The 66,176-nt window shown below is 39.0% G+C and overlaps 1 protein-coding gene across 3 annotated transcripts; it reads right to left on the reverse strand.

Annotated features, from left to right (window-relative positions):
- Window positions 1-5,969: 5,969 nt before the first annotated feature.
- ANKRD18B (ankyrin repeat domain 18B) lies at window positions 5,970-57,850 on the reverse strand. Of its 3 annotated transcripts, XR_010148717.1 has the most exons (22): window positions 57,419-57,850; window positions 53,282-53,396; window positions 52,950-53,123; window positions 48,567-48,673; window positions 47,623-47,760; window positions 44,791-44,858; window positions 42,229-42,282; window positions 41,519-41,653; window positions 40,504-40,584; window positions 38,474-38,547; window positions 32,825-33,742; window positions 31,096-31,245; window positions 25,869-25,981; window positions 23,507-23,636; window positions 15,195-15,476; window positions 14,381-14,592; window positions 12,806-13,028; window positions 10,407-10,452; window positions 9,329-9,382; window positions 8,404-8,492; window positions 6,678-6,850; window positions 5,970-6,525 (listed from the first exon to the last, which is right to left on the reverse strand). XR_010148717.1 is itself a non-coding variant. In XM_063787850.1 (20 exons), exons 1-20 carry the CDS (start codon window positions 57,622-57,624, stop codon window positions 6,253-6,255), a joined length of 3,546 nt encoding a protein of 1,181 aa, XP_063643920.1. In that variant the 5' UTR covers window positions 57,625-57,709; the 3' UTR covers window positions 6,156-6,252. The 3 variants fall into 3 exon arrangements, 2 of the variants coding, with proteins under 2 accessions (XP_063643920.1, XP_063643919.1); XM_063787850.1 differs by lacking the exons at window positions 41,519-41,653; window positions 42,229-42,282 and having other exon boundaries at window positions 6,156-6,525; window positions 6,678-6,773; window positions 38,474-38,544; window positions 57,419-57,709; XM_063787849.1 differs by lacking the exons at window positions 5,970-6,525; window positions 6,678-6,850; window positions 10,407-10,452 and having other exon boundaries at window positions 8,432-8,492.
- Between the last annotated feature and the right edge of the window lie 8,326 nt (window positions 57,851-66,176).

Raw genomic sequence — 66,176 nt, forward strand, 5'->3', positions numbered from 1 at the left:
AAATTCAGGATTACACTTCCACAGAGTTTTTCTAGGGAAACACAGCCAAACCATAGTATTCCGAACTTGACCCTTCCAAATCTCATGTCCTTCTCACAGGGTAAAATACAATCATGCCTTTTCAAAAGTTTCCAAAATCCTTAACTCATTCCAGCATTAACTCAAATATAAAAGTTCAAAGTCTCATCGAGACAAGGCTACAGTCTCTTATGCCTATGAGTCTCTGAAGTTAAAATGGAGTTCATTTCTTTAAAGGTACAATGATAACACAGGTATTGGGTAAGCTGTCTTAATCCAAGGGGAAGAAATTTCCCAGAAAAATAACACAAATGGGACCAGAGGCCCAATGCACATCCAAAACCCAGCAGAACAGTATTCATTCAATCTCACCACCACAAAATCATGAAGAGAACTATCACAAGGACAGTATTAAGGAGATAGTGTTTAACCATTTGTGAAGGATCTGCCCCCCACCCGCCTTTCACCCCCAACCCCACCATAATTTTCCCCATTTTGCCCCACCACCCCCACCTTCCAACCTCCACTCTCCACCATGATTAAATCACCTTCCACCCGCCCCCCACCTTTAACATTTCCCATTACAATTCCACATCAGTGGGACACAGAGCCAGATCATATTCTTCTGTCCCTGCCCCTGCAAATCTGTCTTTCTCACATTGCAAAATACAATGATGCCTCTCCTACATTCCCCCAAATCTTAACTCATTCCAGCATTTACTCAAATGTGTAAAGCCCAAAGTTTCATCTGAGACAAGGATACAGTCCCTTCTGCCCATGAGTCTCTGAATTATAAAGCAAGTTAACTACTTCCAAGGTACAATGATTGTACAGGCAATGGGTAAGCATTCCCAGCCAACAGAAGAAAAATTGCCAGAAACAAAAACAAAACACCGATGGGACTCACAGGATACATGAATGTCCAAAACCCAGTAGGCCAGTCATTCAATCCTACAGCTCCAAAATCATCCTTTTGGAATCCTTGTCCCACATCCACGGCACAGGAGTGTGAGGGCTGGGCTCCAAAGGCTTTGGGCAGATCTCCACCTGTGGGTTTGCAGTGATCAGTCCCCGCAGCTGCCCTCATGGATGGGGCTGGTGTTGAGTGTCTGTAGCTTTCCCACATTGAGGGGGCAAGCTGTTGGTGGGTCTATGAATCTGGGGTTTGAAGGATGGTGCCTCCCTGTGTGAGGGCTTCAACCTGATACATCCCTTCTTTCCTGCCCTAGTAAAGGTTTCCCATAAGGCTCTGCCTCTTGGAAAGGCTTCTGCCTGGACACCCAGGCTTTTCTGTACATCCTCTGGAGTATAGACAGAGGCTCCCAAGCCTCTAGTCTCTTGCTCTGTGCACCTCCTGGCTTAACACTATGTGGAAGCCATCAAGGCTTGGAGCCACCTCTGAAGCAGTGACCCAAGCTGTACCTGTGCATCTTTCAGCCATGGCTGGAGCCGGATCTGCAGGGATGCAGGCAGCAGTGTCCTGAGGATGCACACAGCAGCCAGGCCATGGAGCTGGCCCAGGAAACAATTCTCTCCTCGTCCCCAGGGCCTATGACAGCAAGGGCTGCTGCAAAGGTCTCTGAAACGCCTTCAAGGCCTTTTCCCCATAGTCTTGGCTATTTGCACTGGGCTCTTTTTTTATGCAAATACTTTAAGTGCTCTTGAATTTTCCCCCTGAAAATCAGCTTTCCTTTTTGACCACTTGGCTAGGCTGCAAACTTTTCAAATTTTTGAGGTCTACTTCTCATTTAAATAGAAGTTGCAACTTGAGGTAATTTCTTAGGTCACACATAAGAACACAGGCTGTTGGATGTAGAGAGGAAACCTCTTGAGCTGTGCTGCCTAGATGCTCATTCCACCAGATACATTCTAAATCGTTACCCCCATGTTCACAGTTTCAGAGCTCTCCAGGGCTAAGACCAATCAAATATAACCTTGGCTCCTGTTCACAAGATGTTCCTCATTTTCATCTGAGACCTTTTAATTCTGGCCTTCACTGTCCATCTTTCTGTCAGCCTTCTGATCACAAGTATTTAACAATTATTTTCAGTGGTCCAAATTTTTCCTCATCATGCTGTCTTCTAAGTGTTCCCAACTCTCCTGACCTCTCTTTTTTACCCACTTCTGAACCTGCTTCTACATTCTCAGATATCTTTGTCACAGCCTGGTAATGTGGTAAAAGAAGAAAAGTCCATTTTCAGGGGGAAAATTCACAAAGGCTTCAGATAGCTTCATGAAGAGCAGCTGAGTACTGGTTACCAACACAATGGGGAAAAGGCCTTGAAGGCATTTCATAGCTCCACTTCACTGCACTAATTTTGTGTACAATCATAAAGAAAGAGGTGTAAACTGGCTCACAGTTCTGCAGGCTGTAAAGGAAGCATAGTGGCTCCTGCTTCTTGGAGGACTCAGGAAGCCTCCCAATCATACCAGAAGGCCAAGGGGCAAGGAAATGCTTCATGTGGCAGCAGTAGAAGCAAGACTGAGAGAGGAAAGAGGAGCCCACCCTGTTATACAACCAGATCTCATGAGAACTCAGTATCACAAGGTCAGCATCAAGAAGATGGTGCTTAACCACTGGTGAAGGATCTGCCCCTGCAACCCCCACCTCCACCTCCCACTGTTTCCAGGCAGAAGCCTGCTGCAGAGGCAGAGCCAGATTCATAGACCCACCAACAGCTTGCACCCCCACTGTGGAAAAGCTACAGGCACTCAACAGTAGCCCAGTCCATGAGAGCAGCCGTGGGGGCTAAAACTTGCAAAGCCACAGGTGCACTGCCCTAGTAGAGGTTGTCCATGAGGCTGTGCCTCTGCAGCAGGCGACTCCCCACTCCCACTACACCCCACCCTTCCACCACCCTACAGCCAGCCTACTCCTCCCCACCCTGCCCACCTCTTTTTCCTTCCACCCCACCCGCCTCCCATCCGTGATTAAATCACTCCCACCAGGCCCTCATCTTTTTGTCATTTTCCAATCCCTGCAAACCCTCCCAATCTTTGTTTGTTACCCACTTCTGAACCTGCTTCTACTTTTTCAGGTATCTCTATAGCAGGTTGGCTATGTAGTAATAACACAAAACCCGATTTAAGGGGGAACATTCAAGAAGACTTCAGAAATTTGCATATAAAGAAGCCCTGTGCTAATGGCCAAGACAAATGGAAAAAGGCCTTGAAGACATTTCACAGCTCCTCTCTGCAGTTCTAATTTTCTGTATTATCCTAAATAAAAGAGGTTTCATTGACTCAGCGTTCTGCAGGCTGTGAAGGAAGCATAGTGTCTTTTGTTTCTGGGAGGAGTCAGGGAGCCTTCTAATTATACCAGAAGGCCAAGGGATAATCAGCTGTCTCCTTTGGCAGGAGTAGGAGGAAGACAGAGTGAGGAAAGAGGTTCCACAGCCTGTTAAACAACCAGATCACATGAAAACTCACTCACTATCAGGAGGACAGCATCAAGGGGATGGTGCTTTATCATTCGTGGAGGATCTACCTGCACCATTTTATGACTAAATCTTTTTCCACCTAGGCCCCACCTCTAACGTTAGGGAGTATAATTCCACACGGATTTTGATAGGGATATAGAGACAAACCATATTATTCTGTCCCTGACCCCACGAATCTCTTGTCCTTTTCACATTGCAAAATACAATCATGCCTTGCCAGCATGAGTCTTAACTCATTTCAACATTAACACAACGTTACAAAGTCCAAAGTCTCATCTGAGTCAAGGCTGCAGCCTCTTTTGCCTATAAGCCTCTGAAATAAAATGCAAGATCACTGCTTCTAAGGTACAGGGGTGGTACAGACATTGTGTAAGCTTTCCATATCCAAAAGGAAGACATTTTCCAGAAAGCTTCTTATTTCTATCTGAGACCTCCTCAGCCTAGCCTTCACTGTCCATGTTTCTGTCAGGATTTTGGTCACAACCATTTAACCAGTCTCTAAGATGGTCCAAACTTTCTCATCTGTCTTCTTTTGAGCCCTCCAAACTCTTCCAACCTCTGTCCATTACCTAGTTCCAAAGCTGCTTCCACATTTTCAGGTATCTTTATAGCAATGCTCCAGTCCTCATTTGCCATTTTCTGTATGATTCATTATGAAAAAGAGGTTTAATTGGCTCATGGTTCTGCAGGGTGTACAGGAAGCACAGGGCTTCTGCTTCTGGGAGGCCTCAGAAATCTTTCAATCTTTGTGCAAGGCAAAGAAAGAGTGAGTTGTCTCACACGGCAAGAGGAAAACATGCAGAGTAGGGAGGTGACATAGAGTTTTCAATGACCAGGTCTCATGAGAAGTCACTCAGGCTTTATCCAGCCAGCTTCTTTGAGACTCTTCACAGGGTTTGAGGTCTACAGCATATACACGAAAATATTCATACTTCAAAAAGCAATAAAGTAAGTGGTATCATTCTTCCAAAAGTTACAATGGTAGTGTAGGAATTCATAGCATGGTTTAGGTCATGTTTGCTACTGTTTCTATTCTATCGCCATATTAACTGTTTCCTACACAATTCTATATTCAGCCGAGTTTCAATTGAGAACAAAGCCATCCTTGTACTACCGCCAATACCTGGCACTAGCTCTTTGCTAGTGTTATTATTCTGCTGTAGAAAGCATCCTTGAACTGGAAACAGTGCACAATCGAGTATCTAGTCATTCAACACTATCAATTCCTGGGTGACCTTTTGAAAAAATTGTATCTCTTGTTGCAAGAAATCCTGCATCTGTGAGTCCATGTTTCTCACTGGAATTGGATGGAAGTGATGAATTTCAGCCACAGTGTCCAAAGAAATCCTGTTCCTGTGATTCTGACATCATCAGCCTCTGCACCTCTGTCTTCCCTTCTGCCACATGTTGCCTGCTCTCCATGACTTTGGTAAGAGCTTCCTTGTGTATGTGGATGATGTCCAGGATGTTGACCTGGTGTCCCTGAGACAGCACTAACAGGTCCATGACTGGGTCCAGTTCCTGGATGGGCTGATTGGCAAAGAGCTCACCAACGGTGTTGAAGGCATCTCTGGTGAAATGATGGCCTGGCCCAGCTCCAAGACCTGGCTGAGGCTGAAGAACTGGCCACCTTCTGATGCTCCTTCTTAAAACCCGTCACCATAATCTGTTTGCATGTCAACTCATTGGCTGAGAAGTTGAGCTGAGTGCCCTGTGTTTCCATCTTCTTGGTGAAGCACTCGAAGCCGTCAATTTTGCTCTCCCACTCTTAAAGGTTGAGGGCCACCTTGGGGGTGGGCTCAGGGTCAGGAAGAAGCTGGAATTCACCACCTCATCCTTCTCAGCCTTCCTCTTGCCCTGTCTCCAGGCTGTCTCTTCAGTGCTGGTGGACACATCAGGAAGTGATGGAAGATGTGGCACTGTGCCTGCACCCAAAAGCTGGCCGTGTGGTTCATCCACCAGATTGGGCCCTTTCTGCACTTGAACATGGAGTCCTTCTCAAGATGGCCTGTGGTCTGCCTCTTGGCACCCAAGAAGCCCACAGTTCTGTAGGAGCCCTCATGCATGGACTGGAGCCCCAAAGGCAGCGCACACCCTGCTCCTGAGCCTGCTGCTCATTTCCTCTATGTGGCTCCATCTGCAGCACAGTGGTTGCATTGAGGCCTGTGCATGCCAGGCAAGGCCAAGCTGGCTCAAAGAGCAACCAGCCACCTCTGCAAGGGTGTGCCAGGAGCAGGTGCACCAGCCACCAACCTCACTCGCTGCCAGTCAGGGTAAATCAGTTATTCTGCCCTGGAGGTAGGGCCCCAGTGCCATCTGCTTTTCCTCAGGCCTCCACTCCATCAGCCGTCAAGTGGCAGCCCCTCAGGCTGTGGGAACCTGGTCACCCCTGATTCCTTGAGTGGGTGAGGCTGGTGGCTGGTCCATCTGCTCCAGGCACACCCTTGCAGAGGTGGCTGGTTGCTCCTTGAGCCAGCTTGGCCTTGCCTGGCATGCACAGGTCCTGGGTACTGACACCCTGCTCTGAGTGAGCTTGTCCTGTCTTGGGCCAAATTCTAACTCTGGCCAGGGCCACAGAAGGCTGAGTCCCCTGGGTGGTAATGCTGACTGCTGCTGGGGGGCCCATAGTGCCCCTCCCCTCCCAGGGCCCAGGATGAGGCCTGACTGGGCCAGGACCCTTTAGGTATGGATCTCGTTCCCAAGCAGGGGGCCTCTGTCCCACAGGTTGGATGAGAAGATGCTGCTGGCTGCCAGGGTTGTTCAGATGCCACGTTCACCCTTCCCTCCAGGGACATCAAAGTTTCCAGCTTCCACTTTGACAATGACTTCCCAAGGCCCAGGTGCCATCTGGGGCTGCAAGGCAGCTGGCTGCATGCTGCCCTGGCTTCTTCCATGTTGGGCTGGTCACTACCCACCAAGGGGGGTCAGATGCAGGCACCAAGTAGGGCGGTTGTCTCTGGACCTGCATCTTGGTTATCATGGAGCCAGACTGGGCCTGGTGACAGGGCCATGATGGGGTTGTCCTGGTGGTCCTGGGGGTGTCCAGAGGAGATGCAGAATGGAATTGCTGCAAGGATGAATGAGATGACTGTCAGCACAGAACAGGCACCCAGTGAGTGCTCAGGTATTACCCTCAGTAGCTGCCCAGAGGCCAAAACACCCACTTGATAGTGACTGTCCCCAAGCCAGGAGGAAGAGAAGAGAGCAGGTCCCACTCACCTGAGTCTGAGCAGTCAGCTGTGTTGAGATGTGCATCTCACCTAGAAAACAATCCTTCACGCAGAGCCACTCACAGAGACTGCTGTGTGTCTCTAACTGCTCCAAAACACAGAGGCGATGGGGACTCAGCAAGAGTGACATCGTGGGATGACACAACCCACCACAACAGGAGCCTGCTTGGGTCAAGAGGGCCCAGAGTCAGTGTCCTCTATCCCCTGAACTGACATGTGTGCATGCATTGTGTTTGTGTATGCGTGTGTGTGTGTGTGTGTGTGTACATATGGGTGTGTTTGTCTTGCTTCTCTGGCCAGGCCTAGCTGCTCCACTCACAGGTGCACCCAGGTCCTCATCACTGTCACCACCAGGGCCCAGGGCCAGGATTAGAGCCTCCCACAGGTGCTCCCCAATTTCTGCCCTCTCCACCAAGGGTGGTCCTGGGGATGCAGACAGAGGAGGGGCGCCGAGCAGAGCAGAGAGGGCTGGCACCCTCTCTAGGTGGAACCCAGGTACTGTGTAAAGTTGGAGGTCTGCCAAGCAGTGCTGAATTCAATACATCTTCTCACGTTCTCTTTCCAGGCACCCTCCAGGGTGCCCTGACTCACCTTCCCTACAGATGGAGGCAAGGAGACTCCACAGACAAAACCCCTGCCTGAGGTCACACATCGGCTAACTGGCCAGGTTCCTACTGACCAGGTGCCCCCAACGAGGCCCCTAATGAGCACTCCTCCATTGACCAGGTTCCACTGACCAAGTCCCCACTGACCATGTCTCCGTAACCAGGCCCCCATTAGTAGGCCTCATGGACCAGACCCCACTGACCAATTTCCCACTGACCTGGTCCCCACTGACTGGGTTCCCACTGACAAGACCACAATTTACCAGGTTGCCACTCACCTCACCCCCACTGAATAATTCTCCATGGATCAGTCCCCAGCTGACTGAGCCCCCTCTGACCAGGCTCTCACTGACCAGGCTCCAAGCCACTAAGGCCCCACACTGACCAGACCCCTAATATACTGAATACACCCCACTGACCAGTTTTTTATTGTTTATGTTCCAACCGATCAGGCCCCACTAATAAGGCCACCACTGACCAGGTCCCCACTGACTAGGCTTCCAATGACTAGGTCACAAGGTACCCACTGGGTGAGGCCTTCACTGAGGAGGCCACCGCTAACCAGGTCCCTGCTGATCAGGTCCCAACTGGCCAGGTCCTGATGGCTAGGTCATCTCTGACCATGGTCCACTGACGAGGCCCTTGAGCAGCTGTGTTCAAAGTCTCATTACAATGCTGCCATCAGCCCACAGACCCTCCCTCCCTGCATGTGTGCCCAGGGGTCAGGCCCGGGGGGTTTTCTTGGGCTGCAAGGCCTCTCCTCCAAGACACAGGGAGGGAGTCAGCCTCAGGCTCCAGGTACCCAGCTTCACACTCACCCCACAAGGCCCTCTGGGCCCATCTGAAAGGAGACAATGAGGTGGCCTGGCACTGCCTGGACATGCCATCTTCCCTATTCCTGAGTGTCAGAATGGGAGGAAGGGAGGGACATTTGGCAGACAAGACACCCTGTGCTGCTGGGTCCCCCAGGGCCCTTCCCACAGAGCCCCGATCTAGAGACACAGCGCAGAGGCTGCAGGGAGACTAATCAAGAACCCTTGAGGCTGAGCCAGGGACCACATGAGGACTGTCCCCAGACAGCTAGAAGGCCCTTTGCTAGTTTCTTTGTACCTCAGTAGATGCAGCAGCAGTTCTTCTGTTGGGGACTAGTGAGTGCACGATGGGAAGAGCTCGCCTGTGCTTCCTCGGTGGCTCCAACTCTGCTTTTAAGAAAAATTACTCATTCTAGGGTTGCCGCAGAGAAAATACATTAGTTTAGAACACCTTGTGCCAGAAAGTAAAAAAGTGCTGACAGAGTAATGGGGACAAATCAAAAAGACATAAAGTCAGCTTGAAATGTCTACCACTGGCCTAATCTTTGGGAACTGGAGCACCAGAATCATGACTTTCCCTTCTCCTTTATTTATTGGTTTTATTTCTCCATGTAGAACAAAGAAGAAAGTAAGAAAAATAATCATCTGGCAACCATCACAGTAATACTTGTTCAAACACAAGTCATCCATGAAATGCTAAATCTAGTGGGTTTTGAGGAGTAACCAGATATTTACAGAGCTTCAAAGTATCTCCACACAAAATACTATTGAACTACAAAAAGAAAATCATAACGCTAGTATGGACAAACCTGGCAGATACTCTTTAAGTCTCCTACTATATATGGTAATAAAAAGTGTAAAATGCAAAGACGGCTTTGATGACCTTTACTACAGTATCAATGATGACTTGGTTGTTTGGCTGTTTAAACAGCTGACATTCAGGCAATTTGAGTACGCCAAACTCAATAACACTGGTGTTCATTTGCAAGATCCACTTAAAACTTAAGGAGGCTAAAAAACATCATTTAAAATAACATATAAATATACATCATATGATATGAAAATATTCTACTTTAGTAAAGATTGTGATGTTTTATATTTTATGAGAAACAATTAAAATTTCATGTAAATAGCCCAGTAATAAAGTTTTATGATCTTTTAAATCATACAACTTTTCCTTAAGATTTTATGGTTAAATATTCTCTTCAATAGATGTGGCTTACCAGTGGATTCTAGAGAAGAAAGTAGATAGGAGCAAGGGCCCAACACAGCAAAAGCTGGAAAGAAAAAGAAAGGATTATATTCTTTACCTAAAACATTTCAGTTAACGAAGTGTAAGTTTAAAATGTAGAGTTGAGAACGTTATCAGAGTTAATAAGAATGAGAAATATGTACATGCAATTACAATACAAGATTACTATTAAATCATTTACACATGGCACTAATTCTAATTGTGGTTAAATATCACAGCTTTTTCATTCTTCATTCATGCACTCAACAGCCACGTGCTAAGGTACTAGAGCCAGCACTGGAATTACAAGTTGAAGATGGCATGGTCCACCTCCCAATAGTCATATGCTATAACCTAAAAGACCGGCAGGTAATGTCCATATACAGTCATAGATATCATGACAGGTATACAGCAGGGCACTACTGGAACACACAGATGGGACATCTATCCCACTTTTGTGTCAATATCATGGGCTTTCTTGTGGAGGGGATACATAGGTTGATGACTGAAGGATGAGGAAAATCTTGCCAGAAAGAGGGAAGAGGCGAAGGCAAAGATCCTGAGGTAACAAAGAGCCCTGCAGAGTTCTACTCTGTCCACTTTGGTGCTAGAGCAAAGGGCAGAATGCAGTAAGTGGTGAGAGACAAGGCTGAGTAACCTGACAAGAATTACATTGACATGGGTGTTTTTATTTCATGGTGAAATTTTTGGAACTTTTCCTGAGAACAGATGTAAGCCAATTGATGCCTTTGTTTTTGGAGAATCGTTTCAGTGTGCTAGCTGACAGTTCCATGAGGATGGCAAAAGTGAAGAAATTGTAGAACCAGTAAAAAAGAGATGGATCCACTTCTTGGGAATTTTTTAAGCTACGGCACATGATGAATTAATGATGCATAAGTATACTCTTCACTGTGAAAGTTTTTGTTTTCACATCTTTCATTAGATGTGTGTAAGAAAAAGATACTGAACGTAGTATCTACTAACCCAACAATGAAAAGGAATGCCATTTGCAATTTACACTTTATTACTAAAATAAACCTAAATTTAATTAATACATTTTGGCAACATACTTTTCTTTGTTTCTGTAATTATTTGTTCTGCACAGTCCAGCTCCATCTAAAATAAGTAAAAAATAATAATAATAATAATGTTTAAGTTAAACAAGAGACATTATCATGAGATTAACATATCACTTACAAAATGTGGCCTTTAGTATTTTTAGTGACTAGACATAACACGAAGTTTGCTTAAATAGAAAAATAATCACATAAGTAAAGTAAAATTTCTACTTATTCTAAGTTTAGATAATAGAGGATGTATCTGTGTAATGCTGTTTAGAGTAATCTGACAAAAATAGGTAATATTGGTCTATCGGATATACATAATTTTAGAAAGGTGGTGTTTTATTAGTACAAAGGTTAAACAATGACCGGGCATGGCAGCTCACGCCTGTAATCCCAGCACTTTGGGAGGCAAATGTGGGCAGATCACGAGGTCAAGAGATCGAGACCATCCTGGCCAACATGATGAAACCCTATCTCTACTAAAAATACAAAAATTAGCTGGGTGTGGTGGTGCATGCCTCTAGTCCCAGCTACTCAGGAGGCTGAGGCAGGAAAATGGCTTGAACCCAGGAGGTGGAGGTTGCAGTGAGCCGAGATCATGCCACGGCACTCCAGCCTAGTGACAGAGCGAAACTCCATCTCAAAAAAAAAAGAAAAAAAAGGTTAAACAATTAAAGTCATATTTTGCAATGAATGCATTGCTTTGAAATTCTTAGCAAAACTCTGTCCTTTATAAAAGTTTAATCCATTTTTTACTTCAATAAATTTTCTCTTAAAAAGAAATTTATATTCTTTACTTACTGAAAAAAATATGTATAGTAAAGTTTTCTTTTTTTTTTTCTAGTTTGTATTCTAAATTAAAGTGGTACCTGTGTAAGTTTCTTCCAAAAGTATATTGAGGAATGCTGAGGTTTGGAGTACAATTGAACCCATCACACAGGTAGTGAGCATAGGACCCAAGAAGCAGTTTTTCAACCCTGGCCCACTCTGTCCCTCCCCATTCTTATTTCCTGGTGTCTATTGTTCCCATGTTTATGTCAATGGGCACCTAATGTGTAGCTCCCACATATGAGTGCAAATGAGATATTTGGTTTCTGTTTCTGCGTTAGTTTGCTTAGGATAGTGGATTCCAGCTGTATCCATGTTGCTGCAAAGGACATGATTTTGTTCTTTTCATGGCTGCATAGTATTTGGTATATATGGAATTTTCCAATCTACCTTGGATTTTCAATCTACCTTGGGTGCACCTGGATTGACTCCATGTCTTTATTATTGTGAATAGTGCTGCAATGAACATACATGTGCATGTATCTTTTTGTTACAATGATTTATTTTCCTTTAGGTATATCCCTAGTATAGTAATGGGGTTGCTGCATGTGGGATTACAGGTGCCTGCCACCACACCTGGCTAATTTTTGTAGTTTTAGTAGAGATGGGGTTTCATCATGTTGGCCAGGCTGGTATCAAACTCCTGTCCTCAGGTGATCTGCCTGCTTCAGCCTCCCAAAATGCTGAGATTACAGGCGTGAGCCACCACACCTGGCCGAGCACAAAGGTTTTAACAGAAAAATGGAAATGAACTTTCGGTGTTTTATTTAATTCATAAAATGCACTTATTTTGGGTTCTATTAAATAATAAATATCTATATGTTGTTAAGTGTTTGGTTGCCTGTCATTCACTTGTGATTATGGGTGGAAAGAGTTAAGTTGGTGCAAATAAACTTTAAAAATAGTATGGGCTGGGCACAGAGGCTCACCCCTGTAATCCCAGCACTTTGGGAGGCTGATGTGGGTGGATAGCAAGGTCAGTTCGAGACCTGCCTGGCCAATATGGTGAAATCCTATCTCTACTAAAAATACAAAAATTAGCCAGGTGTGGTGGCAGGCACCTGTAGTCCCAGCTACTTGGGAGGCTGAGGCAAGAGAATCACTTGAACCCAGGAGGCAGAGGTTGCAATTAGCTGAGATCATGCCACTGCACTGTAGCCTAGGCAACAGAGTGAGACTCCATCTCAAAAAAAAAAAAAAAAAAAAAAAGTGATATGAACCAGAGACAAACTACAATCACGTAGAGTAAGACAAAGCATTTCAAAGTATACCATCAGTTATTAGGCAATAACATGCATTTTTTAAAACCTAACAAATGCAGCTTTTAGAGAAATTTTAAATGTGTCAGTTTAACCACATTTATTGAATAAAGTTAGCAAATGGGTGTCTCTTGAAAATGAGAGCTCCAGGGAATTAAAAAATGTAAAGTTTCCATTTCCTTTCTGTGTTAACACAGCTAATTATAATCTTAACTTAACATGCATAAGTCAACAGAACAACTCAGTATTTCACCAAATTATAAACAAGAATTATATTAGAGAAATGAAACCCAAAAGAGAAATGGTCATATAACTAACCTCAGTCAAGGAGTTCTTGCAGTTATTTGAAGTCTGTGGGTTTGGAGTAGGAATTCTTATGGCCGTTTTGGGAATATATTTTCTGTTGAGTTCTATACTATTAAGATTTTCAACACAAGGTAACTCTGGGTCTGGCCTCATAGGAAGAGTGCTGAGAAAATATTCCATCCGCTCTTTCTCCATAAAGAGCTTGGTGCTGATCACTGCTATTTTCTTATCCGATCTGTAAAGAGAGCAAAGACAAATGCTTAGTATTTCATTCTACCTTGAATGATTCTTAATGACTTGCATTTTTTAAAAAGTTGCCCTGAGAGTAAACCAAATTACCCATTAAACAGTGTTTTCACACGATGATATGTGAGAGCACACCTCTTGTAAGTAACGGTAATTTTAAAATCATTCTAAATAAGTATATGTGTTTCTAAGGTGATTTCTACTGAACAAGCAGTTCAAAGTAGACAGGGAAGAGAAATGGCTATCAGTGATGTACAGCTCAACAGGTAACCTAGCTGCCTTCTAAAATAGCTCTACTTATAAGATTCTAAAGATTCCTTTAGATATACTTGTATTTAAAGGGTAACTATGTGGGAAAATGATTATGTTAATTTGCTTGACTATAAGAACTACTTCACTATAAATAATTATATGAAAACATCATGTTGTACTCCTTAAATAATGTAGATTAAGGAAACTAAAATGAACAAAAATAATCTAGAAATACTTGTGTTTAGTAAACCAGTTTCAGGTTTCACCCTTGTACATTTCACCCATTCTCTAAGAACACTTAAGTATTTGGCACTGAGGAATAACTCAGAGCAACAACTCCTGGGGGAGAACTAGACTGGTTGGCTGGTGATCAAAAAGAACTAAAGCATCTCTGAAGGCAATTAGCCCTCAACACCGTGACCAAGGCACTGGAGGGGGGCTTGTTCTTTCTGCCTTCCACACAGCCCTTCAGGCTGAACAAGGTGTTATTTTTGAACCACCTTGTGGATTACCCTTCTTTTCGTTCCTGTGATAATTATTCCCTCTTTCACAAGGATGCCTTTATGTAACACCTTGAAAATGTTACACAAATAGTCTTTCTTGAGGTACCCTCTAGTGATAACACCTAAAGATCACACTCAAAAACAGTCCCTGCCTGAGTGCCAGGATGTGCCCAGAGTAGCAGTATCACTTGACACTTTGGGTTCAGGTTGTGATCTACCAAAAAATAAATTAAACTCATTAATATTCCCATTTAGGAAAATTCTGACAAGTAATTTTATAACAAGATCACTTTATTTATCAGAAAGCTTCAAAAATACTTAGTGAAAAAAACTAACTGGTCAGGCTAACTACATGAGACTTTTCAGGGGAAAAAAGCCACACAAAAGCAAAAAAAGAGAAGAGAGAAACTATCCTTGATGAACATTTTAAAGGAGGGATTATTTACTAACATTATTTTCCAAAATTACATTATCAAATTAGCATTCACTTCCTACTGATCTCCTGAAGGCATCTCACTAAAAATTATGCTTTCAAAACAAATTAATGAGTTTAATTCATTTTCTATGAGTATATGTTTTGACTTACTTCATTATTTTTTCTGACATGGAACTGTTAGCTTTCAATGCTACTGCAAAGGCTTCCTTATATTCTTCTAATTCAGTTGTAACATCTTCATAAGCTGTTTTCATTTTGGAGAATTTACATTCCACATCTTTAAGTGTGAGTTCCTTCTTTTTTAGTGAAGCCATATTGTCCTTGTTTAACTGCTCTAATTGTTTTTCATATTCTGCTTGTTTCTAAAACAAATGAAAATAATGCACTTTTAAAACAATTATAAGTTAATTACCATAGGTTTGTTGCCTTTCATTTTGAATCAGTGATTCGAAGAGCAATTTTGAATATGTTAAAAAGAGGCTGAAGCTTAAAATATTTATCAGCAATATCAACAAAACTAATAACTGAATTCAGAATTGTCTGATTTATAAAAATTTGAAATCATAATTATGTTAGTATTAATGTAATCTGGTCCTATAAAAAGTAATAGAATCCATTTATAATTTTAAAAAGTGAACAATGAACAACGTAGCTTAAGACTAATTCAAAAGTATCATATAATTTATAAATCACAGTTTTATCTTATGCCAACTGGTCTTAATCATCAAATTCCCCCTTTTACTGTATAGTGAGAATTATTACTTTGAAAGATTGATTTTGTTATAATAATAATGGAAATTTAAATATTTAAAAAGAAGAAACGTCACTTTTTTCTAGAACTCTACAAAGGAAATTGCCGTAAGAGAGGCAGAGGAAACACAATATATACACATCCAAAATACAGTTTGCAGTGAAATAAATGAAAGCCCATTACAGATAAACTTACCTGATTTTAAAAACTAACCTGTAAATGGATTTCTTCTAATTTTTCTATTGCCTGCGTTGCCCTTTCATCCAGCTCCGATTTATATTCTTGTACTTTACCAAGTTCTACCATATCTTTTTCCATATGTGTCTTAAGATTTAATACTTCTTCTTCCAACATCTTTTTATCCTTCTCAAGTTTTTCACATTTCTCTTGTACTTTTCTCATAGATAATAACTCCTGATGAAGAACTTCATTGTCTTTGTCCAAATTGACACATTTTGAAGATACAGCTTCCTTCTCAGCCATAAGATCATCAAACTGCATTAATAAAATAATAGAGCTTGATAATGAAGTAGGCTGAGAATAATCTAATACAAAACCAATAGCAAAATTTGAAATGCATCCACTTGCAATAAAATGTTATCTATAATGTAGTAGATTCTTCAAATGTGAACCCTTAAATTACTCAGAATTTTAAGAACAAAGTTAAAGCTATCATGAGTCACAAAAATATGCTTTACTGACATCATCTTTGCCACAGAACTTTTTCACTTGCTTTTACTTTTATTTTTCTGATAATTCATTTTTGTTCCTCCTTAAATGGCACTAAGTTATCTCTTAGTAAAAAGTGTCTAACCCTCTTCCCTCATCATCATTTCCCAAAATTTGTCAAAAAACCTTTCAGAGATATCATATTGAGTTATTTAGGCCAAAGTCAATAAATGGCTCCCAGAATAAGACTTTGAAAATAATATAATACTCTACGCTAGGCATGGTGGCTCATGCTTGTAATCCCAGCACTTTAGGAGGCTGTGGCAGAAAGATCACTGGAGGCCAGGAATTTGAGATCAGCCAGAGCAACATAGTGAGACCCCCATCTCTACAAAAAAACAAATTTAAAAAATTAGCCAGGCATGGTGGCTCAGGCCTGTAGACCCAGCTAGTTGGGAGACTGAGGCAAAAGGATGGCTTGTACCCAGAGTTCAGGGCTGCAGTGAATTATGACCACATCACTGCACTTCTGCCTAGATGATAGACAAAGACCATATCTCAAAAAACACAAAATAATGAATCCTGTAAATAAGGATTCTGATGCCATAAGCCTTTCCCTAAACCGCAAATGTTTCATGCTAATTTGAATTGCATTTTAAGAAGTAATGATTCTTGGGGTAAAGGCCATAGAATACAACACCCAGAAACAAATCCACATATTTACAGCCAACTTATTTTGGAATAAGGTGCCAAGAACATACATTGGGGAAAGGACACCCTCTTCAAATGAATGGCACTGGTAAACTATCCATATGAAGAATGATACTAGCTTCCTATCTAACACCATATAGCAAAATAAACTCAGAATCAATTGAAGATTGAAATGTAAGGCCCAAAGTTATCAAACTATTATAAGTAAACATAGGGAAAATGCTTCAGGACATTAGTCTGCACAAAGATTTGTATAGGTAAGACATCAGAAGCATAGGCAACAAACAAATGATAGACAAATGGTACTACAACTGAGTGAAGAGAAAACCTGTAGAATGGAAGAAAACATTTTCAAGCTATTCATCTAATAAAGGACAAATATCCAAAATACACAAGGAACTCAAACACCCTGACAGTAAACAAAAATAATCTGAGTTCAAAACTAGGCAAAAGATCTGATTAGATATTTCTCTTTTTTTAAGAGAAAAAAAAGAAATACAAATGGCCAATAAATACATTTAAAAATGTTCAGTATCACTAATCATCAGGGAAATACAAATCAAACCTACAATGTGATATAATCTTGCTCCATTTCAATAAATGGCTATCAGAGAAAACACAAAAAAAAGTGCTGGTGAGGTTTCAGAGAACAGTAAACTCTTACATGCTGTTGGTGGGAAGGTAAATTAGTGCAGCTACTATAGAAAACAATATGAAGTTTTCTCAAAAAATGAACAATGGAACTGCCAAGGGATCCAGCAACCCCACTACTGGGTATTCAGGCAATAGAAAAGAAAACAATAGATCACAAGGATACTTTTCCTCACATGTTTACTGTAGCACTATTCACAACAGCTAATGTATAAAATCAACCTACATGTCCATCAACAAATGAATGGACAAAAAAATTGTGGTACACATACACAATGGAATACTCACCATATAAAAAAATGAAATCTTCTTACTTGTAGCCACGTGGATCAGTCTGGAGGATATTATGTTAAGTGCAGACACAGAAAGATAAATACTGCACATTCTCACTCATGTGTGGGAGCTAAAGAAAAATTGAGGGCTGGGCAACATGGCTGATGCCTGTAATTTCCTAGCACTTTGAAAGACCGAGGCAGGAGAATCACTTGAAGCCAAAAGTTCCAGAGCAGCCTGAGCAACATAGAGAGACATCTCTACAAAGTAAAAAATCAGACAGGTGCAATGGTACACGCCCATAATCCTAGCTGCTCAGGAGGGTGAGGTCGGAGGATGACATGGGCCCATCAGGTTTGAGGCTGCAGTGAGCTATGATCAAATCACTGTCTCTAGCCTGGATGACTCTACAGTTGCCCAGAGCCCAGACTACACTAGCAAGACCCTGTCTCTTAACAACAAAAAAGCTCATAGAAGTAGGAGAGGGGAGTCTGGTTAATGGATACAGAATTACAGTTAGATAAGAGGAATGAGTTCTGATGTTCTGTGGCATTGTAGAGTGAATATGGTTAACTATGATTTATTGAATATTTTTAAAAAGCTAGAAGATTTTGAATGTTCACAATTCAAAGAAATGAAAAATGATTGAAGTAGTAAGAAGTAGTAAATATGCTAGTTAGCTTGATCATTATGCACTATATAAATTTATCAAAATGTCACCCTATAGCCCATAATTATGTATATACATGTCAATTAAAACAAAAGAGAATCTATATTCATCCCATTAAAAGAATAGAATATGGGCCATCCTTACTGATGGCCTTCTCCTAATGAATAGAATGCAGTAAAAGGGATACCATGTAGCTTCCCTATCTCAGACTGCTTTCCCTTCGAACTCAGCCCCCAGATTGTGAGAGAGATCAGTCCACAAAGACAGCCTGGGAGTGCCAGTGTCAGTGTTCATGCTGCCTGCCCCAGCCGAGGTTCCAGCCAATGGCCAGCATCAACCATCAAACACATGGGAGAGCAAAGCTTCAGATGATTCAATTTCTCCAACTTCCTAGGGAAGCTGAGGGGAGCAGAGACAAGCTGTCCTGGCCAATCTTTTTCCAAACCACAGGTTCATGAACAAAATAAATGTTTTTCTTTTAAGCCACAAAACTCTGAGTAATTGTTAGAAAAATAAGTTTTAAAAAGAGACAACAGGAAACAACTTAGGTAGCAGGAAAGAGTCTCCTTTAAAGTAGGATCTAATAAATGTTGAGATTAATTTATTGATGACAAACATAATTGAGAAGCAGCAGATAACCAGGAGAGAGATGTAAGCTGCTGAGGAGGAACTTTTCCTAAAACCCCCTTCAATTATGAACTCTGATAATAAGGCAAGGGTGTCTCCTTACAATTTCCCCTCAAGTTAGGAAATAAGACTGCAAAGCAAGAAGACATATGATTTGAAAAACAACTGGAAATACTTGGTTACATAACCAAAATCAGACATTTACCTGATTTCAATTAATGAAAATTCTAAAAGAAGAAGCTTTGAGTATTTATTAATCAATCTAGTATTCGATTTTCATTTTCCTTTTTCTCAATGAGGAAATAAGGAGAAAATTATGGAATGACTTTTACTCTTCACAGAAGTAAAATAAACACAGCATACTTTGAGTGTTAAAACATCAAATGCAATTTCTCCTTTACCTTACTTCACGTTTGTTTGCATGGAGAAGTTAAGACCATCCCATCTCTGTATTATACCACAATGCTTCTCTATAGCACACAACTTGGCTCTGAAATTTTGAAATTCAAAATACTAATCTACTATTTGTCTCTGATAAATTGCCTGAATATTACCTGATTTTTAAGTGCTGCACTCCTAAAACTTTTTCTTGGAATGAGTTAAACTTTTTATTCCAAGAATCCTCTACTGAGCTAGAAAGCAGAGCTGTGCATCTCTGTTTCAGTAAAAGGAGGTCAATACAGAAACCATGGTTTCTGAGAATGCAAGATCTGCACCAAGAAAAGGATTAGCCACAGTGTTACACAACAGAACAAGATGCCAGGTGGAAAGAGGATCTGTGAACTGAAAGATGATGACTTCACTTGATTTCCACTGAGGAAAGCTGGCAGCTCAGACTTAAACTCCTCCTTCCTGGATGGTAAACATCTATGGATGATTCTATGAATTATAATGAGTTAGTAAAACATAAGGCACTAAATAGTAGACTATTTCAGCAGATACTGTGACCAAAATTTACTGAAAATGAAACTATAGAGGGAGGCACTGGATAAGAGACTAAAGGTTTAAATGGAGAAAAAAAGAAATAGTGTGTCTTGTAAGCCTGACTTGCCATCATGTCTTAGAGTAAGTAAGGTATAAGCTGGCCACAGACTCCTTTGAGACACAAAAGGTGAAGTTAAAGATATTCTACTACATTTAATTTTTATTATGACATAAGACAACTGGTAATATGCAACATGATTGAAAAAATTTTCTCAGTAAATTCAATTTGGTCCTGGTATAAGAATAGACATAAACTAAGAATAGACATAAACTAAGAATTGATAATCTAAAAATAAACCTGCACATTTACAGTCAATTGATTTTATACAAGGTTAACAAAAAAACAGAATGGGAAAAGAATAGTCTTTTCAATAAATGATATTGGAACAACTGGGTATCCATGTGCAAAAAAAATTATAAAGTTGGACTCTCACCTAATACCATATTTAAAAATTAACTCAAAACAGTTAACTGTAACAGCTAAAACTATAAAACTCTCAGAAGAAAACATTGGCATAAATCTTTGTGACTGCATTTGGCAGTGTTTTCTTAACCATGACTCCAAAGGAAAAATGGATTCAATGAACTTCAAAATTGAAAACTGCTGTGCCTGAGAAGACAGTATGAAGAACTGAAAAGGTAAGACACTGAGTAGAAGAAAGTATTTGAAAAGCGTATATCTGATAAGGGACTTACATATATAGGATATATAAAGAACCCTTGCCATTCATAAATAACAAGATAACCCAATTTAACAAATGGGCAAAGAATTTGAATAGATATTTCTGCAAAGAAGATATAAAGATGGATAATAAGCACATTAATAGATGCTTAATGTAATTAGTCATTAGGAAAATGTAAATCAAAACCACCTTGTGGTATCACTTCACACCACAGGACCAAATCTTTGTTCAATAAAAAAGAGAAAATAAGTGTTAGGAAAAATGTAAACAAATTAAAGCCCTTATCCAATGCTGCTGGGGATGTAAAGTGGTGCAGCCACTTTGGAAAACAAACTGTCAGCTCCTCAAAAGGTTAGGCATGAAGTTACTGTATGACCCAGAAATTCCAGTCATAAGTATATACTCCACAAAAATAAAAACATATGCAAGCACAAAAACTCATACATAAATGTTTACAGCAGCATTATTACTATATATTTTTTGAGACGGAGTCTTGTTCTGTAGCCCAGGCTGGAGTGCAGTGGCGTGATCTCAGCTCACTGCAACCTCTGCCTCCTGGGTCTGGGGTCAAGCAATTCTCCTGCCTCAGTCTCCTCAGTACCTGGGATTACAGGCACACACCACCATGCCCAGCTAATTTTTGTATTTTTAGTAGAGACAGGGTTTCACCATGTTGGCCAGGATGCTCTTGAACTCCTGACCTCGTGATCCACCTGCCTCGGCCTCCCAAAGTGCTGGGATTACAGGTGTGAGCCAACACACCTGGCCTACAGCAGCATTATTAATAAGAGTCAAAAAGTGGAAAGAACCCAAAGGTCCATCACCTCATGAATGGTTACATAAAATGTTTGATGTATCCATACAATGGAATATTACTCAGCAATAAGAAGAAATTTAGTACTGATACTGATAGAAGCAGGAGACAGCAAAATGCCTAGGCAGATATGGAAGGGTCCCCAGAGAATCTCCAGGCCCACAAGTGTCTACACCAGATAAAACATCCGGTGCAGATAAGGGAACCTGCACAGGGGCTTGCCTGGACATGCCAGCAGCAGACTGGAGGCCCACATGCACTGGGGTGTTGGGGTGGAGCCACCAAGAATTCATGCCTTATGCAGAGGAGGAGCCTGGCCTCTTCAGCTCATGTGTGCCTGTCCTGGTATTCAATTGTGAGGTGGAAATCTGTTTGCAGGACCCCTCTCTTTGCTGAGAGCTTCCCTTTCACTTAATAAATTCTGTCCTTCTCACCCTTCAATGGGTCCACATGGCTAATTTTTCCTGGTCATGAGAGAAGAACCCAGATTTAGCTGAACTAAGGAGTGAAAGCCCTGCATCAATACCTGCTACAGCACAGATGCGGCATGAAAAATTATGCTAAGTGAAATAAGCCAGTCCGAGTCGACCACTTGCTTTTTATTTCAGAGGCTTATACGCAAATCTATACAAAGAAGGTGGGTGGTTCCCTAGGGCTGAGGGAGGAAGGGAAAACTAGTGAAGATAGCTAAATGATGTGGGGTTTGTTTTTAAGGTGATGAAAGTGTTCTAAAATTGATGTAATGATGATTACATAACTCTGAAAATACTAAAATTGAATGACTTGTATATTTTAAATGAGTGAATTGCATGGTATGTTAATTACTTCTCAATAAACCTGTTACACCCCAAAATTTATTTGGTACTAGTGATCTGGAGACATGGGCTGCTTCGTTTCAGATCACTGGCCAGGGTTCAAGACATAAGAGAATCAACAGCATGTCTTTTGTATAGAAAAATATATACATATATATATTTTAAAGTATCTTTTTATTAGTATCAAGTCTGTAAAATTAAATGAAAAATCTGTCACTGCTTAAAGCACTGAGAGATTTATATTGAGGAGCAAGACCTTGTATTCTTTTGCCCCAATTTCTATCTAAAGGGTCTGGGAATCACACCCTTCAAACAATCAAATCTCATCAGATGGGTTTTATTAACTCTTATAATGTGGTTTACTTTCTAACCTGATTCTGGTACAGCATCACAGAGAGAAGAAGCTGAAAAAAAATCAAAGTATTTTACCCCCAAATATATATTTTTTGACATATTTTGAAATGGCTGTTGCAGGGCCAAGAGATTGAAATGGCCGTACAAAGCTGCCGTCTGTGGGGGAATTTGCATCTGTAAGAAGTCTTCATTAATGTAGCACAATCTCTCCCCTTCTAGGTCTTCCCAGATCTAGGGAAGATAAACTAAGATCCTGATGCGTTTCAAGTCTGAAAAGATATATTTACCCTCTATTTTCTCTGAGGACTGCCAGCTAGGAGGCTTCATCTACATAATAAGAACCTTAACCTCCATAATGACCTTATCTTAATTAAGGCCTTCCTTTATACCTATTTCCAGTTTTAGACAACAGATTTTGTTTATCAATTGTCACCTAAAGAATCCTTAAAACCCACCTATGACTTGTTAGCCCCTCCTTTTTGATGTCCCACTTTTAGGCTGAGCCAATGTATGCCTTCCTCATATTGATTTATGGTTTTCCCTACAACTCTGTCTGCTGGAAATGTACAAAACCAAACTGTAATGTGACTGTCTCATGAAGCATTCTCAAGAGCTCTTGAGATTGGGTAATCCAGGGCCACAGTCACCATACTGGCTCAGAATCAACCTCCTTAGATGTATTTTGGCTGAATTTGGGTTTATCCATCATTAATATTTCTCCAAATTACATAATTTTAATCCCCAAACTGATTTAAAATTACCTTATGTTTAAATATAAATTATTGTATTATAAAGATACATGTATTTGTATGTTCATTGCAGCACTATTCACAATAGCAAAGACATGGAATCAACCCAGATGTCCATCAATGATAGACAGGATTAAAAAATGTGGTGTATATACATCATGGAATACTACGAATACTATGAATGAGATCATGCTTTTTGCAGGGACATGGATGAACTCGAAGCTGTTATCCTCAGCAAACTAACACAGGAACAAAAAACCAAACACTGCAACTTCTCACTTATAAGTGGGAGCTGAATGATGAGAACACATGGACTTGGAGGGGGAATAACAAACACTGGGGCTTGTTGGGGTCAGGAGGGAGAGCATCAAGATTAATAGCTAATGCCTACGGGGCTTAATACCTAGGTGATGGATTGATACGTGCAGCAAACCATCATGGCACACATTTACCTATGTAACAAACCTGTACCTCTCACACATGTAATCTAGACCTTAAGATAAAATAATAATTTTTTTAAATTACCTTCTGTTTTAGCTTCTTAAACAGAATATCCATTTTCAGTTGGTCTGTATTTAAGTCTCCATGGCAACTGAAGTCTTCATTTGCAAATGCATTTAACATATTTATTGTCATTTCTAGGCATTTCTTATATCTGCAGAAATGTAAGAACTAGTAAGTCAAGTATTTTTAAGAGTAAATATTTAATAATTGTTTAAACAGATATTATGTTATGGCATATCAAAGAAACAAATCTATAAACTATGATCCTCTCAGTTTCAACTGAACATAGTTTGAAAGCATTCTATATGAATTATAATCTTATATAAATAATATGAAGAACAATTTTATGGTATATATAGCAGGTAAAGTGATAATAGCCATACAGTTTTTTTGTTTTGTTTTGTTTTGTTTTGTTTTTTGAGATGGAACTTCACTCTTTTTGCTCAGGCTGAAGTGTGATGGCGTGATCATGGCTCACTGCAACTTCTGCTTCCTGGGTTCAAGTGATTCTCCTGTCTCAGCCTCCCAAGTAAGCTGGGATTACAGGCATGTGCCACCATGCTTGGCTAATTTTGTATTTTTAGTAGAGATGGGGTTCACCATGTTGGTCAGGCTGGTTTTGAACTCCTGACCTCAAATGATCTACCTGCCTTGGCCTCCCAAATTGCTGGGATTACAGGCATGAGCCACCACACCTGGCCTAACCATACAGTTTTTTATAAATAAACTATTCATATCCATGTTGGTATGCTAAGATGAAATAACGTATTAGTAAATATAAGGCATAACCAAGAGATGAGTAACCAAGATTTTAAAAAAGTAAAACACATATATGTATGAAAAAGACACAAAAATACATTTTGATATCCGTTGACCACAGTCTATAAGAAGCAAAAAAAGTACACCCAAAAAGCACAGGACATTATTCAATGTAGAAAAAGAGAAGAAAACATCTTTAATGTCTGAATTGAGGAGAAAAAGAAAACAGGCAGTTTTAGAAAAAAGGAAAGGTGGAGAGAGATATGTGATGATTTAAAGACTTTGAAGAAGAGATCTAGAGATCTTTACTGACATAATGTCAACAAAATGAAAGATACAAAACCATGTAGAGAAAGACAATGGCAGAAAAATGTTGATTAGAATCAGAAAACCAACTTAAGTGCTCAGTAAATACATGGAAAAGTAGCTGTGTTCAGGGCTTCAAAGACACATTCCATTTTTTAAAAAAAAGTCTGTGATCAAAACATGAATGCTCATTTTACTCTTTTTCTTTAGTTTATACTTTTTCTATATATAAAATTTATTTCTGTAAAACAGAAGTTTAATAAGATGTATACTTCATGTATACAATGGAGGTACCCATGTAAAATGAGTAAATTTCCATGATATGTTTTATATCTAAAAGAAAAACAAAGAAGCAGAAACAAAATACAAGCTATATATCAAGATAAATTTTGATGTTAAAGAAGGACACAAATAGGTCTTTAAAAAATTTGAATGCAGCAGAGAAGAATATTACAAAAGGAAGAAAAGATGACCAAATACAGCAAAAATATCTTCAGAAATAAAAATTCAAACTAGATAATGAAAAGTGCACTTGACATTACATGTCCAAAGCATTGTCATTATTGTTTTCAAAATCATTAAAGAATACATTGCTAAGCGCAGTGGCTCATGCCAACTTTGGGAGGCTGAGGCAGGTGGATCATGAGGTCAGGAGTTCGAGACCAGCCTGACCAACATAGTGAAACCCCATCTCTACTAAAAATACAAAAATTAGCCAGGCAGGGTGGTGCACACCTGTAATCATAGCTACTCAGGAGGCTGAGGCAAGAGAATCACTTGAACCCAGGTGGCAGAGGTTGCAGTGAGCCGAGATCACGTCATTGCACTCCAGCCTGGGTGACAGAGCCACACTCTGTCTCAAAAGATAAATAAATAAATAAATAAAAATAGGCGTAATGTTTTGGCATTCAAAAAAATTTCAGATTGTGTTGTTTCTTTTTTCACATATTTTTATATAAATTTTTTCATCCCAACCTCGCCCCAGCAGCTCAGCTGACTTCCACCCCGTTTCTCCCCTTCCATTGGACTCTATGACACAGGGTCTCATCCAGAGATCTATTTTTCATCACTTATTGTGTTTTTATACTGAAATTTGATTTTTTAAATAATTCCAACAAAAAAGTCCAAGGGTCATGGACTCCTGCTCACATGCCTATAAAGTTGTGTTGTGAGTTTCTGAAATACATTTTAAAACAGAATTCATTTAATTATTAAAATGAAGACATAAAATGAATTTGTATCAAAGTTTTAGTCAAGTAAAGTTAGAGTTAAATCAATTACTAAATGGTTAAAATGTTCTACAATATGAAAACCATACCCAGTTGCCTCTTCTTCTAATTCACGATTTTTCTTTCTTATTTGATCCGCAGTATAGTTCAGTAATGATATTAATTCAGAAAGTTTTCTGAATTCTTCATGTTTTTCTTCAGGCTTGAAAAAAAGTGTTTAAAATTATTTTTGTAAAATCTAGAGACCCTCTTCTATCTTAAAAATATTATTTCTCATAAGTTGATGAATAATATGTATTTAGGCGGTTGTATAAAGTGCATTTTACAAACCTGATGCCAATAATGAGATTTCAAAACTAGTCATTTTCTTAAAACAGCTAAAAAAGATTCACACTTTCATCATTACCTTTTCTGAAATTTAAACTGCCAAAAATGTTTGTTAAAAATGAGAGTTTTTACACATAAAGTACTAAGGGTTAGTAAGATGAATTAAGAGTAGTTATATTTACATTTTAGTTTTTAAAGATGCTCTAGAAACATTGTCATTAATAGTTTAAGATATTCCAAATTAAATTACATCTCACTAAGATGATTTTTAGAAAACTCTTATCCAGTTCCCATTACATTTTTGATCCTCATCTACCTTCAGGCTGAGCTAAATACTGTCATTCTCTGTAAGTATTCACCTGTAGGTTTCAGTTTTTCCCTGTCTATTAACCATTTCTCTTTAAACAAAGTTTATTTTTTTCTATAATACACAAATAATAACTTTTGTCTGCTTTTTGTGGCTTTTCTATTATCCTGTTTCTCCCCTTCCATTGGACTCTATGACACAGGGTCTCATCCAGAGATCTATTTTTCATCACTTATTGTGTTTTTATATTGAAACTTGAGATAAACCAGTGCAAGGCTCTTTAGAGCAAAACCTAGGTAACAGACATCTGGGTTGCTTGGCAAAAGTCATGTGTAATCCTAAGTTATGAACCTGTCACAATTTAATTAATTGTTCTGCCTCTGTATCCGTGCTTTCACACCACTGTAACTGTAAGCCTGCTTCAAGCTAGCCCACCTCATTTTTGAAGGGTGTATAAAAGTCAAGTGCTGTCTTTGTTCTGGGCCCAGTTTGTCAGATGTTGAGTCCGCTGGGTCTGAGTACACTCGATAAAGATATCCTCCTGTGTACACCCCAAGGTCTCTCTCTGGTCCTCCTGATTCTGCAACACCACCTCACCCAGCTAATTGTTTGTGTTTTTAGTAGAGATGGTGTTTCACAATGTTGGCCACGCTGGTATTGAACTCCTTACCACATGATCTGCCCTCCTCGGCCTCCCAAAGTGCTGGAATTACAGGTGTGAGCCACCATGCCTGGCTGCTACTCTTCTTTTTAAATTCTCTCAGAACTCCTAATATCTCAAAACGTTAACCTGGATTCCCTAATATAAATTTCCAGCTCTGACCTTTTTACTGAGGACTCTTCCCTCTAGTACACATATTATAGACAATATTCTCAACCACACACTTACACATTTGCTACTTGGTGCAGATTACTTTTGTAGATAGTGAATCTTGTCTATTTTATGTTGATTCTTATGGATGTTACTTTGAGTACACTGTTATTTTCTAATCTTGAAGGGGGGCTGTCTCACCCTTAGGATATTCACCAGTATACTTTGCTTTGTCCTTTCTTTTTCTTTCTTTCTTTCTTTTTCCTTCTTTCTTTCTCTCTTTCTTTCTCTCTCTCTCTCTCTTTCTTCTTTTTTGGACCAGCATATTTTGTCCGTTTTTTCTTTTTCTTTTTCTTATTTATTTATTTTTTTTTGAGATGGAGTCACACTCTGTCATCCAGGCTAGAGTGCAGTGGTGCCATGTCGGCTCACTGCAACTTCCACCTCCTGGGTTCAAGTGATTCTCCTGCCTCAGCCTCCCAAGTAGCTGGGGCTACAGTTGCACACCACCAGCTAATTTTTGTATTTTTAGTAGAGACAGGGTTTCACCATGTTGGCCAGGCTCTTCTTGTACTTCTGACCTCAGGTAATCCACCCACCTCAGCCTCCCAAAGTGTTGGGATTACAGATGTGAGCCACGGCGCCCAGCCCTTTTTTCTTTTATAATGAAAACTTTCCCATGAGAATCAGATTATCAATTGTTTGCCTTTCTTTTCTTTTAAAGAATTTCCTTTTCCATAGAGATATGGCATGATGAACATCTTGTTCTAAAGTTCCTTTTGGGGGACACTCAACTATGTCATTGGGAAGCTTCAGTAAGTAGAGATCTCCCTTCTTCCTGATCGAGATTCTTCATCTCAGAATGGTGTCCACCAAATGTCTTAATCCAGGTAGTCTCCTGCTTAGGAATTCATGAAATAAGAACCTTCTGGAGAAGTTAGAGGTTATTGATTGAGATGGTTTAAAGCTGCCCCTTATTATATGTTTTACTCCCAAGGCAGACATCAAAGTGGCTAATAATTCTATGCCTGATGTCTAACTCAATTCTATGGGAATCTATACAAAACGTTTTATTTATGAGACAGAGCTTGCTCTGTTACCCAGGCTGGAGTGCAGTGGCTTGATCACCGCTCACTGCAGCCTTGATATTCTGAGCTCAAGCGACCCTCCTACCACAGCCTCCAACGTAGCTGGGATTACAGGCATGCACCACCATGCCCCAGCTGTTTAATTTTTTTTTTTTTTTTTTTTTTTTTGTAGAGTCAGGGTCTCACTTATATTGCTCTGGCTGGTCTCAAATTCCTGGGCTCAAGCACTGTTCTTGCCTCAGCTTCCCCAAGTGCTAGAATTACTGGCATAAGCCACCTCACCAACCAGGTGTTCCATGGAATGGTTTGAGAGGCAGTTCTACACAGAAGCCAGAAGGGCTGGGTCTGAATCCCAGATCTACCAGATACTAGCCGTGCGACCTTGAGCAAATTAATTTTCCGTGTCTCCGGTTCTTTATCTATGAAATGGAGAGAATAATACCATCTACTTCACTGGGATGTTGGGAAGATTAAACCAGGGACTGACGTGAAGCACTTAGAAGAGTATGAGGTGCATGGTGAGCTACAGGTAAAATTTGCTTAGAAGCACTTAGAAGAGTACATGTACATAGTGAGCTACAGACAATATTTGCTATTAGCATGATAATTTTCACTGTTTTTTTATCTCTTGACCGTTGTATGTGTTAGGGAGGTGGCATTCTAATGGAAGTGGCCTCCTATAGATGCACTGAATCATTCTTCACACCACTGAAAGTGGCAGCAAATGGCGAGTGTATAATTTATAGCTTACTCTTCTCTCTGTGTGACTCAGTGGGCAACAGTCATGTATGTACTACAATGGAAACAGCACCTCCTGGATTGAGTAGTACATAACTGACATGACCAGCAGAGACAGGCTGAGCCACGGAGCTGAAAACCCTGGACTCTATTGCTAAATCAAGTCTTCTGAATCAATTCCCTCCCAGCAGCTGTTGCTGTGGCACTGCCTTCACGAGTACTCTGCTGAGCGCTAGGATTAAGGAGCTGTGCTGTCCTTCATCAGACAAGCTGCAGCCAGAACTATTCAGCTGACAAACTGGCAACCATCCAGAAATACAGTTTTGGCTACATAGTGAAGGAAGGCAAATTTAGATTCTTTTTTCATACTGAGAAAAACATGAGCACTTGATTGAACAATTCTCCTCTATTAGACTAATTGGTTTTAATTTCATATTTAATTGCTAAAAATACACTTAGAATAAAAGATTTACTGTGTTAATGTCTCAAAGAAGAAATAATTGGTATGGTATATTTTGTTCTATGCTGAAAGCTGCCAAGCTAAAATATTTTCAATTTATACAAGGATAGGTGACATTCATGTCATATATTATTTTCCCTTTAAGCGAATTTATGTTAAGACAAAATTATCTTCCATTAAAAATTAAAAGCCACGTCAAATTAAGGGCTAAGTTGTTCTGCAGACTGAGCAACAAGTGCTGAGATGTAAGGTCAGTGAGAGAACAGTCAGAGAAGGCTTCAAGAAGAGGACATTGCCTGCCAGGTCTGAATGAATGAGGCTAGATGAGCAGGAACTGAGAAGGCAGGAAGGACAGCATGGGTAAAACTGGTGCTGACATCTGCCCAATTAACTCTGAGGATAGAGTCCAACGGCAGGGAAATAAAAACATATGTCCATACAATAACCTGTAAATGAATGTTTGCAACAGCTGTTTTCATAATAGCCAAAAAGTGGAAACAACCTAAAGGTCCATCAGCTGATGAATGAATGGAAAACTGGTGTAGCCATGAAATAGACTATTATTTGACAATAAGAAGGAATAAACTACTGATATGTGCTACAACATGGATAAAATTCTGAAAACATTCTGCTAAGTGAAAGAGCCAGTCAGAAAGGACTTCATATTGTATGACTCTATGTATTTAAATATGCAGACCATGCAAATCTGTGGAGACAAAAGTGGATGGTGGTTGCCTACAACTGGGGTAGGTGGAGAGACATGGAGTGGGGTTGCAGTCATGGCTAAGAGATGTAGGGTTGCTTTTCAGAGTGGTGAAAATGTTCTAGCATTGATTATGCTGATGACCACACAACACTGTGAATATACTAACAGACACTGAGTTGTACATTTTAAATGGTTGAACTGTCTGACATGTGAATTATCTCTCAGTGAAACTGTTTTTAAAATCCCATGGTAGGATCCAGATAATTTTCTGATCTCTCTATTTTGGATGTACATACTCTATTAGATCTGAGTATTTCTACGCCATTACAGTATATTTTAAATGAAAGGAAGATGAAGGCAATGCCTAACTTTTCAAGTAGTTTGTAAATTAACCTAAAACATGTGCATTTCAAAGAACAGTATGATGGCCTTTCTGTACAAGTTAACCTAGAATCCATGAAATGAATACACACAGCTGCTGTGTCCATTCACAAAAGTGAAGAAATAAGACAACTTGCTGGAATATTCCATTAAACATTCTCTTCTGACTTAATCTGGCTTGCCTCACCAAGGAATTAAGGAAATTATCTAAAAATACTGTTTAACAGGAAAAAAGTCAATTTTCTATGAGGAATGATGTATTATTCTCAACTTTCCCAAGTGTAGATATTATAAGAGAAAACATATGCAACTATTATTTCAAAATGGCAGAACAAGAGCCAGAGTTGAAGAAGTAAGTACGTTATAAAGATAATAAAATGGTAATGATCAATTATAATGAAAATACAAAATCAAGCTGTCCACTGAAATTAGTATCCTAAGACACTTTATATTATTCAACCAGCTACAGATTGTCTACATGTTAAATTCCATACATACTTGAATTTCTACTTGAAATAATTTCTTCTTTGAAGTCCATGTCTCATCCAAATTAATATGACAATGTGATGTACCTTCCAGTGGAGACTCTGACATTGAAAATTTTTGAAGGTGATCGACCAGTTCTTCTTGAAATTCTCTCACAATCACCTGACAAAATATTTTTGTTACCAATTTTATAAAGTGTCTTATTATTAAATTATGTTAATATTTAAGTCTAGCATACATACTTTGAAAATTGTTACCACACACACAGATTCACTTTCTTTTCCTCATATGTACACTTTCTTCTTTATTACTGAATTCAGTGAGAGACATAGAAGGTGTTATATTCCTGCCAAATTGGTATTCTCTTACATGACAGATTGATCCAGCCCACTATTCATTCACCTTAGACCCTCGACTCAACCTGAGTTCCTCACATATTCAGTCGCCTTTTGAAATCCTTCCAATGGATTCCTACCTCAGAATAAAAGTAAAATTCCAATGGCCTTCAAGGCCCTAGGTAACATGGCCTCTACCTCCCTCCCTGACCTCAGCTCCTACAACTCTGTCCCGTACAAACTTCAATCCCACTCTCCGTGAACTCTGCCACCCCTCATTAGTCTGAAAATGGGGATTCAATGTCAAACTCATAAATCACAGACATCTAAAAGTATCTTTGTACTGGAAAGAATTATATCCAAATGATAGTCATTGAGACTTAAAATGTAAATTATGAGCTAATTACTCATAAAAATATTCATAGTAAATTATAAATACGCCAGTGGAAACATTACATCAAATATTTTTTTGCTAAAATTTACCACATTTATTCCAAATTGTGATTTTATAACAAGTAGAAGTCTTTAAAATACTAAGTGGTCAGAAAAATACATAATGTGAGACTGACATATTTTCAGACTTAAGTCACATTGGTATGAATCAGAACAAAGTTATACCAACTAAAATACATATAAGAGAGAGCTACTGAAGGAAAAGCATCAGAAGACACAGCAACACACTTCAGTTCATCTGGAAAATCTAGAATTAAGTGTCAAAGCGGCTCACTTAATTGAATCTGAATTTCAAAATACGCATTTCAGGTACAAGCATTTCCACTTACCTGCTTCATTATGCTCTTAAAATGCGGCAACACGAAGACGTTACATTTCTTATTTCAGTAGTCTAAGACTACACACCTTATCAGCATTGCTCTGCATCTACTAACATTTCATAGGTGACATAATGTCTTTACTCAAAGGAAAGCATCTCTCAGCTCTACCTTTTATCTCCTGGAAACAAAGCATGTTTCCAAGCTGATACAGTAAACACTTATTTGGTTTACTAAAACAGCTTCGTTGAAATATGATTTTTATTCAAACAGATTTGTTGAAATATGATTTATAGAATTTATCTGTTTTAACAAACAGTTCAAAGATTTTTAGTAAATTTACTGTGTCGTGCAACCATCTCTACAATCCAACTTTAGAACATTTTCATCACTCCAGGACAATCCCTAATGCCCATTAGCAGTCACGACCCGCTTCCAGCCCCAGGCCTACACAAACATTAATCATCTTTCTGTCCCTATACATGTATTTCCTGGATGATTCATGTAAATGGAATTATACAGAATGGTAAACACATTTTCATCTATTTATTTTTATATTGAACTAGGTTCAACATATAGCCACAATGAAATGTTTAAATTTTCTTTCCAGAAGGTTATAGTTTTCTTCATACTTACTTCTCTTTCTGCTTTTTCTTTTTCATACTGAAGCAGTTTTTCTTTTAAATAATTATATTCATTCATTAATTCCTTATTTCTTTCTTCTAGAAGATCTTCCTTTCCATTCTCAAGACAGTCTCTGTGGATATTAATGACTATCTCTTTATTATCGCCTTCCTTACGAGCATCCTCTAGTTGTCGTTCAAGCAAGAGATTTTCAAGTTCTCGTTGACGTATTCTCTCCTCTGAAGAGTTCTGCTTTCCAATGGATTGACTTTCTTTAGCTTCCCCATTTGGATGCATCTGCTTCATTTCCTTTATTCGATGCTGTGCTTGCCTTAGGTCCAGCTGTACACTTTCTAAAGCCAATGTCTTTTCCCTGAGAGCATCTCTTGTCTCACGGAGCTTACCTTTTAAGGTATTGAACTTCACCCGAGCTTTACGGACCTGTTCAGTAAGCAACTCATTCTTATCTGTTAGTTGAGAAATATTAGAACCCATTGTTTCATGTCTAGAAACATCATCTGCTCTCCATAAAACTAGTTCTAGGTCTTTTCTTTCCAAAATTTCATTGTACTCATTTATAGCAGTGGCCAGGTTAGAATGGAGGGATTCAACTTCAGCTTCTAGTCTTTCTTTGTTGTGTTTTTCCTTCTCCAATTTTGAATTCAGCCTTGCATTCTCAGCTTTCAGATCATTAAGCTGTTGTGAATACTGGGCCACTTTTTTTGTTATCATTTCTTCATTGAGTCTTACACTCTTTTCAAAGTTAGCATTTATTTCTGTAATACTTTTAATTTCCTGAATATATTTCTTTTCCTTTCTGAGACTGTCATTTTTTATTGCATATAATTCCTGTTTGAGCATGGCAATGTCTCTCTTCAACATAAAATTTCCATACATCGCATCCTTCTTTTTTCCATAACTTTGAGAATCCTAAATAAAACAAAACAAATTTTTAGTTAGCACTCAATAAAATAATCTATGATGGTTATTTCTGAAGTGAAAGAGCAACCTATACATTCATGCAATTAAAAGTTGCTGTAAGTGGATATCCAACTGGAGAAAAAGTTGAAGCAAAACCTTGAACCTTAGAGAACATACACTTCAAAAAGTTCAAAAATGTATTTGAAGTCAATGAATCCATAAAACACACACACACACACACACACACACTCTAGAGAATTTTTAAGAATATCAGAATTGGAAAAGCCTTTCTCTGAGTTACAACAAACTCAAAGCATAAAGTTGTTAAAAAATTTGACTAAATTAAAATCTTGGAAAAAGGAAATTGCATTTATACTCTGATATCTAACCCAGACACCACCCTATAGTAAGAGCTTTACCTCCACATCTATTTGGACAGATAAAATCTCTCAAAGTTTTAAAAGTTCTGTTTCCCTGATCATATTCTATTGTGATTTGACTCAACATTTTTTAGTCAGTTGTAAGAATTACATTTACTAAATCATAAATCTAGACATTGTACTAAGCACTTCTACATACATACATTGATGAACTTATTTAGTTATCACAATCCTTAAAAAAGACAGGTTAAAAATATAAGCAAGCTGCAGGATTTTCCTCATGGCTTCTGACTCTACTTCCAGTTCTCCATCAGATCACAGTTACCTCTGTGGTGTAAATATATCAACACAAAAACAGAGAAACAAAAAGACACAGGCATGAAATGTGTCTTCTGCCTTTGTCACCTGGATTCTCCATGAAATAGCCAGATTGAGAGGATGTGACCTTGTGGGGCTTCAGAAACAGAAAAGAAGCTTTCCCTTTTCTGCACTAAGATATTCTTTTCCCCACTGCCTTTTCTCCTTATTTTTTCATTTGGTTCCTGGGATATCAAAAAAGTGAAGGTGCTCACTGAAATAGAGGAACCAAAGTTTGCCACAACACAAGGAGCCGAGTGAAACTGCTGAGTTTCTAGTGTGGAATCCTGGAAAATGAGATGTTCCTCAAATTTACATTCAATCACCACAGAAGTTTATAGCTGGAAGATACACAGTATAGCTGTCCACTCTAGCCCCATTATCTACTTGATAATGGAAGTAAAACCAAGAAATATTAAGTAACTCACCCAAAGCTCCTAAGGTGGCATTGCCTAGCATTTCGTGGCACCAAAAGGGAAGATACAATTACATATTGCTGAATTACATCAATTACCAGATAAATACATCAAATTCACCAAATAAATTAAAAGTGTGACTTTGGCAAAACAATTTAATGGCTCAGAGGGTGGTGGGAGGCCTCATCTGCTTTTACTTTGAAAGAAGAAAATCTCTAGATTTTTGTCTATCTTTAGAATATAATGTACAGGACTCAGCCTTCTACTATAGAGTCAAATGCTAAATTTTTGGCTGAGGAGTTACGCTACTTATATGATAAAATCATACATGTCAAAACCTACCATATTTTATTAAACAACATCATGTAAAAGTCTGATTCAACAGAAACATTGGAGAGTGGTGATTTTCTTAAGTATGTGAAAGTATGTGTATTTGTTTCCAAAAACATTTAAGTGGCCATGATGGAATTATAAGTTTAAACAGTTTGAGTCAAACAGATAAACTTGCATGCATGAAAGCACATTAAACAGACTGGTTTGGCTGGGAATATTTGTTGCAACTCTCAAGGTCAGATACATTTTCATGTCTCTTCTCAGTCATTGCTTTCCTCCCACTGTATTACCATTTTATCATTTAAATAAATGCAATTCATCTTTAAATGAATATAGAAAAAAGAATCTAGACATTATTTCTTTAGCAATTTCCCTTATGCTTATCTGGTTCAGAAGGTCACATGGTATATGGCTAAATAATTTTCCCAGCCCATATGCCACTTGGAAAACTCACAGTGAGACTTAGGTTGATGAATGAACAAAGATTATGAGAATGTTTTCCAGAACCGTCATTTAGACAGCAGCACTAATCTACTTTGACACATAATTACACATTTAGATAACCCCACTGTAACTACACACGTGAGATTTTCTTGAGTAGAAAACCAGAATGGATCAGATAACTTATAATAAGAGAAGCAGCAAGGGAACCTCTTTTATAGTTGAACTTTTTTTCTTCAAAGTCAGGAACTCTACTTGTAACAAGCCTGTCTCATTCTTAAGCCTTTGCATATCTTGCTGTAAGTCTTCCTCTAGATATGCTTTTGATGTTCTGTCACTATGTGGTGGAGAATAACTCACCTTTGCTAATTCAGGTTTCATGCTTTTATAGATATTAGCAGTGGGACTGTCATATGTGGGTCCCTGAAACACACTTGCCAAACACCTTCTAAGCTTTAGAAGAGCTTCTAAGTTCCATATGGCTTGTGGAACAAGCGATGTATTGGTTTTCGGCTTTGTAAGTGTCTGCAATAGCAGAAATACTGTAGCTTTCTATTCGTATCACATGCTTCCATTCTTTGGAGTGAGCAAACCACAAATCAAAAAGACTTTTTGGATCTACAGACTGAGGCCAATGTCTAATGACTAATTTCCAATCTGTGGTATTTTGGGTTATATTTTCTCGTATTTGCATATCAAACTCTTGGTCTTTTTTCATTTCAGCCATAACTACTGGGTTCCTTAATTTTTCAATTTCTGTATCATTACAACAATTCTCTTTCTTCTTCATCTCTGTGAGAAACAGGCTGCATGTCTGGTTTGTTATAATTTTTACAGTCTGATCTATTTTCATTTGAATAAAGCTTAGAAGATGACTGGCAAGTGTGTTGGAGGGACCCAGAGTATAAATGCAATGAGAAGACCTGAGTGAGATGGGCTCCTTCTGTTCAGCCAATGCCTGGAATAGCACAGAGTTAGACACTCCAGGTGCATCTGCTTCCTCACCATCAGGGATAGGATTCATCAGATTACAGGGCACTCCCTTTAAGTTTGTCCGTCTTTAGAGTTACAATGTAAGAGCTCTTCCTCAGGACAAACAGTAATTCTGGATTTTTCAAAACTTTCACCAATCTTCAGTTGAACTTTTTTGTAATGAATTTTTTTTTTTGAGATGGACTTTCACTCTTGTTGCCCAGGCTGGAGTGCATTGGCATGATCTTGGCTCAACACAACCTCTGCCTCCCATGTTTAAGCAATTCTCCTGCCTCAGCCTCCCGAGTAGCTGGGATTACAGGCATGCACCACCACACCCAGCTAATTTTGTATTTTTAGTAGAGATGGGGTTTCTCCATGTTGGTCAGGCTGGTCTTGAACTCCTGACCTCACATGATCTGCCTGCCTCAGCCTCCCAAAGTGCTGGGATTACAGGTGTGAGCCACCACGCCCAGAATTGTAATGAATTTTAAAGGAAGTCCTGAATATACAGATATATCCTCTTTATTACAATTCTTACTCAGTTCTGGTTCTTGAGACATTTTTTTGCAGGTGCGAAAGTGGAAAATTAATTTGCTTCTTTTGTTTCTCAGATGTCTTTTCTGACAGGGTGCATGTTTTAAAATTAACTTTATTCTAAATTGTTTCTCAGATGTCTTTTCTGACAGGGTGCATGTTTTAAAATTAACTTTATTCTAAATTAAGTATGAACAAAGAAAAAATAGAAAATAATTAAAACTGAACTTTGAAACTTAATCTATGTTTTACTACTCCTAAATTACTGGATTATAACTAAGAAGTAAAAATAATTTCCCTTAGCTTAATATAGGGGAAAAACGTGAACCAGGAAGCTTAACTCTCACTGTTTGTTTGGAGTAAACTTAATTCATTATCAATTAAATCTGACAGAAATAGGTTCACAGATGATATGTAGTATCTAAAGGCTTTCTCTCTTGAAAATATTTTTACCTCAGCATACCCTAAATAGTGAACCCCTACAGTGAATTCATATTTCTAGGATTAATTAAAGAGTAGGCAAATGCTAAATTATTAGAAGCCAAAATGAATACCAATCAGAAAGAAGAAAATTTTGATTCTACTTCAAATGTTATACTGTAATATGATAGTGTTATCTAGATAGGTTATCTGCTTATATCCAGGTCTAATATATTCTAAGCTCCACTAGTGACAGTGCTTTACAAATTTTAATAGCATTTTCTACTTATGTTAAAACAAGAAAGTTATTGTTTGCACCCTGACACCAAAGTCCCATTCTGGAAAGCATAATTCTCTCAATAGGCAGTTGGATTGCTTTTATGACCCCATCTTCTCCCTGAACATAGACACTGAAGGCAACCAGAAACCAAAAAACAGAAGAAGTCTTTAACCTCAGCACTGGTGACTGGCAACATAAAATTGCAGTTTGAACCACCGGGAATGATGACTCCTTTCACATGAGGTGAACTCAGTGGCCATCACCGTTCAATTGCTCATCATTTCTCTTGCTTAGTAATACAACTCAATTTTTGATGTTACCTTCTTTATCAAGAAGAAGATTATAAAAATAAAAGAGCAAAGAGAGTTCTGGAAATTCCTGGCCTCAATTCCAAGGGTACAGATAGCTATGAGTTACTATAGACTATAAGAATATTTTAAATTTTATAACAGGCTAAAATATTTTAAAATTCCACATGAAATTATGCTCTGTTGGATTCTAAAAGGATAGTCTAAAAGGTCACTTCATTTGGACTATGCTATGTTATTAAAGAAAAACAAACAAATAAACCAATATTAAACCAGAAATTTAAATTGTTATATACCTGTGGCTGTTTATTTTCACTTCTTTCAAGCCTTTCTTGCTTTTCCTCTGAAGCCACTTTTAAGTTGTGTTCTGCTGACAAATCCATATGTTTAGTTAAAATGAATGACTTAAAAACTATAATCTTTATGAAAATTGATACAAAACAACACACACTTTTCTTTTATAAATTGAGAATTTAAATGAAGCTTAATGTTTACTGGAATATTTACATTTTTAAGAAACATTTCTAATTATCTAAAACTTTAACAAACCACTTGGGGAGACGCTAGATATCAGCAGGTTCAAGCCATGCAAAAGTCTCAGGGTCACCCAAAAATTATTCCTCCCAATATAAAAAAAAAACTGCTGGAAACAAACCAAAATTTAAAAATACAGTAAAAACATATAAAGTAACACTTTACTATTCTCTGCTTCATAATAGTATCTTTTTAACAACATGCTAAGCACATTATTTACTAATAATTTGCAAAATTTTTGTTACTGTTATACCTTTATAGTGTACACCCTGTTTTTTACATCTGAAATATTTTCCTCTACAATTCTGACGAATTTATTTTTGTGTTTTAAGACTCAGAATGTAGGCTGGGCACGTAGCTCACACCTGTAATCCCAGCACTTTGGAAGGCCCAGGTGGGATAACTGCTTGAAGCCAGGAGTTTAAGACCAGCCCAGAGACCATAGTGAAACCCTGACTCTATAGAAAATTTGCCAGGCATAGTGGTCTGTGCCTACAGTCCCAGCTACTCAAGAGGTTGAGGCAAGAGGATCCCTTAAGCCCAGGAGTTTCAGTTTGCAGTGAGTCTCGATCATGCCATTGCACTCCACCCTGGGTGACAGAGTAAAAACTTGTTTCCAAAAACAGAAAAAAAAAAAAAAAAAGGAAAAAAGGCTCAAAATTCTATGTGAAGTCCTCCCTGAATCTGGCTATCTTCCTCCACATACACAGGTGTCTCCTTTCTTGGGGCTCCCTTAGTACTTTTTGAATTTTTCTAGTGTCACTTCACCATCTGAGCTGCACATCAGGTCTTTGCATGTCTATCCCCTTTGTTGCTAGGCTGTAGCAATCATCTCTGTGTAGACAGTCTTTAGTTTACTAAATATTTATTGAGTTCCTGCTAAGTGGTAGGCACAGGGGTTTAAAGAATGAGAATAAAAGCTGTCAGGGATGGCTTTTCTAGAGATCATGCCTGAGCTGAGACTTAGACAGTGAGATTCACCAGATTAAAAGAGGCAGAGGGCAGGAAAGATAGCACATGCCAGGCAGCGGCAAGAGAGGGAGAGAAGCCTCCCAGAGCGTGTGTTTTTGTCTACATGAGAAGGATGGTGACAGGGGCATCACCAGCAGCTCAGTAATGCCAGAAAAAGGGGCAGACAGAGAAAGGGCTGCAGATGGAGATTTGGGCAGAAGCCAGTTTCTGAAAGCCTTATATAAACCAACTATTATTGTCATTTCTTAAATTTTTTTAAAAAGCAAAACAAATTAGAAAAGCATAATTCCAAGAAAAAGACCAACATTTTATTTTATTGTATCTTATCTTATTTGACTTGAATTTTCTGAGAGATGGGGTCTCACTCTGCCACCCAGGCTACAGTATAATGTTGCTATCATAGTTAACTGCAGGCTCAAAGTTCTAGGCTGAAGTAATTCTCCTGCTTCAGCCTCCCAGGTAGCTGGAATTACAGGTGCAGAACACCACACTGAGTTACAGTTTTTGCAAAATAGTCACGGGGTCTGGCGATGTTGCCCAGGCTGCTGGACCTCCAAGCCTCAAGGGATGCTTCTATCTCAGCCTCCAACACTGACTCATTACAGGCAGAAGCCACCATCCCCAGCAACACCAATATTTTCAAATGAATAAACTGGAGCTCTATCATTTTATTTTATCATGGATGGGTGAAAACCTTGTAATGGACTGATGTACTCCATGGATTTGTGACAAGGAAACTATACCATTAACTACGGCTGAAGCTTCCCTTGTCTCCCAGTCTCTTTACATGGTTAAGAGTAGAGATACTCAAGTGTCTTACCTTTTGCACCTTCTTTTCTTTTTTTCAATTTTTTTCTTTTTTTTCTTTTTTTCAAATTTTCAGGCTTCATAGCTGCTGTTTCTGTCAAACACGCAAACTTGTTAGATATTCCTTCTGGAAAACATCATCCCTCTGCCTCCTTACCTGGCAAAGTTTCACTTACTCTGCATGCTTACCCTAAATCCTACCCATTAGAAGCTTGCACTCATCACCACAAATTTAAAAGTGAATGGCATCTAATGAACATACTAAATACATAGTAAATAATAACTATATGCTCCCAGGTGACATCTATCCTCCATCTATCCTCTACATAATGGGTCAGCACACTGCAGACTACAGGCCAAATCCTGCCTACCATATGTTTTTTCTCAATGAAGTTTTATGAGAGTACAGTCATGCCTATTCACTGACATGCTACCTATGACGGCTTTCACACTACAATGGCAGGGTTGAGTAGCTACGACAGAGACCACATGGCCTTCAGCTGCTTAAATCGTTCTTGAAAAAGAGAGAGAGAGACCACATGGCCTAAAATATTTCCTATTTGGCCCTTTACAGAGAAAGCTTGCCAATCCCAGCTTTATACCCTGAACAGAATGCCCTAAATCTCAAATTGAATCTAATGCCTCCCCTGCTTACAATTTTCCAATGAATTTCTAGAGCAAACACTGCTGGCTCCCTACCCAAGAGCAGTTCCTTGTTGTTTCTTGCTGGAGAATCACAAATCTATGTGGATATTTATTATCCCAATACCCCTCCTCAGCTTCAAAACATAAGTGATTATTCTAAGCTAATCATATAACTACATTTGCTTTCCCAGTGCCTGGTTTAGGAATGACCATGTGGTGTGACACAGCTAATAAAATATTACAGAAAGGGCTGAGCACAGTGGCTCATCTCTGTAATCCCAGCACTTTGGGAGGCCGAGGCAGGCGGATCACGAGGTCAAGAGACTGAGACCATTCTGGCCAACATGGTGAAACCCTGTCTCTACTAAAAATACAAAAATTACCTGGGCATGGTCGCATGTGCCTGTTGTCCCAGCTCCTCGGGAGGCTGAGGCAGGAGAATTGCTTGAACCTGGGAGGTGAAGGCTGCAGTAATCTGAGATCATGCCACTGGACTCCAGACTGGTGATAGAGCGAGACTACATCCCCGAAGGAAAAAAAAAATTTACAAAAAGTCCCCTGCATGCTTCTGAATTTTCTCCCAATTTAAAAGACACATGTGAAGAAAAGCAGCCCTTCCAGCCTTTAGATACTGTCTTGTGAGAACATGGTGTTTGGAGCTGTTGCTAAGTAGCCAACCATGAAGGGAGACATGAACAAGACACTGCCAACAGCATAACTGAAAGAGGAACAAGTGGAATCCAATAATATCACTGGACAACCAAAACAAGTCTGGTTCTTACGGTTTTGGCCACTGTTAGGTCTTCCAGTATTTGCAGCCAAAAGCATTCTACCTCAGAAGTTTCCCCTGGCCTACAGGATAAGATCTACTCATTTCTATACTATTAAAAGTCTTTTATTGAACTTGTTTCTAGACACAGGTAAAACAACAACAAAGTCTTTCCTAAGCTTGCCTTCACTGACACGTACTAAGTATAATAAATAATAACTATAAGCTATTTTCACCTCATTACCAAGCACTCCATATATTTTTTTTTGCACTAGTAAATTTGAACTGCTCATAAACTCTACAAAGTTCACTCAGGTGTCCTACCTTTTGAACTTGCTCCTTGTGTTTTAAAACTTTCATTCTTCATGGCTGCTGCTTCTGTCAAACATGCAAGCTTGTTAGATACTCTTTCTGCCAAGCATCATCCCTCTGCCTCCTTACCTGGCAAAGTTCCACTCACTCTGCACGCTTACCCTAAATCCTACCCACATTTTAGAAGACTGCATTCATCGCCACAAACGTAAACGTGCCTGGCACATACTGAATGTGATACATATGTAATAAATAATAACTATAAGCTCCCAGATGACATTGGACACACAGTAAGCACTATTTCAGGTAGTAAATAAAATAAATAACAGTGGTAATAACAATCTCCCAACTGTATTTTTAAATGTATTTTGTAACATTGGAAAAATGCTTAGTCTGTAACAGATACATGATAGTTATTATTTAAGTGGACAAGTATTTGAATGAATTAAAATATTTTTCTTAAAAACTCTGTTGAAAAAACACAAAAATTAAACAGTTATCTATATTCTATTATGAGCACCCTAAAGACAAAAACTATGTCAATTCCATCTTTGTCTCCTGCAATTTGCCAAACCTAACTTATAGAAGTGGTTTGATAATTATGTACTAAATTAACGGTGTCTTTATACAGTTCAGATTGTACAATGCATTAGGTGTTACATTTTTGTTATTGTGAACCATTTTTATAATTTTATTATAATTTTTGGAGCCTAGAGTTTGGCTATTGGAATATTTATTATGATTATCTCTTGCCTAATGGTAACAGAGTATTTTTTTTTTTGAGATGGAATCTTGCTCTGTCACCCAGCTGGAGTGCAGTGGTGCATTCCGGTTCACTGCAATCTCCACCTCCTGGGTTCAAGCAATTCTCCTGCCTCAGCCTCCCGAGTAGTTGGGAATACAGGTGCCCACCCCCATGCCTGGCTAATTTTTGTACTTTTAGTAGAGATAGGGTTTCACCATGTTGGTCAGGCTGGTCTCAAACTCCTGACCTCAAGTGATCTGCCTTCCTTGGCCTGCCATGTGCTGGGATTACACATGAGCCACCAGGCCCAGCCTGGTAACAGATTATCTTGTTCCAATAAAATTACTATTATTATGATAATTATCCAGCACATAAAAAAACACAGCTTGTTCTAAGAACTGAATATATCTCATGAGGTTCCACCTTATGGTGAATAAATTAAAAATAGACCTTGTTTGTATAAGAATATGTAACATAACTTCTGCTTCTTGGAAAGGAATTACTTTTCTGTCTTCTGCATTCAGTAGCTATCTTCAAAAATAATCTCCTATTTGTATGGGTGCACATTAGCTCAGTTTTATGGTTCTTATTGCCATTTGTTTATGGTGTCAGAAAGGGATTGTTGAATTCCTAGTTCTAAAGACAGTTACTTTCTTAGTGACACAAATTCCTGTGTAACGCAGTTGACCCTTGAACAACAAGAGTTTGAACTGCAGGGGTCCACTTATATGCAGATTTTTCTTCTGCTTCTGCAACCCAGAGACAGCAAAACCAACCATTTTCTTCCTCCTCAGCCTAATCAACCTGAAGATGATAAAGATGAAGACTTTTGGGAGGATTCGCTTATGTTTATGAATACTAAGTATATTTTTTTCTTTTCTATGATTTTCTTTATAACAGCTTCATTTCTCTAGCGTACTTTATTCTAAAAGCATAGTATATAATAATGCAACACATACAAATACGTGTTCACTGACTGTTCATGTTATCAGTAAAGTTTCCAGTCAATGGTAGGTTATTAGTAGTTACGTTTGGAAGGAGTCAAAGTTATACTCAGATTTTCAACTCCACAGGGATCAGAGTCCCTAACCCCCGCAATATTCAAGAATCAACTGGAATTAATATTTATTTACTAAATGTAAACCATTGACTATAAAAATTAAATAGAGGATCCATTTGCATAACAAGTCCAATTTGTAACAATGTAATTACAGAGGAAATTGCAACATATTAACTTAAACTAATTTCTTATTTATATTAATACAAAAATATGTAGAATTTCAGGGATCATAAGTAGGTAAATGAATTTTTTCAGACAATACGGTCTGAGATTGAGAATTAGCTACAACTTCTTAAATAACTCTGAATTCTAAACTAAAGAAATTAAATTTAAAAAATTAATTTATATATAAACATATTTTTTTAAACTGCTCTTTTATGATTAAAAATATGTAATCTTACTCTTTTTGTTTTCTTTGGAGATAGAGTCTTGCTCTTCCATCCAGGCTGGAGTGCAGTGGTGCAATCTCAGCTCACTGCAACCTCCACTTCCCGGGTTTAAGTGATTCTCCTGCCTCAGCCTCCCGAGTAGCTGGGATTACAGGCGCCCGCCATGATGCCCAGCTAATTTTTGTATTTTTAGTAGACATGGGGTTTCACCATGTTAGCCAGGCTGGTCTCAAAATCCTGACCTCAGGTGATCCACCTGCCTCGGCCTCCCAAAGTGCTGGGATTACAGGTGTGAGCCACCATGCCTGGCCTGTAATTTTGCTTTTTAAAATCAGTAAGATCACCAAGGGAAATGAGAAATTTACTATCAGAAGTCTTACCTTGATTGTCATTTCGAAGATGATTTTTAAGCATCTTATTTTTATGTTCCAAAATTTGTTGTTGGATGCTATGCATAATAAATGTAATAAAATTAGTATTTTAATAGTGATATGAAAAATATTTACCAAACAGATTAAATTCTTAAAGCATTTCAGACAATGTCAGAGCTAATATCAGAAATCTAATGTCCAATACACTTTAAAATTTTAAGCTCTATAAACTTATTAAGCTTCTAATTAAACAAGAAAAACAGGAAGTACTCATAAACTGAGAAAAGCATAGCTCAGTAAATTAATTCTAGTTAGCTTAACAGCCTGGAAACTGTCCTGCATTCACAGTAGGTCCTCGCTCTGTAACCAATAGGTATTTTGTTTTCAGACCAGTTGTTTCTCTTAGCCTCCATGGCTTCTTCTAAAAAATAAAGGTTTTACTACTTGACTTCACTAGGTCATTAGGAGGATGCAATGAGAAAACATGTTTAAATGTTCAGAGAAATAGTAAAGCAATGGAAAAATTTATTCTTGAACTGCATTGCTGAAACCATTTTGGAATCTCAAATAAAACCTGATGAGTGTTTTTCCATAGTTTCTAATATTTGAATGTCACAGTTTTCAGAGAATGTTATTAAGTGCTAATTTTGGTTATTAGTTCTATTCATTGTGGCTTGTAGTTCAGAGCATTTTAGCTAGTTCATAACTTGTAACTAAATTTATATACAAATATATTATTATCTCATTAAAACATATACTCTAATTGTCCCCTGTTACTGAGCTCATCAATCACACCAAGGGCAGAAAACTAATAGGTGTCAAAACCTGGCTGGGACAACTACCATTCCTTCTCTACCTCCTCAAACTCAGAGCCAGCAGGTCTGTGTTAGAGGCTGCATCTTTTTGGTCCTCTCCAACTGGCATACAAGACAAAGCCCTGCTTGTATTGTTTTTCAGTTCCATGAAAGAGATGGAAGTTGATGTTTCCTCATTTCCAAGTCATGTACTAACAACATATTTGCATGTAACTTCCCGTGTGCTACTCAGCTCTGTTCTCATTTCACAGATCACCTTACATGAATACTTTTATAATGATTTTCATTATAATATAAGAGATTATATAATATATAATTATATAATATATAGATTATATAATCTATAATAATTATATATAATATTTATAATAATAATATAAATATTAAATATAAAAATATAAAATATAAATAAAATATAAAATAATATAAATATAAAAATAATATAATTACATATAATATACAATAATTATATAATATATAGATTATATAATCTATATGTAATATAATCTCATATAAATATAAGAGATTTTCATTATTATGGAAACACATTATTTGAGGGGCCAACTCCAAGTTGGTCCCCATTACTCTATTGAAGGATAATGTACACAGGTCAGAAAAAAGCCTCAAGGTACAGATGTGATAACAAAAGGCAAAGAGACCTCTGTTCTCTTCCTGCAACATTATTTGAACATCCCTAACTGTTGAGTACAATCCCAACTAATAGTTGCTAGAGAAAAAATGGACACTGGTCTCAAAGGATAACATACCATGAAGGTATAGGCTAAGCCTAGCCAAAAGGTGGGTTACAAATAAGATTTTTAGTGTTGGGGGAAGGTCAACTTACTCACTATGTGTGTGGGTAGAGCCAGGAGGCCTCGCTGCCAGAGCAGGGTGCTGGGAACAATGGCTGAGCCTATGTACATGAACTAAAAAACACTGTAGCTGTGGGCCAGGTGTGGTGGCTCATGCCTGTAATCACAGCACTTTAGGAGGCCGAGGCAGGTGGATCACAAGGTCAGGAGATCGAGACCATCCTGGCTAACATGGTGAAACCCCGTCTCTACTAAAAATACAAAAAAAATTAGCCAGGGATGGTGGCGGGTGCCTGTAGTCCCAGTTACTCAGGAGGCTGAGGCAGGAGAATAGCGTGAACCCAGGAGGGGGAGCTTGCAGTGAGCCGAGATTGTGCCACTGCACTCCAGCCTGGGCGACTGAGCAAGACTCCATCTCGAAAAAACAAAACAAAACAAAACACTGTAGCTGTGGACTCTGTGTATGAGTCACCATGACGAGTGAGGGATCTGAATCAGTAAGGGCATCCTGGTGGCAAAAGTCAATCATTACCAGATTGCAGGACCAGTTACAATGGCAGCAATACAGCAAGTGAATCAATGGAAACAACAGAATGACTAGAATGGCCTTTTCCCCTCTTCTTCTGACTTGTAAAGCAAGATTGTCTTCCTTGGGCTTAGGGAACCCCTTAGCTTTTTGAAAAATTCAAAGGAGGAAGGCATAGGAGGTAGCCCCAGGGGATAATACAAGATTTTCTGCTAAAGTGGACATTTTGAGACCCAATAACTAATTAGAAAAGTCAGGCCAGGCATGGTGGCTAGCAGTTTGCGAGGCCAAGGCAGGAGAATCACTTGAACTCAGGAACATGAGCAACAGAGTGAGACCTTGTCTCAAAAAAAAAAAAAAAAAAAAAAAAGGAAGAAAAAAAGAAAAAGTAAAAGATGTGACATTATTTCTATCTCATATATAAGAGTTATACTTGGAATAAAATGAACAACACTGACATTCCTACGGATAAAGGTCTTTAAAAGTCCGGAAAGAATCTTGCACTCATTGCTACTTCTAACTAGTCTAGCTTTCTGTGTGATTTCTGGCTAAAAAGTGGACTAACTTGTTGCCATTCCAAACTACCTCAACCAAACTATGAACTGTCACCTAATGTATAAGAAGCAATAGTTATAATTATTTAAAACATTAATTTAGTATTAACCGGTCTTTTAATATAAGCACATACCTTCTCAAATCACAACAAAAAGCATAATCCTCGGCAGTTTGGCCAAACATGTCTTGAGAAGAGATATGTATATTTTGTTGAAGCAGGAGGGTGACGATACTTGACAAGTTATGCTGTACTGCAAGTATGAGGGCTGTTCTAAAATAATAAAGAAATAACAGCACTCAAGAACTTTGATAAAGATATTTAATTAGCAAATTGGATACACTTTAACAATTTCACATCTTGCCTGTCAGGATAGACATAATAACCATTTACATGTACTAGCTTATGTGTATAAGCATCTTGGGTGCTCAAGTGTTCATCTTGTTAAATTACCACCAAGGCTAAAAGGCAGGGACAACAAGCAAGCTTCGTGTCCCATTGGGATATGATGTAATACGAACTGCTAATTTATAGTCCTTTGATGGCCAAGAAACTGTGCTGAGGTCACTTATCTAAAGTGGGCAAAGATTTAGGTGAAGATTTTCCCATTGCTTTCCCATTGCTTTGAATTATATTGTAATTCAAAGTCAGCTAGGGATCAAATAAGTAAGAGCTATCTGCAGGCTGAAAACAACAGCATCAACAACAACAGCAACAACTATAATAATAATAATAATAATGATAATGGTAATAGTAGTAGTTGTAAACTGAAAGTTAAAGTCTACACTTCATAAAATTAATAAAATACAAAACCCCTTTAGCTAATATAAGATTACAGGACAAAAACATCAAATTACAAATAACAGTCTATAAAAGAAGATGAATCCTACTATATACTGTTTTTTATGTTGCTTAGTCCAAATAACTTCTTTTCTACCTGATTATTCATGTTATTTTTTACTATATGCCAATAATTATAAGTTTAATCTTATTAACATTTCTGACTTGAGTGACTGTTACCACTCTAGAACACTCAGGTTTTTAGGAAAAAAGAAAACAAAAAACAAAAACTATTGCACCTTTTGAAATTGTCAACGGCATGTATATTTGCCTGGTTCTTCAATAAAAATTCCACCATATGCTGTCTCCTGGAATTTATAGCAAACAAAAGTGGAGTGTTTCCCTCCTGTAAGAAAGCAAAAACAATTTATAATTCACAAAATTACATATTTCTCCACTGAACTAAAAATCTACTATAAGATGCTATGAACTTAAACATGCAATATAGAGAGAAAGTAAATGCAAAGCAGTCCCGTCCCTTTCACTCTGTGCTTTCCCACACACTGCCTTGAAACACCCCTCCTCTGCCTCCCCATGTTAACTTCGGTCATCTCCAAAACTCACTTTATTTACCAGTCCCAAAAATCCTTGCTTCTATCTCAGCATTTAGCACAGTCCATTGTAATTATTTCATTGTTTCCCACTGAAACCAAGAGATTCTCGAGGGCAAGGGCTGTATCTTTTTTCTCTATAACCCTAAAACCTAAGACATAGTAGCGAATGCTTTAAGTTTTTAAAATAAATTAATGATCTAAATTATTACCTCTAGAGGAGTGTTTCTTAAACTATATTTCAAAGAGTAGTTGTTTTACCGAAAGAACTGTACCCCAACAAAAAGATTCCATGATCATCTGCATTTGAGAAGTATTACAAAACTATATTACATGGCCAACAATCTAGAAATCCCTTGAACTTTGCCTAATCTCAGTTTGACAACACTTTTTGTAGCAAACATTAACATTTTAGGAACTAGAGTTTCAGGGATACAGTTGCCAGAGCTTCCCAATACAAGTGGAGGTTTCCTCTGGGTGGCACAAACTTGCTTGATTTATGTCTATCAATGGTCTCAGGATGCCAATGTCAGGCACTCCTGATCCAAAGGGGCCACTAAGGAAATGAGCTCTGAATTAAGAGAGATTGGCTTCAAATGCACTTATTTTCCTTATTATTAAATACTCCATGGGATTTCTCCTAATGCAAGAGGATAGATTTTTATCTTAACTATTAGAAAGCTCAGTATATTCTGTGTAAGAGAGACCAGTGAAAATTTTTTGAAAATAAATATTAAAAAGCAAAGCTCAGTAAGAAATTCTATTCTCAATTATAATGATAATCCTGGGACATTAATGCAACTTTACTTTTTAAATCCATTTGTATTGATTTCCATTTAAATTGCTATTTAACATTATTTTTTTACTTTAGGCAAAATATAAATCAGAAATAAAAATACAATGGCTTATCAAAAAAAGTTCTAATACTGATGTATAGGGCTTGTTTCTAGCATAATAAGAGCCAATAAGTCACTTGCACTTTTTTTCTTTTTTTTTGGAAATGGGGTCTCACACTGTCACCCAGGCTGGAGTGCAGTGGCATGATCTCCGCTCACTGCAAGCTCCACCTCCCGAGTTCATGCCATTCTCCTGCCTCAGCCTCCCAAGTAGCTGGAACTACAGGCACCTGCCACCACACCTGGCTAATTTTTTGTATTTTTAGTAGAGTTAGGGTTTCACCGTGTTAGCCAGGATGGTCTCCATCTCCTGACCTCGTGATCTACCCTCCTCGGCCTCCCAAAGTGCTGAGATTACAAGCATGAGCCATCACACCCGGCCGTCACTTGCATTTTTAAGGGACATTGCTGAGAAGAAAGATATAATGTCTGCAATACTCATAATCTATCCACTGCTGAGCAGGAATAACCTAAAAGGGCTTCTAGGCATTCTTATGAGCAGATGACTATTTGTGGTATAGATATAAAAAAAGAGTTAAAAAAACTTCTGAATTCTAAAATTCAACTCTATAATTGAGGGATTTATATAAACTATAGACTATATATTATGAACCAATATATGCTGTCTTGAAAACCTTGAAATCTTTATGAAAATATACTATAAAAAAGGAGTTGTAAACTCAAATACTTGTAAGGATGAAGGAGGTTACCTAAGTAAGTGAAGTACTCAGGTGGGCACAGTAGCAAACTGGAGAATATGTGCCTCCTACACAGGGCAACCTCTGCGCAGCAGACCAAGCAGTGATGTGGTTCTGGGGACACCAGATTTGTTTCTTAAGCCTGAGGTCCAGACTTCTGCATGAGTCCACTAAAGTTTACATGTTGACTCAATTCAAAGAGGCAAAGAACAAATCTATACGCCACATTTAGGCTATAGCTCTTGTGTTTTTATATTTGCTGTGAATGTGTTGCTAAATGATTGTGTATAAACCAAGTATTTGCATGTGGAACTTTTTCTCTGTCTAGTATCATATGTTTAATAAAAAAACTCAGGCCCTGATATATACGTAATAAAAATTGCTGTTAACACTCATAATACCCACCTCAAGAATTTTCCCAACATTTATTAATTTGCAATCTATGTGTACATAATTTTCCCAGATTGTTAACCAAATAGACAATTAGTTCATAGGAATGCTGAAACTAAATTATTAAAAGAATTCCTATTGCATTCTCACTGACTTCAAGGATTTCAGTGTTTAAAACTGACATCCTGATAATGCCAAAGCTCTATAAACTTAATAGACATACTGAGATAGTCCCTCATACAACTGCAACTGAAAAAAAAAGGTTCAAGATTTGCTACTGATCTAACTGAGAAAATCTCACTTGTAATGAACATTTGTTGATACATAATCACTTGAATGGTGACAAAGGAACATGAAATTGTGAAAGGGTCAGCCTCTACTTATTGAAAGATTACCCACGAGTAAATTGCTAAAGACTTTCTGAATGGCAGTGAATGATTCATGGTGGGAAGCAAAAAGTGTTATTCTGTAAGCTGAGCGATATTGCCAATGATATTTCCTTTCACTTCCCAGTCACAAACGTAGAGAAAGACAGATAAGTCAGTTTAATGTTATTGGAAAAGAGAAATTTGAAGAAAGTAGCACCTATCAAATGCCAACTCTTTTAGAGATTTCTTATGTCTTTGAGATACGGGAATTTATATCCTGCACTTATCTATTCTGTGCTTCTTAATCAGGAGTGTATTCGAACACTGAGGTTTTTTTTTTTTTTTTTTTTTTTTTTTTTTTTTTTTTTGCTCTTGTTGTGGTAAGAGACAAGAGTCTTACTATGTATTTTTAGTAGAGACGGGGTTTCACCGTGTTAGCCAGGATGGTCTCCATCTCCTGACCTCGTTATCTGCCCGCCTCAGGCTGGACTCAAACTCCTAGGCTCAAGCAATCCTCCCACCTCAGCCTCCTGAGTAGCTGGGACTACAGGAACATGCCACTGTGCATGGCTTCAAGAAAATATTTTTAACCATACATGTTCAGAACTTATTAGATCTATTACATCAAAATCCTCAGGGGAAAGCCTACACTTGTAGACTTTTAACAAAATTTCCCCAGGTCATTGTAATGCACAATCCTAGCTGAGAAATACTGCAGCAGACAATCACTTCAGTTTCATCTCTCACCCACATGGCCAATATCCTTTATCAGCTTGGGATGTGGCCAGAGAGAAGAGTATGAGATAGAGTTATGTATTAAAACTCCAATTAATTTTCCTGGGTGTGGGTATAACAGGGACAAGTAAACTCAAAATCCCAGTTGATTTTGCTATTTATAAGCTGCTTATCTCCCACATTCCCACCAAGATATTCTAGATTTGAAAGGAGAGTTTAGACTCTTATCTAAGTGGCTGTTTTTGCCAGGATGGGTAATAAGTCAGTTACTAATTTGTTCCACCCTTTGCTGAAGTGTTTCTCACTTCATCACCGTATATTCACTGCCAATCTGGTTTCCTCAGAGTCCTCTAAAAATTAATCTTTAGGCAAGTTTCAGTCACTCTTTTTACCAAACCAAAAATGATTACCCCAAAGCTGAAGAGCGCTTTGTCTCAATACATAAACTGGAAAAACAACAAACTAAAAAACAAAACCTATTCTTGGCATTTTCCCTCGTTACCTAATTTCCAAGTGACCTGCGTGTTTTTGATTGCTCTCCTTTTCCCTTCCTATTTTTCCCTCTTAAACCTTGCCCATGAAAGATACATCCATTTTGTTAGAAAACCATCAGCAGCAAGACTTCTATTCATTGTAAGTTGCTTTAGTTTTGGGTTTTAAGATAAAGCCTATTTCCAGGGCAATTTTTTTCCTGTGATGTTTTTACACTAATTAGAAAAAAAATACACCTGGGGTAGGAAACAAATACTTGAAAAGAAGTTTTACCTTAACAAATTCACAAATACTTCCCATAAGTGCACTAAAATAGCTGTGCCCTCTAATGCTTCTTTAAAAGTATCAAAATTTAAAGTAAAATTTTAGACAATTAAGTTATTTCAAAACATTTTCATTCAGGAATACTTGAGTTCCAAATATGAAAAATTGACTCTTACCTATGTCAATATTAAAACAAACATTTTGAAAAGAAAGTTGATTGATCTGTACCTTGTTTAGTGCTTCAATATTTGCATGGTGGGAAAGCAGTTTTTCTGCCAGTGAAGTCCCCTCATTATACACGGCATAATGGAGAGCAGTGTTGCCGTAGATATCCTTAATGTTTGGATTGGCGCCATGTTTCAGGAGAATAATGGCACAAGCCTCTTCCTGGCAGTGTACAGCCTATTAGTGTTAGATAAAAAACTAGACTATAAATTCTAAGAATTCAAAATACATATTCCACAGGTTTCACCAACTAGCTATATTTAAATGAGACAAATTCATTTTAATTCTATGTATTTAAATCAAATCCATTTCATGCTGAGTTGGCTACTATATACCTTCATTAAAGGTGTCCTGTTTAGTCTATCACAGATGTTGATCTGGCATCTTCTGTCCAGCAAGAGAGTGACCACTTGCACACGGCCATGGACACAGGCCAAATGTAGAACAGTCCTAGGAGAGCGAGAGGGGTTTTCAGGAAATGTAGTGCAATATCTCAAAACCTACAATGGTTCATGTAATTGTAAACATTGAATGACATGTTATTCCTCTGCCTTCAAAACAAATAATTTTCTTTTGAAGAAAGTACAATATTTATTAGCTCTTACTGCTCCCTACCTTAATGAAACAGCAGCCTATTTGGATAGAATGAGCTTGGTGTTTGGATTCAGCTTAACTAGGGCTTGAGTTCTACTTTGAACTCGGTCACCTACCAGCTATTGCTTAGCCTTTCTGTGCCTGAATTTCCTCAATAATAAAGATGACAACAGCAGCTAGCTCACAGGACACCACTGTGATGCTTAAATGAAAATCTTCATAAATCAACTGTTTCCAGAACAAGCAACAACTCAATAACTGTTAGACTTTTGTTTGTTGAGACAGGGTCTTGCTCTCTTGCCCAGGCTGGAGTGCAATGGTGTATTTATGCCTCACTGCAGCCTGGCACTTGTAGGCTCAAGCAAACCTCCTGCCCCAGCCTCCTGAATAGCTGGGACCACAGGAGTGCACCAGCATGATCAGCTAATTTTTAATTTTTTTTTGTAGAGTAGGAATGTCACCTTGTTGCCCAGGCTGGTCTCAAACTCCTAGCATCATGGGAACTTCCCACCTCAGCCTTCCAAAGTTCTAGAATGACAAGTGTGAGCCATGCACCCAGCCAGATGTGATAATTATATTACTACTATTTAACAAAGACATTTTAATTAAGTAAAATGATACAATTATTGCTATTTTGCAGGATGATTTAAAGATTAGGTCACATTTTAGCATATCTCATATTGGAGCGGTATTTACAATTCATAATTTTTTATAACTATAATTGGTAGCATTTAAAAATCATCTCATTAATGTAGAAAATAGTAGGATATCACACAATCCATGAGGCCTTACATTAAGTAGAATACTGTATACACAGCAGGTCTAGGGCAGTTCTAGGCATCTAATTGACACTTAAATACATTTTAATTCCTAAAAGTACCATGGGGAAAGAGCACTGAAATAACAACATATTTTTTAAACAAATTACTTCTTACTTTGATTTTTAAAAACGTGCAGCTGGCCGGGCGCGGTGGCTCACGCCTGTAATCCCAGCACTTTGGGAGGCCAAGGCGGGTGGATCTCTAGGTCAGGAGTTCAAGACCAGCCTGGCCAACATGGTGAAACTCTGTCTCTACTAAAACTACAAAAATTAGCTGGGCGCAGTGGCAGGCACCTGTAATCCCAGCTACTCGGGAGGCTGAGGCAGGATAATCGCTTGAACCTCGGCAGCAGAGGTTGCAGTGAGCTGAGATCACACCACTGCACTCCAGCCTAGGCGACAGAATGAGACTCTGTCGCAAAAAGAAAACAAACAAACAAACAAACAAAGAGACGTGAAGCTAAAGGAAACTCATGATTGAGATGAATAGGTATGGCTCATTTTAGTCAACACTTAGATTTACAGAATATATGCAAATCAGACTTTCCAATGATTAATATTAGTATTTAAGACTGATAAATTTTCAAAAGGGCAGTTAAAGGTTATCTCTTATTGTTTTCTACCTTCAGAAATGCTTTTGCTTGAAAGGTGGGAGAAAAAGCTTCAATGAGATTAAGTCCTACTATTCCCATTTTAAATCTCTCATCGTGCTCAGGCAGAACAGGTAAACATAAAGTTTTTAAGTATGGAAGCATCCTGAGAGATAGTGCAAAATATCTGCTACATAACATATTCAGGTTATGTTTGATGAATAAATGGATTGATAGAATACAGTTGGGGAGCTCAAAATTTTTAAATACAACTTCTATAAACCAATATTTTTGTGATAGTAATAATATTTGCTATTTGTTATTTTGATAAGACAACTATAATGAAATGATTAATCTATCAGTTTGCCTATATGTAATGAATCTATACATAAGAAAAACATATATACATAATAAAGTATATACATAAAATCTGCAAGCACAGATAAAAAGATTCCCTTTTTACTTCTGAAGAAGCTAAAAGTTCAAACAAGATAACAACCCTCACAATAACGATAAAAAATAGTGAGAAATTATTTTTATCTGTACAAGATTCACATTTCTCTCTTCCCAAAATTTATTCCATTAATAATAAATTTTTACTAGAAATTTTATAAGTGCTCACTTCAGAAATCAAAGGTAAGAAAAAGGAACAAAAAACTTTAAAATACAAATGCTCAGAAGTTACAAATTTTATCCTATTTTGTACATAGTTTTGCCTAACACCAGACCATAGTATGTTTGTGTGTATGTGCAAGCAAACTGATTTGTTTTTCCTCACTGGCTGTAACAAAATGCATCTTCACACATCAACATACTTCTCTACCTATTGCCACCTTCAATGGCTACATACCCATTCTATGGGTTCTTGTTAACATAAATGCTGGGGAAAAAAAGTGCATGTATCTGTATTTTCTGAAGGTATTTTAATACAATGGAGTTGATGGGTAAAGGGCATATACATTTTTAAAATGTGGTAATTATCTCCAAATTATCCACTTGAAAAGTCATCAGCAACTTACACTTCAAGCAGCAGTGTAAGTGCCACTGCTCTTTATTCTCACAAACACTGTGGATAGAAAACAGTCTCATTCCTCTTTTAACTTAAATTCTCTTATGAGAAACACTAAGGATTTTTTCCTATGTACATAAGTAACTTGTGGATCTGCAAAAAGTACTTTGCTCACTGTTAGAGTTCTTTTCTTGTGGATTTGATTGGAAAGAATTCCCTGTAAAATAAAGATGTGCTTTTTATCTGTATATATGTATAACTGATATACATAACATTATGTTACTAATAGATACAATTTGTTATACATATAATCAGTAATATATATATTATATTTAATAAAGAATAAATTCCCTGTAGGATGAAGATACACTTTTCATCTGAATATATATTTTTATATATTAGTAAAAATATATATAGTAAATATTTTTCAAGTGTGTTATCTTTTGTTAATTTTTTTCTGATACACAGGGGATTTTAATTTTAGTTTGCTAAATCAACCTTCAGAATGCCTGCTTGTGAGGTCATTCTTAGGAAGGCCACTGTTAACGTAAAATGTACCTGTATAAATAAGTCTTTGTGTTTTCTTCTGGTACTTTTCTAATTTTGCATATGTAAAAATTTCAGTCTGTATTCCATCAGGAACTCATTTTTGTGACATAAAATTTCATTAGTTTTCTTCACACAGCAGGCATTTTATTAATAACTCGTCCTTTCCTACTCATCTGAAATGTTACCATTATCAATCCCTATGTATATATCTTACATATATTTCAGTGTTTTTGGATTTCCTATTCTGTTCCATTTATTTATATGTGTTTTTAGCTGTTAGTAAATAATTAATTGTGGGAATTAATAGCACGTTTTGATATCTAGAGGAGCAAGTCGTTTTTCACTCCATTATAAATACTTTAAAATGTCATCACAATGGTAAGACAGACAGCAAGTGTCATGCAAAAATGATAAAACCTTGATATTTTCATTCGGTTTATGTAAAACTGATAAACATATTAAGAGCTCACATTTTGAGAAAACTGAGTCTTCTCATTCAAGGAACCCACCTCCCACTTCCAGGTGTCCCTCTAAGAAGCCCCAGTAAAGAACCTATCTACCTAGGTGGATTCGGATGTAAAACCGACACAGGGTTTTATCTGAGAACTCTTCGCCTACTGAAAATGGCTCATGGTATTTTTGACATGGGAATGAGTTCTCATTAGGCACCTCCCTATCATGTATATGGCTCCATGTTTTAAACGTGGATATGCTTAACTTTGTGAGTTAAATCACTCCAATTATCCACCAAGCGCTGCAGGCGGGAAATTCCCAGCGATGGAAAGCAGCTGAGGCTCCATTTGGCTCCGCGGCTCCCAGGGTCCCGGCGAACTCCGACGACCCCGCCTCAGGCGGTGCGGGGAAACCGGGCCTGGGGGCCCCCTCCCACCGAGGGCTGAGCCCCCGCTACCTGTCTTTTCTGTCGCGGGCGTCCAAGTCCCGGAACCTGCGCGTCAGGCAGTGCTCCACCTCTGCGGCGTCGCCCTTGATGGCCGCCCTGTGGATCTTCCGCAGTTCCCAGTCCCGAATGTGGTACCCCCGACCCGCATACTCTTGGTCCATGGAGCTCAGGAGCGCCTGGCCCAGGCGTCTCCCAAAACTGAGGAGCTTCCTCATGGTGGCGACTTCTCAGATGCCCACCACCCGCTCCTGAGACGCTGCGGCTCCTCGTGGCCTTTCCACCCCCACCCAGCTCCAAATTCGAGATCCCCCTCCCCACCCAGCGATCCACCCCTAAATCCAAGATGCACCCCCAAACCCGCGATCCACCCCCAAACCCGCGATGTAGCTCAGAATCCGCGATCCAGCCCGGTCCACCACAGCCTTCAGCAGCGACACTCGCAGCCTCCGACCTCTCGACAGAGTGAGCCCAGTAAAGCGGTTAGGCGCGCGCCTACAGCTCAGCGCCAGCCCGGACTCCGGAAGGCGCCCTCGAGCTCGCGTGGCCCGCAGAGGGTGACTGCAGCTCGGGCTCAGGCGCCGCTGGCTTGCGGGTTCTCCTGGGCTGGCGCGGGACGTTCCGGAATCGCAGGCGCGCATCCCTTCCCGCCTGGCCGTGACTCCCGCCCTTCTTCTCCGAAGAGAGATCGGGGCCGCTCCAGGGGCCGTCCGCGGGGATGGGGCTGAGGGTCGGTTCCTGCCCCGGTGCAGCCGCCGCCGGGCAGACCGCCTGGCTTGGCCGCAGCCACGGCGACATCTAGCCACGGTTCTGCGAGGCTGGGCGCGCCAGCCAGCTTGGGAGTTGCCCGGCGCCTGTAGCTGGGCGCCCAGGTGGTGGAGCATGGCCTGGGCGGCCTCTGGATCGCGGGTGCCCCTGGCCTGAGAGCCCGCCAGACCCTGCCCCCTCCCGGCTCCTCCTCTGCCAGAGCTCGAGACCTCTAGCCAGGGGCCCTCTGTAGCCACCGGCGATGGGGCTGAGGGCCGGTTCCCGCCCCCGTGCAGCTGCTGCAGGGCAGACCGCCTGGCTCGGCCGCAGCCACAGGGACATCTGGCCCTGCTTCCGAGATGTGGGGAGTGCGGGCGGGCTCAGGAGTTGCCTGGAGGCTGCTGCCTGCACACAGAAGGCGGCTGCAGCTTGGGTGGCCCAGGCGGGCTGGAGGTGCATGGCCTGGTCGGCCTCGGGATCGCCAGCGCGCCCAGCCTCAGGGCCCCCAGGCCGTGCCTCCCGCCCACTCCTCCACCTGAGGGAGATCGGGGCCGCTGGCATGGGTACTCGGCAGTCACCCCCTGTGGGGTTGAGCGGCGGGTTCTCAGTTCTCGCTCCTGTGCAGCCGCCGCCGCCGGGCAGAATGCCTGGCTTGGCCGCAGCCACTGGGACACCTGGTCCTGGTTCTGCGATGCTGGGAGCGCGAGCGGGCTCGGGGGTTGACAGGCAGCTGCTGCCTGCACACAGAGGGCGACTGCAGCTGGGGCGCCCAGGCAGCGGAGCATGGTCTGGGTGGCCTCTGGAATGCGTGCGCGCCAGGCCTGAGGGCCCCCCTGGTGGTGCCACCTGCCCTGGTCTTCCTCTGCCCGAGCCTGGAGCAGCTGAAATGGCCACTCTGCAGTCACAGGGGATAGAGTTAAGTTTTCTTATCCCACGCATGCACACGAAAAGGTAACTATTCTGTGAGATAATTAACATGTTCATTGACTTCATTTTGGTAATCATTTCAGAATGTGCATATAAACGCATCACATGTACAATTTTTATTTCTCTATTACACCTCAGTAAAGCTGAAATAATTAACAGGATTGAAAGGATAAACCCACAGTTCTATAGTCACAGTTGGACACTTCAATACCTCATTTTAATTAATGGATAGAAAAACCAGACAGAAGCTTCATGAGAAATACAAGACTTAAACAACAGTAGAAGCCACTGAGAGCTAATACACATATACAGAACAGTCCATCCCAACAACAGCAGAATATACATTATTTTCAAGTTATGTGGAACTTTCTCTAGGATAGGCCATATCTTCATCCACAAAATATGTCCTAATCATTTTTAAAAGTTTGAAATCCTACAAAATATAATTTACAACCACAATGGAAGAAACAACAGATAAATAAGTGAAAACTGGAAAATTCACAAAAATGTGGAAATTAAACAATACAGTCTTCAACTACCAGTGAGTGAAAAAATAAATTACAAGCAAAATTATAAAATATCTTGAGACAAATTAAAATAAAAACAAAACATACCAAAACTTATTGAATGCAGTGAAAGTAGAGTTCAAAGGAAAATGTATGGATATAAACAACTACATTTTAAGAAAAAATCTCAAATCAATATCCGCACTCTATACCTAAAGGCAGTGGAAGAAAACAAAAAAAGACTAAATCCAAAGCTAGCAGAAGGAAAGAAATAATAAAGAGCATAATTAGAGCATAAATCAATAAAATAGAAGGTTGGAGAGCAGTAGAATACATAAACATAGATTCTTTGAAAGATCAAGCTTTTCACTATATTGACTGAGCAAAAGATGGAAGACTAATTATTAAAATAATAAATGAAAGCAGAGCCATTACTACCAACTTTACAGAAATACAAAAGGATTACAGGAGTATACTGTGAACAACTGTCCAACAACAAATTAGGTGCCCTGGATGAAATGGACAAATCGCTAGAAAGACATAAACTACCAAAGTGGCTCCAGAAGAAAGAGAAAATCTGAATAGACCTATAACCTAGGAGACTGAATTAGTAATCAAAAGCGATTACTTGTTATTCATTAATAAAATGCAAGACAAAACCAAAATGAGATGCCACTTTGCATCCACTAGTAAGGCTTTCATAACAACGACACAGAAAATAAATGTTGCTAAGGAGGTAGAGAAATTGGAGCCCTCGTGAACTGGCTGCTAGGAATAGAAAATGATGCACTTGCTGTGGAAAACAATTTGGTGGTTCCTCACAGAATCACACGGAGAACCAGAAATTCCACTCCTAGGTATTATTCACACACAAAAAATTGGCAGCAGGGGCTGGAACAGATATTTTTACACCGAAGTTAATTGCAGCATTATTCGTTATAGCCAAAAGGCAGAGACAACCCGTGTCCATCAACAAATGAATGGATACACAAAATATGATACATAAATAATAGAATATTATTCAGCCATTAAAGAGGATGAAGTTCTGATACATGCAACATGGGTGAAACTTGGAAACATGATGCTGAGTGAAGTAAGCCAGACACGAAAGGACAGATGTTGTATTATTCCACTGATATGAAATATCTAGAATAGGCAAATTTGTGAAAATAGAATGAAGATTAGTGTTTCCCAGAGACTGGGGAGAGGAAGCAAGGCTGAGTTATTGTTTAATGGGTACTTTATTTCTGTTTGTGATAGAAATGAAGATGCTGGTTATACAAAACTGGGAATGTACTTAATGCTGCTGAATTATATACTTAAATTTAAAATTTTAACACAATTTAAAAATTTAAATATAGATCTGAGAATTATTCCTATATCCATTTTTATTTAAAAGTTATTTGCTCAATTGCCAAATATTAAGGTTTTTCTGAATATATTTTTGTTATTGACTTAATGTAGTCCTATTTTGCTCAGAGTACAAACTCTGAGCAAAATTTTGATTTATGATTTAAATCCTTTTAAATTTATTGAGAATTATTTTATGGTCCAGTATTTAATATATCTTGATTAATGTTCCACATATACTTGAAAAGCAGATCTGATGATCGTCACCTTTACTCTGTTGATGTCTGTTTCACACATTTTGAAGTTTCACTAGGTTCACCCATTTAAGATTGTTAATTTTATGAACTGGCCTATTTTGATTACGACTCGACACCTTTATCTTTGGCAGTACTCCTGTTCTGAAGACTTTATCTAATATTAATATGGGCACACCAACTCCTTTAGGATTAGTATTTGCATGGCACATTTACATCTATACTTTTGCCTAAATGTTGTGTCTGTATCTAAAATGTGGTTCTTGTGAGCAGCATAGTGTTGGGTCTTGTTTATTTATTTATTGTTTAATCTCATCTGAAAATCTGAACTTTGAAATTGAGATATCCAGTCCTTCTATATTTATGTATTAGAAACAGGGTCTGGCTCGGTCACACAGGCTGGGCTGCAGTGGCATGATCATAGCTCATTGCAACTTTGAACTTCTAGAGTCAAAGGATCCTCTCACCTCAGCCTCCTGAGTAGCTAGGAATGCAGGGATATGGCACTGTGCCTGGCTAATTTTTTATTATTAAAATTTTTTTTTTGCAGACACAGGATCTCACTATGTTGCCAGGGCTGGTCTCAGACTCCTGGTCTCAAGTCATCTTCCCACCTCAGCTCCCAGAGTGCTGGGGTTACACGCGTGAGCTATGAAGGCTGGGCCCTTTTATATTTAATGTAATGGTTGAAATGACTAGATTTAAGTGTACCCTGTTGCTGTTTTCTGTCTCTGTTCCTTTTTCTCTTGATTCTTTCTTTACTGTGATTATTTTTTAGTCTTCTGTTTTCTCTCTTCTGCTGGCTTTTTAGCTATGTCTGTTTGTTTCAATTTTTTAAATTGTTAGTTGAAAGATTACAATACGTAGGCCGGATGTATTGTGGCTCACACCTGTAATCCCAGCACTTTGGGAGGCCGAGGCCTGCAGATCACATGAGGCCCAAAGTTCAAGACCACCCTGGCCAATATGGTGAAACCCTGTCTCTGCTAAAAATACAAACCAATCCAGGTGTGGTGGCGTGCTCCTGTAATCCCAGCTACTTGGGAGGCTGAGGCAGGAGAATCACTTGAACCCAGGAGGCGGAGGTTGCAGTGAGCCGAGATCACGCCACTGCACTCCAGCCTAGGTGACAGAGCGAGACTCCGTCTCAAAAAAAAAAAAAAAATTACAATATGTATCTTTATCACAGTCTACCTTGAATTTATATACATATATATATATATATATATATTTTTTTTTTTTTGAGATGGAGTCTCACTCTGTCGCCCAGGCTGGAGTGCAGTGGCACAATCTTGGCTCACTGCAAGCTCCACCTCCTGGGTTCGTGCCATTCTCCTGCCTCAGCCTCCCGAGTAGCTGGGACTACAGGCGCCCACCACCATGCCCGGCTAATTTTTTGTATTTTTAGTAGAGACAGGGTTTCACCGTGTTAGCCAGGATTGTCTTGATCTCCTGACCTCATGATCCATCCGTCTCGGCCTCCCAAAGTGCTGGGATCAGAGGGGTGAGCCACCGCGCCCAGCCTGAATTAATATTTTAACACTTTTGTTAAAGACAAGAGCCTTAAAATGGTATAATTCCAATTACTCTCTTCTGTCCTTTATGTTAGTTTTGTCACTTATTTTTTTTCTGCATGTTTGTTGTGAGTTATCAGGAATTATTGTTGGATTTTGCCAAAATTCTTTTATGTCTTTTGACATGATTCTATTGATTTTCTACTTTATTTATATGATGTACAATGTTCATTGTGTTTTAGATAGTAAGCCAAATTTGCATTACTAGTATTAATTCCAGAGACATGTAGTGTATGATCGTTTTACATACTGTTGGATGTAATTTGCTTCCAGATTGTTAAATACATTTGGACGTAAACTTATGAGAGATATTGTTTGGCACTTTCCTTTTCTTCTGATGTCTCCATCCTGCTTTGGTATCAAGCTAATACTGGCTTTCTAAAATGTTTTGGCATATCTTCTCTTCTGTATTTGCTGGAAATGTTTGTGTATGACTGGTATACTTTCCTCCTTAAATGTTAAATGGAATTCATGGGTTAAGGCATCTAGCACTACACTCTTCTTCAGGGGGAATATATTTAATTACTAATTCAATTTTTTTTTACTTTATATACATCTATTCAGATTTTCTATTTGTTCTTTAGTCAATTTTGCTACTTAATGTCTTTATCAGAATTTGCTTATTTCATTTATGTTGCTAAACTTGTTGACATTTGTTGTTCCTCATAATATCTTAAATTCCTTTAAAATTTCTGTTGAATCTGTTGTGAGGTTTTATCTTTCATTCTTTTTTTTTTTTTCTCAGACAGAGTCTCACTCTTGTCACCGAGGCTGGATCCAGCATCCTGCTACTGGATATATAGATAAAAGAGAAATATTATATCTTTGAGATATGGAATCAACCTAAGTGCTGCTCTAAGCATACAAGTGCAGATATCTTTTTTACATAGTATGTCTCCTTTATGTATATATTCAGTAGCAGGATTGCTGTATTCCATATCTTTATGATAGCAAAGATATGAAATCAATCTAAGTGTCCATCAATAGATGATTGGCTAAAGAAAATGTGGTATGCATACAGTGGAATACTATTCAGCCATAAAAACAACAAAATCCACAATATTCTCATGTAACAAATCTGCATATGTATCCCTATGTCTAAAATAAACTTCAAAATTTTAAAAAGAATGAAATGATGTCTTTTGCAGCAACATGGATGGAAATGAAGGTCATTATCTTAAGTAAAATAACAGAAACAGAAAGTCAAATACTGCATGTTCTCACTTATAAATAGGAGCTAAATAACACATACTCATGGACACAGAGAGTGGAATAATAGTCATTGGAGGCTCAGAAGGGTGTGTGAGTGAGAGGGGTGAGGGTTGAGAAATTTCATAGTGGATATAATGTGCACTCTTCAGGGAATGTTTACACTACGAGTCCAGACTTCACCACTACCCAGTATGTTCATGTAACAAAACTATACTCGTACCCCTTAAATTTATACAAATACAAATTAAAACATGCATCAGAGAGGACCTTAATTTTTTTCTCTTTCTCTCTTTCTTTCTTTCTTCTTTTTGACAGAGTTTTGCTCTTGTCACCCAGGCTGGAATGCAGTGGTGTGATCTCGGCTCACTGCAACCTCTGCCTCCCAGATTCAAGCGATTCTCCTGCCTCAGCCTCGAGAGTAGCTGGGATTCCAGGCCTGTGCCGCCACTAGTAGAGACGGGGTTTTAACATGTTGGCCAGGCTGGTCTTGAACTCCTGACCTCAGATGATCTGCCTGCCTTGGCCTCCCAAAGTCCTGGGATTACAGGCGTGAGTCACTGCGCCTGGCCAAAATCAGTTATCAATTAATTTTTAAACATGTAACTAGCAGGGGTCCCAGTAGTGGGGGGACCATTATTGCATGCTTTGAAATTTGAGGGTCCCATTCTGCTTATTAATCTCTAGGGAGCAAAAAACAAAACAAAACAAAAAAACAGAACAAACCAAAAAAACTCTACGATGCCTATCAGGGAATGTTTAAGGTTTGTACCAGTGTTCTGTTTTACAGTGTGTTTGACACAGAATTTTGTTTTACTTGATGGGCAGGCTGTGATCTAATTGCCTAGTTGTGACCAATTTTTCCCTAGATGCATAAATTTTTTTCTGAGACTAGCTGTGACCACTAGGGGTCACCTTGCCTGCCTGTGTACTGGTTAATTAATCCTTACCCAAGAGACTTTTCCTTCCAAGACTTTTTCTTCCAAGACTGTCCTAATAGCTTTTTAATTTTGTTTGTTTGTTTGTTTTTGTTTTTGTTTTTTAGACAGAATCTTGCTCTGTTGCTCAGGGTGGAGTGCAATGGCACAATCTCGGCTTACTGCAACCTCTACCTCCCAGATTCAAGTAATTCTCCTGTCTCAGCCTCCTGAGGAGCTGGGACTACAGGCGTGCCCACCATGCCCAACTAATTTTTGTACTTTTTCTAGAGAAGGGTTTTTCCCATGTTGGTCAGACTGGTCTGGAACTCCTGACCTCAGGTGTTCCACCCACCTCGGCCTTCCAAAGTGCTGTAATTGCAGGCATGAGCCACCACACCTGGCCCCTAATGGCTTCGAAAGGGTTGACTCAGGCCCACCTCTATAGAAAGTAGATTTTGCTCTCAAGAAACATTTAGGGCCAGGTGCAGTGGCTCATGAATGTAATTTGGGAGGCTGAGGCAGTAGGATCCACTGAGGCCGGGAGTTCAGGACTAGCCTGGGCTACATAGTGAGACCCTGTCTCTACGAGATACAAAAAAAAAAAACAAAAAATTAGCCGGGTGTGCTGGCATGTGCCTATAGTCCCAGCTGCTGGGGAGGCTGTGGTGAGAGGATCACTTGAGCCCAGGAGGCCGAGGCTACAGTGAACTATGATTGCACCACTGCACTCTTGCCAGGGTGACAGAGCAAGACCCTGTCTAAAAATATGTATATATTTTACACTAGTTCCTTATCAATTTTTTAAATATGATTTTCTGCAGAATCCTGGCAATGTCTTTTTTTAAATCTATGAACATGAACACATAACATTCTGATTGATTCTGTTAACATAATTTATTACATTAATGGATTTCCAAGTGTTGACTCTCACTTGCATTTCTGGCACAAAAGGCAGTGGGATTATGATGTAATGTTGCAATGTGCTCACACAGTGGCTTCTAGTGCTGACACAATGGCTTCTAATATTTAAAAAGTCTACATTTATATTCACATGTCCTATACTTTTGTAATACACGGCTCAAACCAGGGTAAGATCTCATATCACCTTTATGCACCCTTCCTGAAAACTATTGGGAAGATTGACTAAGACTTGAATAGTTTAGGTAGTGTCAGGTTATCAGTTAGTTTACTAGTAGAATTTCTCTCTGGATCATATGAACTTGGTGCTTCTGTGTATTTGAGGGACTCTGATAAATGTCTCTTTTTCTTTTATAAATATTGTA

The sequence above is a fragment of the Pan troglodytes genome, chromosome 11 (genome assembly GCF_028858775.2).
Source record: "Pan troglodytes isolate AG18354 chromosome 11, NHGRI_mPanTro3-v2.0_pri, whole genome shotgun sequence".
In the NCBI taxonomy this organism is placed as follows: domain Eukaryota; kingdom Metazoa; phylum Chordata; class Mammalia; order Primates; family Hominidae; genus Pan; species Pan troglodytes.

Excerpts from the sequence above, each read along its gene's own strand:
- ANKRD18B (XM_063787850.1), bottom strand. The coding sequence starts at position 57,624 with ATGAGGAAGCTCCTCAGTTTTGGGAGACGCCTGGGCCAGGCGCTCCTG. Across the intron at positions 40,585-44,790 it reads TCTTCGAAATGACAATCAAG|AAACAGCAGCTATGAAGCCT; the intron begins GTAAGACTTCTG and ends CGTGTTTGACAG. Across the intron at positions 25,982-31,095 it reads TATTTCAAGTAGAAATTCAA|CCTGAAGAAAAACATGAAGA; the intron begins GTATGTATGGAA and ends CTTTTTTTCAAG.